Genomic DNA, 72,089 nt, shown 5'->3' with positions numbered 1-72,089 from the left:
ATTTTGGGCTTAGATTCATATTTACTTATTTTTAACTTTTAAACTTCTTACTTCAGTCTTTTCGCTTGCTTTGCTCAAACATGTAATAAATAATGAACAAAAGCAAAAAATACCTGTGCAGTAATGAGAATACCCAAGTTAAATATTTAAAATACTAATTTAAAATAGTATAGTTTATATTTGACAGCTTTCAAAGAACTGAACCACTATGTATGAATATTTCTTTAACTATTCCGTCTGAGAAGAATATAAGTTTACAGAAATCATCTTTAACAAACGCTTTTTAATATACTCTATTCTTCTTAAACTTCGATTTGCTATGATTTTATGACTAATTTTATGCATAAACGTTTGGGTAAGAGTGTACGTGCAAGAACATGAAAAAATGATTATTGCACTATAATTCCTAATTAGACAAATGTTAAGATAAATGAGGCTCCAATTTCAAAGAAGCTCCAGTTTATGATGTGATACATAGGTTATTTACAACACCAAAACACTTTTTTGGCGTACTGCAAAAAATTATCTAAAAATAAAGGTGAACTTGTACTACGCCGAGCGCATCCGATGAAAGATTTAAGTTCTTAGTGTTTTTTAAGCTTTGAATTTTTTTAAGTTTTTAAAATTCAACTTGGTTTGGCTCGATGAAGCAAAAATTTAAAGAAAAACAGAAATATTGTGAAAATAGGAAGTGACGTCATATATTGACGACCATTTGGCCACCCTTTATCATCAGCTGATATTGTGGGCAGAAATCAATTCTTCTTACAAAAGCAGATACTATAAGAAACACTAGAGGGGGGGGGGGGTTCAGGAAAGGGGTTCAGGAAAAACTATGTTCAAAAATTAAGTTTTCTAGAATAAAAGATTGGAAGTCTTGATGCACAGTGACATCTTAGAAAGTACTTACGAGTCATGAAAGCAGTTTCCTATGTTGTTTTGGTTTAGGTCGTTCTAAATTTGAAAGTCCTCAGACCGGCGCTTCTTTTTTTTTTAAATTTTTTAAACAGCTCAGCACAAATATTTTATACAAACCGTGCAGAAAATACACAGTCCAGTCACACTAACGTGACCATCTGTCAAAAGCCAGAACAACCACCTTTCACAGAGCGGACTGCTGCGAGACTTGCAGGATGAAGGCGTTCTCTGGGATGCTGAGCTATGCCGACTCTAATGCCGTGGCCAGCTGCGCTAGATTACGCGGTTGAAGATCCATGGCGCGACCAACTCGATCGAGATGGTCCCACAGATGCTCGATTGGATTTAAGTCAGGTGAGTTTGCTGGCCAGGGGAGAACGGTAAACTCATCCTGGTGATCTTCGAACCACGCACGTACACTGGCAGCTGTATGGCACCTTGCACTGTCCTGCTGGAAGATGCCATCATCCTGAGGAAAAACAATGCGCATGTAGGGGTGGACACGGTCCGCAAGGACAGATGCGTACTTGTATTGATCCATCGTGCCTTCCACAATGATCAGTGAACCCAGAGAATGCCAGGAAAACATTCCCTAAACCATAATGCTCCCGCCTCCAGCTTGGACCGTTCCGGCAATGGTTGCAGGGTGGTTCCTTTCAGAGGTTTCACGCTTTATACGCCAACGTTCATCTGTCTGATGGAGCATAAAACGCGATTCATCTGAAAACGGTACCTGTCGCCACTCAGTGAACGTCCAGCTGCTGTACTGGCGTGCAAATTCTAGTCTTCGTCGTCGATGAACAGCAGTCAGCATGGGTGCACGAACAAGGCTTCTGCTTCGGAGGCCCAGACGCAGCAATGTTCGCTGAATAGTAGTTTGGGAGACACTTTTGGTAGCCTCTTGGTTCATTTTGGTGGTGAGTTGCTTAACGGTAGCCCGTCTATCTGCCCGAACGCATCTCCGCAACCGTCGTTCGCCTCTGTCATCTATGGCCCGTGATGCACCACATTTACCACGTCGCTGATTTTGGACAGTCCCATTTTGCCATGCACGCTACACTTTTACCACGGCGGCACGCGAACAACTCACAAACTCAGCCGTTTCGGAAATGCTTCCACCCTTGGCCCGAAAGCCAATGATCATGCCCTTTTGGTCGTCGGATAAATCGCTTCGTTTCTGCATTACGCCAACGATTGAAATGTTTTCCGAAGCCCTCATACACCCTTTATATACGCTCAACTGCACTGTGCTGCCACCTGCCTTCTGTGATTGGTTATTCAACTCTGACGTGGAAAGTACGTGGTGGTCACATTAATGTGACTGGACTGTGTATATTCAGTTTCTCATTATGTCTAGATTAAGTTACGTCAGTTTTATATTTATTAGACAAGGATTACTATCACAATAGGTTCAGATAAATTGGGATAGAGTCAAAATGTGTCTCGCATGATAAAATTTTGCTTGGATTAATACGCTAAGACCGAAGTTTCAGTGGCTCTAAGTGACATAATAGCGCAATCAATCGTCTAGGTAAAAATAATTTTAAATATTTCAATAAAAATACCAGTTTGTCGTCGCAAAAGCGTGTTAGTTAAATTATGCAGCAGCAATGATGAGAATTGACATTCTACTTCTTGCTGATGCCCCAAATGGTAAGAATCCAGCGATACTGATTTCTTTTGTAATTTTTACAAAGTTAAATGCCGATGGTATAACGCTCGAGGTGAAAAAGTTGCGATTTCAAAATTTGTATGAACGCAACTTCAACGTCACATTGCTGTTACAAATATTGAAATATTTGCAGTTTCACGTAGTCCGTCCAACAAATACGTGAACTGATGCAATCTAGTGGTCATGACGCGTACTATATTCCCGCTAACTGTTGGCAATAGTTGTCTGACACCCAATGAGCTGCCAGTGCTTGGCAGATCGCCAAACTGCTCCTGTGTTGCAAGATATGTTAGTTTCTGTTGTCCTTGTTTTTACTGTTCTTCGAAAATGGAAGTTGACATAATCACAAGAAAACTAATAAATCAGCGTTTCAGAGATCACCTACATCGTGTGCGACCAAATTTGATCAAAAAAGATGGATGGACCCATTACCATGACAATGCACCGACACATTCAGCATTGATTGTTCGCTAGTTTCTGGCAAAAAATCCAATCACCACCTTTGATTATGCTTCTTATTCGCTAGATATCTCACCCCGTTACTTTTTCCTATTCCCAGAGTGAAAAAGTGTGATGAGGAGACATCAGTGGGAAGATTTGGACTCAATACAGCAAGAAACGACGAGGCAACTAAAGAGTCCAACTGCTGAGGACTTCCAAAGGTGTTTTGAAGAGTGGAAAAGATGATGGGATAAGAGTGCATAGCAGCGAATGGAGAGTACTTTGAAGGGGACAAAATCGATGTGGACACAATTTTTCAAAATAAATTTTTGTGATCTCAGTTCGTGTATTTATTTGACAGACTACGTATATGCGCGTTTTTTTTTTTTTTTTTTTTTAAATAAACCAACTATCTGAAATTGAGTATTGCTTCATTCATCAAAATAATTTTCTGAGACTACTACAAGAATGAAACGACCTTTACAAAGTATTTTTTATACAATGTCAAGATTATTTCGATTTTCAGGTTTATTTTCTATTAAACACAAATCATTCCACAAAATGTCATGAACTTAATGGAAAACCATCCTCTACTTTTTCCTTTCTTTTTTGAAGCAAATCAACGATTCGTATAATAAGGGTTATAGTGAAGAATTGTTCTGAAAAAATGAAAATGAATTATTAGTTTGGCTAACCAATGCTTTTTTTCCTTATTTAGAGAAACTCATCATTCATCATTTCTGCCAACAATGACCTACTTTTATCATTTCTGGATGTTTACTCTTGTGTTCTTAAAAGAAGAAAAGTAGCACTTCATTCTAAGAGCTCCAGCACCGCATGAATCAAATAAATGACTTGATGAAAAAGTGAAATGAATACAAACCAGAATAAATAAACTGAATTTTGAGGCATAGAGAATCTGGAGTTACGGAAAGATATTCTTTTATCACTTTATCATGATAAATGACGCATCATTTGACATTTGCCCGGTTTAAAGTTTGTTATGACAATGAATTTCATTTATATTTTTCCGAGAAAGATAAAACCTGAACTCTTTTTAAGTAATGTTTAACGAAAGACTTCAGAAGCAGAAAAAAACTTCTGATAAGACTTTAAATAATTTTAATGAAAAGGAAATAAAGGACCGCAGATTTTAAAATGCAAATTTGGCAACAGAAAAGTTCGTTCCATTGTGAAGTACATTTTGCCTTCATAAAAATTTTTATTAAACAAAAAAAGAAATATATATAGTCACCCAGGATAACTTTGATCCATGGCGGTTCACTTTAGGTCAATTCAATTTTTTCTAGTGTATTTGAATGTTTTTTTAAAAAATAGATGGCAAAGTGCTCCACTGACTTGGCAAAGTTATGAAGTAATAATAATAATAATAATAATAGCAATAGCAATAACAATTATAACAACAGAAACAACAACACCATCACCACCACCAAAACAATAATAATAATAATAATAATAATAACAATAATGATAATAACAATAACAGTAACAACAACAATAATAATAGCAATAATAATGATGATAATAATAATAGTAATGGTAATAATAATAATAGTAACGATAATAGTAGTACTAACAATGATAATACTAATAATAATATTAATGAAAAATTAGTAATAAAGTTCCCGATATTGTACATAGCTTATTCAATAATTCTGAAGTTACTGTTAGGAAGCTTTATTAGAAGTTTTTGAAACTTCTCTTCGTTCTTCTTTAAATTCTATACACTACTGCCAAAGATAGATCTTATGATGTTGTTTAGAACAAAAAGGAAGAATTTTTTTCCAGTTGCACTACTTGTATTAGAATATTTAATTTGACATCCAATTCAAGAAATCTTTTCAAATTTCCCTAATAACAGGATAACTTTGAAGCAGGCCAAAAATTTACTTTAAATAGATTTTATAATTGTTATTTATTATCTTTGGATAAGTATTTACCAGTTTGCTACTGTTTTTTACGTTTTACACCAGATGACACCGTAAATCTATTAAAAATAAGTTTGGTTGTTTAAAATAAAAAGATTGGAGCCCAGTGTTACCTTAAATAGCAGGATTACTTTGAACTAGACATATAATTTATTTTAAGTGGATTTAATAATTATTACTTCTTAATTTAGGATAATTACACACAATTTTAGGGTTGTTTCTTCGATTTAAAAAAAAAATCATAAAACTATTCAAATGTGAGTAGGGCAGTTGAAAATAAATATACTGGATCAAAGTTACAGAGAGGGACCAAACTTGCACTTTAGAATATATACTTCTTAAACTTAAGAGTTTTTAATTCAGATAAATTCTATTTAAAATGAAATTCTCATTTTTCTCATTTTAACATGAAAAATATGCAGTAGGAGTATTCAATAAACAACACCCTGAATTTAAGTTTCTATCGGAGTTTGTAAACAAAGAAAAAGAAGCGTTGAAATATAATTTTCTTTCAAGTCCACTGATTTAATCTTAATTTGATAGAAAAATATTAATGCTGTAGCATAAAAAAAAATATATATAAATTTCTTAGTTGTAAGAATGTGCCTAAAAAGAAAGATAAATGACTGAAAAAACGTAATAGCGAATGATCGAAACTACACAATTGCAATTTTAGCAAGATTGAAAAAAAAAAAAAAAAAAAAAAAAAAAAAAAAAAAAAAAAAAAAAAAAAAAAAAACACACACACACAAAGTCTCCAGTTTATGATGTATTCCATCTGACATTTTCGTTACACTACTTCCGTTGCATACTGAAATAATACTCTAATAGTGCCAAAACAATTAAGACTTAAACAAACAAATCTATAATAAAATAACAATTCGCAATAAAGAAAAAAAGACGAAGAAATATTAAAGAAAGTAATGAATAACTAGAAAACTGAGACTGCTGAACGCTGACGTTCACCAGTCCCCCAAGACGTCTCAATGTTATTCTTTATCCCGGTTTATTCTAGTTGCCAGCCGGAAATTAAAATCTGCAATGACACGTGTACTGTTGACGGAGGAAATCTCAAATCACTGCCTGAGACATCTTTACTAGTCTGATATCAAAACTTTTGTATGCATTTCACGTAGTATTTCACGGATGTATATGCAAACAAAATCAGAAAAGTTAGAAAATAGCCATTCAAAACAAGAACTAACTGTTCATAATTCTTAAATTTGATGAATCTCCTTCTACGCCAATTTAATGATAATAGTGCCTTGGCTTGGAGTAAGCAAAGAAACACTTTAAATATTTTTACGACAAGTTTTCTGCAAACTGAAGCAAAAAAAGTTTATACAGATTAATTTTCCCAATATTGGACATTTAAATGTGATTCAATGGTTGAACTCTCTAAATATCGCCTATAGTGGTCAAAATAAAATAAGATTTAAAATTTAAAAAAAAAAAAAAAAAAAAACTGCCGAATTTGTCTCCATGTTGGCAAAAAAACTTGGTGACAAAAAGCTTGGCGATAGAGTGCCAAGTGTTTGCCAAATTATAACACCACTTGAGTTTGAATTGACTTAAACAATGATTCCCCCTTCCCAAAGGTGTAAAAGAACCTCTTTGGAACAGCCGAACGCAACCAAAGGAGATGCGCACAACTAGACATACATACGTGCATACGGACGTCTCGAGAAAATTCGTTGTAATTAATTCGGGGATCATCAAAATGGATATTTCGGGTGTCTATACGTTCTTAAGCATGCATCCACGTGTGGTCGGGTTGAAAAATAACTAAATATTCATTTTTCATTTAAGCTGAAAAGCACTTCCTGTCACCACCACAGCTTTAAGATTGCTAAAAAATTTTCCACTGTCTTTAATTCTTCATTTATTGATTTTTACAAAGTTATATATAAAAAATACTATTCTGTATAAATAAAAATGAGGATTCAGTGATTAATTACTTTTTTTTTTTTTTGAAAAACAGGTTAACGTGATGAACTTTACAACTTAATTTACTTTAGTCATATTGCTTCTTAAAAGGTTTTTATAGTGTAACTTTGTCTTTAAAGCCGACGACGTGTACTGTTGAAAACGTCATTAACACAGTTTGTGATTAACGGATGTTAAAAAATAAGCGTATTACAAAGATTTATGAAATTACAATTATTTTAGTTCAGCATTTTCGAGTAGAAATTTTTTAATGTGGAGCACCAATGGCTCTTACCTTGTTGGTTCAAGACATGTTTCGGAGGTAAATTGATCCAGAAAATTTTGGATTACAAAGTTATGATTAAATACATTTAATATTATGCCTCATGTATCTGAAAGTCTCTTAGTGGATTAATGTAAATCAAAGTGAAATAGTTACGATTACTGAGCTTTTTCAAAGTGAAACATTTGGAAATTTGTTTTGAAAATTACAGTATATAAAGAAATAACATTGTTTTTTATAATAATATTCGCATTGAAACATTATTTTTTATTTTTTCAAGAAAATTTGCCTTAAAAAAAGGGGGAGGGGTTTCCTTTTTTTTTCGTGGGACAAAACGAAAAATGAAGTATTTTTCGAATGAACTATTTTCTATTCGACTTAGAAAAATATTTTTGAACAAAATAATGAGCAAATAAAAGGATAATTAAATAAATAAAAAAGATAATGAAATATTAATCGAATAAATAAATGAACTTATTAATTAATAGATGAGAAAAAATAAATGAGTGAATAAAATAGTGAATGAATAAGAAAATAAGTGAATGAATGAATTAATAAGTGAATTAGTAAATGAAGTAATGAAAAAAATTAGTTAATAAACGAATACGTCAGTGATTTAAAAAAGATTGAATGAGTAAACGAAATGAACTATTTTGCCACATCCACATAGCAGACGCATGCACTTGACTAATTGTAAAAAAATATTAAAAATACAAATAAGTTAAATATTAACTAAATAAATAATGCACCGATTATTAGTAGGTCCTAATTAATATTTAAAATGTATATAATAAGAACTTTATCATTTGGTTATGTCAAAATAACTTTTGACTTACAACAAAATATTAAAATTTGAGTATCGGTTTTTGAAAACTGCTTGTATTGTCATATGCTTTAATTTTCAGAGGTAATTTTTCTTGACTCGAATAGACTACATATCTTACTACATAGTTAAAATATTATTGGGTAAGTGGCAATAAAAGAGGAGAAAATGTTTCACCATTTCACTTCGCCCCACTTTCCCCTACTTATGCAGCTAGAAAATTATTTTATTAATTAAAAACAGAAGAATAACAGCTTAAAAGAGATGCAAACTGCCCTGGTTTCTTTAAACTTTTTGTTGTTCTTTATAATCGTTTACAGATGTGAAGAATTTAAAAATAATACAGTTATAGCCGCGTTTAAATCTTTGTAAGAGTAAAACAGGGTTTGTTTATGCGTAGCAAAAATTTCTTCTTGCCAAGTAAAAAATAACGCAACGCAGTGGATAAATTTTTACTGTTCCGGACCGCTCTTTGTAGTGATTAAAAAAATATCTTGGTTAAAAATGAGAAAGAACTTTTTTTGCATTACGGGAAACTGTGGTTAATGGCTGGGGGACTCGGTTGGAGGAAAAAAAGACAAAAAGAAAAAAAAAGGAAAAGAAAATAAGCAAAATCTTCATCTGGGACGAAAAATCCATTAACTTACAGATCAGCGTAAACGGAATGAAGTTCGGCTCATTAGGCGGTGTCTTCCATTTCCTCTTTTTAGTTAGCGAATTAAAATATGCTCCAGAAAAAAAGTGATAGTTTTTCTATATTCGTTCAGTCAGTTACATAGAAGGAAGTCAACGATGTTTTAATGCACCGAAAAAAATTACACGTTATCAACTGCACTTGAAAATCGATATAGGGTAGACTTTTAAATCTATATTATTATAATTTATGCTTTCGTTTTATTATTCTTGATAAATAACTGAAAAAACTTTTAATAAACGATTCTTTACCAAATGATGGGTTTCGTGCATTGTATGCAATTCTGTATTTTTTATAATCAAAATATGATGCATTATGCGCCAGTTTTGTGCATTCTCGAACGTAAGCTCCTTCAGCTATGCATATATTATCTTGCAGTGCTGTGTATATATATTTAAAAAAAAACTTGTTTTTAAAGTACCCGTTTCAACGTTGTTCTCCACTATTTTCGGTAAGTTATGAATAAACGATACATTGTCTCAAAATGTGTACATTTAAAAAAGGCGAATCAAAAATTACTCTTCAACTTCATGTTTACTTTAATCCTTTGAAATTTCGCTTGATTGATTTATCCGTTCATTAATTTTAGTTAACGAAGTTTTTGTTTCGCAACGTATTTTAAGTAACCAAACGCAATTCTTTGGAATTGTTATTTTGCTAAAAATCCTGGAAGTTCATTTAACGTGCTGAAAGCATCATTAAAAGTTGAGTTTAGTGGAACTTGATAATTACATGCATTTTTTATTTTTATATTTTCTGTAACTCCACTTATTGTGCTTACAATTTTTGTTAAGTTTTCTTTATTGAATGCTAAGCTGTCTACTGGAACGTAGCTTAAGAGCTTACGTTTTTGAAAGTTGTTGGAATAGTAATTGCAGCAATTTTTTGAATTCAGTGCAATACTTAAAGTTTACTGCTTCAGTCTATATTTTTTGAATTAAACGCGCGAAAAGCAACTTGTTACTGTTTTAGTTTTAACTTCCATCGCACATAAGTCGTTTGGCAGTGTCCGGCAGTCAATTGTTCAGAGAATTTTGGGTTGTCTCGTTGATAAAATATTTTAAGAGCTATTTTGCTGCAAAGGATTCTGAAAACAGAATTGTTCAAGTATCCAATCTTTGACAATTTCAAGTTTCCTGCAACAATATGATTTATTACATTCAATTTTAAGAGATAACACTTTAACGGGTGGTTTCATTCATGTAAAAGAGACTTGAAAAAATCATAAGGTTTTACTAGTTTTGGCTCGATGAATGTAAAATGACTGCATATAACAGAAATAGTAGAATACAGGTGACATTAGAAAAATGCTGTAATTTGGTTATAAATTGCTCAGTTTGTCACCAGAAAGGCCAATCTGGAGAATCCCATAGAAAGTCATGCAGAAAGTATTTAATAAATCAAAAAAATAAATAAATAAATGTTTAATAGATAAAAACAAAAAATGTTAATGTTAAAAAATGTTAAGTGAAGTTTCAATTGATTTTTTCTTCAAGACCAGCAAAATCACCTTGAGCTTTAAAAATTAGTAGGTTACTAGCGACGAGTTTATATTGTAAATCCGACCACTGTTTTCCTTAAAAATGTACTGTAAGCATAAAAATAGAATTATGTTCTATAGAAGCACAAATCAGGTTTGATAGACACTCAACAGGAATAAAAGAATTTTTTTCTATGGTGCAAGGGATTTTTTTTTTTTTTTAAACAGGACTGTCAAAATGTCAGGATGCTACTTGTAACAATGATAGTTGTATTTTAGTATAACTTTTCTTGGTACTCTTTCCAATGCATAATGCAGGTTAAACTATATGCCCTTAAACGTCTTTAGACTTGGAACATGAGCAGAATAAAAGCTAAGTATGCTCATGAAGTTAGAAGTCTGTGCTGCGAAATTTTAAAGTAGTGGAAAGATAGTATTGATAACATCAAAACCCAACATCTTTGCTAACACCGGAGATAAAAATGAGTTAGCAAAGTATCATCCAAGGCTTTGAAGTTCATGCTTTTTAACAATTCTTACAGCAAGAGGTTAATCATGTCAATTCGATGTTTACTAAAGTACTGGACAATATTTCTGAAATAAGTCAACAACCTGCGCAATGATCCTCTCGAAAAAACCAGAAATATGTCAGAATTAAAATTACATGATCGTAGATTAGAGATGAAAACAGTCGAAAAAAAACCCCAGAAAATTTCGAAAAAAACTTTACTTAATTCAAATACTATATCCCCCCACCCCCTCCTTGTATGTTAAAATACTGTCAAACTTTTGCAATGCAAATTGTTGTATGATAATATAATTTGCATATAGTTAAAAAAACATTTATTACTTTTTGCACAAAAATTAAACCAATATTCTTAGTGAAGAATTTGTTTTTCTTCTTCATGAAACAAAGAAGCATAATTTTAATCACAGAACTATGTTTTTGCTAACTGTGCGAACAGGGTGCAACAAAGAAACCTGGACAAGTAATTTTCCATGTAACTTTATTAAAATTAAATAAGTTAACAAAACGCAAAAAATAATAATGTGAGAAAACCTTTAGCAATCAATAAATTTAATTGGTTTCAAACTGGCAGCCTTTTGTACAGAATTGCAACTATTTATGTGGAAATTTTAATACAGGGGCCACAAATCTTTTAACTTTAATTAATCCTATTCCCTATGAAACAATTGGTTTACAGAGTCCAAACTTTTGTGTAGTTTAAGGTAGAGCTTTGATTCTAAAATAAGTCATACAGTGTAATAAATAGGATTGAAGTCTAGCTAGTAGAACATTCACTCTAAAGATGATATCATGTGAAAAACAATGCGCCTTGCACCACTTGTCTTTTCGGCCATATGAGCTGGTGTAGAGTCAAATCAAAATGCCCAGTCTACATTGCTGTGTACTCTAAGGTCCACAGAAGTACAACAGCTTCTAAAATGTCCTTCTGGTACACTTTTTGATTCATTTTACGGCCCTCATCCACACAAAAAAAAGAGAGCTTTTGTTGTTTGTGCTGATTTCATCACAGACCAAGAATAACTTCGGATTTTTGCGATGTTTAATATTTAATAAGGTGCTTGGAGTGTTAATAGACAGTGTTTACAGAAAGAGTGTCCCATCTTTCTTTGGGTTACGTCCGTCGCAACGTTTCTGGAATCTTTGAAGTCATACAAATTTTTTTTCCTTCAGCAAAAGCTTGAACTTTTGGAACTCGTAAAACTTCTGTTCGAGCTCTGTTTTTGCCCTTAGTCGCACTGATCGGTCACAAGTGCCCCGTCTTACGAATGACTCCTCTCGTGGAACCCAATCATTTCATTGAACTCACTTTTGGATTTACCTAACGATTAATGGAAATGTTCACTGTTCGTTTTTGTACGGTTTATGGACATCGACTATCATTTCCAAGCCACTCGAAGCGGTTTATTAATTCAAATACTGTTACATAAAACACAAAAAGCATAAGAACTGTCGTTCTACTTGGTTAAACATCTTCAAAATATCTTATGTTGTAAAATAATCGGAACATACACAGGGCTGCGCTAAGCCTGATCGGCGCCGTCGTGCAAATGTCTTTTGAGCGCCTTTATGCTCTGGCGTTCGAGGAAAATATAGTTAACACCTGAAGGGAGGTTTTGTAGACAAATATAAAATAAAAAAAAAAAAAAAGTTTGGCATTTAGTTGATACAAAATAAATGTGTGAATATTTAATTTCGCAATATGGTGTACGTTTTTACTTCATATCTCGGAATTATTCCGAGTTCAGAAACTCCTCTGATTTGCTAAATGTGTTTTGGAGGAAGAAAATACTTTAATATCTTAAGTTAAAGTCACTTGAATATCTATCTAATCTCTAAGCAATGAACAATTAATAAACTTTTGTGCCTGTCAAAACATGACAACAGAAGCTGTGGCGCAGCTAGAAAATAGTTTTAGGGGGGAGGGGGCACAAATTGAAAAAAATATCTCTTTTAAGAAGAGGGGTCCGGGGGTTCTTCCCGGAAAAACTTTGAAACTTGTAGTTTGAAAAACGCCATTTTAGACGGTCTTTTCTGGTGTTATGGAGGGAGGGATGATGCAAGGGGCCCCGCGCTAATTTATAGAAGTTGAAGATTTAAAACGTGATTATAGGCCATATTTATTGACGTTAGAATAAGTGATGGAACTCTGGGATTCTACCAGATCCTTTTTTTTATAGATAGAAATCGATTCTTTTCTCCCCTTCAATTTTTCGAAATTGAACTTCCAAAAACGCAGTTGCAGACAACTTTGAAGATTTTTACAATAAGGGAATTTTGGAGCTCTCCCTGCCAAATTTTTCAAAATTAAAGTCCTAAAAATCTAAGCAGTATTCTATGATATTAAGAGAATGGTTCAGAGGCTATTCTAACTTAAAGTTTTCGTAAGTCATGTTTGAAAAACCTAATTTTTTATTTTTTAAGAGAAGGAGGTTCGGAGGCCCTTGCCTGAATATTTTCTGAAATTCAAGTCTTAAAAACGTGTTTGTAAGACCATATTTGGTAACATTAGGACCGGTAATCTTTCGAAATTGAAGCTCTAAAAACGCAATTTTAAGTGATTTTCAAGCGATGTTGTTTCGTATTCGTGAGCTTTCCAAAATTGAGGATCAGGAAACGAAACTTGAGATGCTCCGTAATGCTTTTAGCGGGGATGGGATTCGGGGGAGTTGCATTTTGAAAACTTTCTTATTTTCGCGTGATCAATAGAAAATAAGAAAAAGAAAAAGAAATTAGAAAAAAGAAATAGGACGGAGGAGGAGTAGCTTGCCAATAAGCTGAAACTATTGAGAATTTTTAACTCAAAGATTTCATTTTAAAAATATAAAGTTTTTTTAGAAAAAAAGTTTTACCCCAACATCATTAATTTTTTCTTATTGAAATCTCTTTGTTTTCCAAAGACGCGTTCCCCCCCCCCCCCCCCTCCTTCAATAGTAAATATTTTTGAAAAGTATTCAACTAAGCATTCTGGACAAGAGGGGGCATGGGGCGGTTCAACCAGAGGGGTGCCTTGTGGACCCTTACCCCTTCAGGTTGCGCCACGGAACAGGAGGGTACTAATTATATTCCTAAATTGAAGGATAATATTGTAGAGGATATGCCACTTCAAAATCTGAAACTGAAACTTGCCGGTGAAACGAATAATTCTAAAACATACAATCGTTAATCAGCATTAAATTCAATACCTAAAACAAACACATTGTCCAAAGCTCTTTCTTTAATTTAATGTACAAATAGTTGAAAAAAAAAGGGGGGGGGGGAGAGTGGTGGAATTGAGTAATTATGGTCAAGTCGTTACTTTTCGGAACTAAAAATTAATCTAAATTACTGTACAATATATGTATATACCAAGTATATTGGAAATACCAAGAACAATAGCTAACAATCACAAAAAGACATATTGCACGAATTATAATATACCATTTCTCCGCAAGAATCAAAATGGGGAACAACAAATTTTTTGCGCTGCTTCGTATGCTCAACCTTGTGAAATTATATACATACCGAAATAAAGTTCATGGCTCCACACATGAAGAATAATGCTAATGTAGGCATTAATTAGCATCATGTGTTTTCAGTGAAAATAGCATATTTAGACACAACAAGGCAATAATTTTTCCTTATAGATAAGCAGCAAGGAGGATTGCTTGTTTTAATGAGCAGTATAATTTCACCGCTACTTTTATAGAAATAATGAAAAGTTCAATTTTATTATTTTTTTTTGGTTGGAGATTTTTCCTTTCATTTGGAGCATTTTTTTTATTGGTAGAGCTCGGCGCCTTTCTGACTCTGGCGCCGTCGTGCGCCGCACGACCTTGCACATAGGGACGGCGCGGCCCTGAACATACATTTTAAAGGGGAGATACATTTTGAATTATATTCTAATAATGTGAGGGAAAAAAATAAATAAAGGCACTCGCTAAAAAAAATAGTTTACTTCCATTCGAGGATGCAAACTTTGTCCGAGATTTTTTGCCACACGCTGTATACTGCCGTGCTAAGTACTAAAGTGGAATCTGCAATTCAGTTCAAATTGAGATATTGTGTTTTAAAGTTTGGTTCATCCATATATTTGATTCAAATGTCTTTTTTGGTTTTCAGAATTTTTTTTTAAAAAATAGTTCCTGATTAAATGACCCCAAAACATTTTATTTATTAAGTAAAATACTAACCAGAGAACAACTTGGTTACAATAACTCAGTTTTGTTTAAAAGTTCTGGTAGGAGTACTTTTACAACTGTGCTTAGTAAGGCCGCATAGTTAAGTGAAACTCTAGTTTAAGTTTTGGTTCAACTTTAGAAACCATTACGCGGTTTTTGTCTGGGGTTTCTATTGGAAAATAAAGAAAAACCACTTTAGTTTTTGTACTCTTAAACTGGATTCTAAAAATTCAAACCTCACTAAATTTCATTTTCAGACAGTTAAATTACACTGTAAGGAAGGGAAATCATAGTTATTTTTCTTTAAAACATTATCAATCTTGTTTGAAAGTTAAGAACTACTATTATTATTTTAAGTTTCAAAGGCGACCTAAAATAAAAAATGTATTTGTTATGATTACATGTGTTTGATATATCTTACCCATTGGTTGAACGACGATTTGATCAGCTGCACAGACCCAAAGGTCAGTTCAGTTTACTGGTGGGTCAGCTGAACTTACCCAATGTAAGGCGCCCAGGGTTCTAACCCAACGGTCAGTTTAGCTTACTGGTTGGTCAGCTGAACTGACCCAACGGTCATTACAGCTTACTGGCGCTCGCTGAACGTACCTAACGGTCGGTTCAGTTTACTGATACTCAGTACAGCAAGAAAGCTCTCTGTTATAAAACAAAAAGGTTATTTTTTTCTAATTAAACTTACCTTTATGTGTATTTTTGTCAAGCAGATAAAGAAGATGTGTGGATTGCATATATTTTGTAATACTTACCCCTTCATATGTTCCAAAAAAACAGAGCTAATAAGAAACTCTATTTTTATTATTATTTTTTTTTAATCGATTTTTCCATTTTTTTCAATTTTTCCCGAAAAAATAGGGAAAAAAAACAATTTTTTCCACCACTTCAAAATTTAAGGAAATTTTTAATCTCTATCGTAGATTCAAGCGATGCATTTCAAATTTTGAATATTACAGCAAAAAAATCTACTGAATTAGTAACTGATAACATAATACAGATTGAACTATAAGACTTGAAACGTCTTTATACTTAGAACAGGAACAGAGTCGAAGTTCTCAAAGTAAAATACTGTCATGAAGTTAGAGGTGTCATTCTCATGTTTCAACCTTTCTTCATTTACAGCGTAATACTTCACAGACGCTTGTAAAATTCCGTTTAAAATTATAAAAAATAAAAATATCGTACAATATGAATTGAGCAGCGCTCAAAAGGGCAACCTTTGTTTCAAAAGCGCTACACTTTTCCTTAAAAAAATGTTGCCAATCTGTTTTTTATTAATAACAAACAAAAATAAAGGGGGATTTGGCAAGTGATTATTCCTGTAATTTAAGATTTATGGTGGTAAAAACATTTCGTAAAAACCATTACAATAATTGCCCTTAAAATAAATAGAATAGGCCTTCTCACTGTCTTTAGAGCGGATTCAAGTAAAGTACAAGTATTTCAAATATGTAGAAGCACTTACTGAAAATACAGAAAAAAAAATCATAATGCAGATGGAATTTACTTTTTTTCCGCCAGAGTTTTCCGAGAAAGCTTATGAGAGAGGAAAAGCAATCTCTTGTATTCACAAATGAGAAAGGAAATAAGAAAAGCAATAAACAAAAAATGAAAGAATTCCCGCAAGAAAAAGTATAGCGGGAAAATTAGGAAATAATTTCTTAAGTTCCTTAACTTTTTCGAAAACAAAGAAAAAAAAAAGAGTTTTGTAGGAAAGTAAAGAAAAGTGGAACACATTTTATGCATTAAAGAAAAAAATGTTTAATGCTTGCAAAATGTGTTCTGTTTAGAAAGAAATTTCTAAACTTTATTTAAACAAAAACTGCATTAAATGAGTTCAACATATTGGCTTGAAGTTTGCATAACTAGCTTAAATATTTTCGTTCTTTTAAAGGGAAAATAAATCATATTATGGAAGTGGTTAAAGTTCAAATTTGTATTTGTTAGGGTAAATTTATGACACTTAGTCTTCAAATAATACTATTAAAATGCTTAAAACAGAGAAATACAATGTCAGTTTTTTTTGTTATATTTCTTGGCTCTGTAATAAACATTTTAAATTACGAAATTTACAAACTTTTTTAAAAACCTATTTTTTTAATTACATCTTTTGATTTCTATACTTCTAGTAACACGTTTGTAAGGAAATTTTATCAGTGTTAGATGTATAAAATTTTGATTTGGTTCCCCGAAATTGATCAGTTGCCAATTGGGCAAATAAGCGAGAAAATCCCAATTATAATGACGTTTCAAGTATCCTGCAAGCCTTATCTCAATTTAAATCAGAGATATGCAGGAATATAAAAGCTACAGTATGCTTTGCTGTTAACTTGGCTGACAAAAATTTGCCTTTTTGTAAACATTGCTTTTACAGTGAGAGAATAGATATATTAAAAAACTTGTGTCATTAATTTGGTTTCATGGTAGCATGGATCTCCCAAATTAGCTGTCATGCTAACACACTTATCACACATTTTTATTAGTGTTGGTTGAAAGATCACAAATTCGTCTTAAAGTACACATGACCCAGCAATTTCCTTTGTATGTGAAAATAGTTTGGGGAAAGGAATCCTCTTGTTTTAGGATTTCGTATGTAAGAAAATGCAAAATAATCCCTTTTTTACAAGTCCATATTTTGAAGAAAACAAGAGCTGCTTTGAGATTTTGAATCACTTGTATGCACTATTTTTGAAGCAATATTTCAAGTTTGTTTTAAGCATTAATGGCCATAGTTGATAAATTTATCAGTTCGTTTATTTGGGGTTAATTCAATAACATAAATAGGCTGTAAAGAAAATACTAATCTGATAAATAAGCATTTTGTAAAAAGAAAAAAAAAAGACTATAATTTATATCATAACCATTAATATAATACGTTCTACTATTTTTCTCATATTCATTACGAAACTTCATCTCATGGAAATGATATAATAGCTCAGCTATGTTAATCAACTGTTTATTATTTAAATTCAATCATCAATCAAAACCGGCTTTACTCTTGATTGATAGTGCGCTTTCAGAAGTCACCTATCGATTTATCCTTTAAAGTGTTAAAACCCAATTGCAAAATGCCTCTGATATATCATTTGGCAACTGCCATTCTTCAGAAAATAAATTCTTTTGAAAATATTTTATCGATATTTTTTCTTTTGAATTCCATAATATTTTCTTATCATAAAATATTATTGAAAGAGCCTAAATGCTTGCCCTCCAAAGCATTCCATTCTTATACAAAAATGAAAACCATTTATTTCCCCGCAGTAACATCAATGATCCAACGCTGTATTTTATTCAGCCAAGCAAGGATATAAATTAAGTTTAGAAACCGGAAGCAAGCAGCAATTGAATATCCAGCAGTGGCCCATGCGGATGCATTATCTATTCTTATTCAAAATTTTATCGCATCCAAATAAAATCGCTTTTGTCAGCATCGAGCTTTTTTTTTCCTTCCTATTACCCGGTTATTTTTATCTCCGTTTCAGTTTGGCTTTTAAATATTATTCAGATTGTCATCTTAAAAATAAATTATTATTTTTCAATTAAAAACAATGATAACTGGAATAATAAATGATTGTGTGATGTTGGGGAAATGATGATCGGATGAAAATTTCTGTCTGTCTTTCTTTTTGCGGGGAATTATTTATCGTTCTTTTACGTAATGGTTTAATTACAGATAGTTTTGATTAATCTGTTAACCGACAATTGTCTGTTAGGTATTTTTACATACAGGAATGCATGAAAAAAATGTAATAGGGACTGGTTAGAATAATAGTGACATGAGTTAAAAATGAATATTGTATGTATTTGTCTGATTTCCTCTTTTAATTGCACCAATTGGGCTGTTTCCCATTTTTCAAAAATATTTTTCTGAAAGAACATGATCAAAAAGATGGGGTAAGTAACTTTTTTTCTTAATTTTGATTGATTTTCCCTCTTAAAAAAATCTTAAACGATATTCAACCGTTTTTTTTTTTTCATTTTTGCTGCTTTCGTCACAAGCAGGGCTGTAGAGTCGGAGTCGGAATCGAAGAGTCGGAGTCGGACAGACTTTGGGGTTAAGGAGTCGGAGTCGTTCGAAAACATGCCGACTCCGACGCCGGGTTTCTTTTTTTTCTTTAATAGTCACTGATTCTCCTAGCATTTTTTTGAAAAACTGACCACCAATTAATTTCATTACATGTATAAAGGCCGACTAATAAGAAAATAATTGTCATTGTTGCAACCAGCTGGCTTGATTGTTTATCATTGTGCGTTCATTGATTGTGTAACTGTAACAGCTACCTACGCCGACTCCTAGTTTGCTTATTTTTTAACTTTATTTGACTGATAGCAACTGTCAGCAAACAATTTTGTTGCCTCACAATTTCAAAGTAATCTTTTTCAAATAAAGATAATATATTTTTTACCTCGATCTCAGTTATGAAACAGTAAAAGTAATGTACGAATCGCTTGAGCAAGTCGGGAAACTTCTGAGGGTGCATGGTAAATTCAAATAAGTCTTAGCACGAAAGCGCAAATCCAAAAGATCTGATAAACATTTTTTTTAAATCTAAAGACTAAGAAAGCTTGGTTATCACTAAAAATTTCGAAATAAAATTAGTACATGAGTTTTTGATTACAACACTGAATGACTGTAGTTAATTCTAAAATTTTCTTATTAATGTTAATTCTAGAACTGTTAATAAAATTAAAAATTGAGCCAAAAAATGTAGGTATAGTAAAAGCTATTCGTACAAAGCTGTATGCCGCCGCATTTTGGGTTAAATTTGCTCCAGACGTACATGTACCCGACCTCTTCTCGCAATATAGTGCAATATTTTTGGTGAAATTTTTAAGATGAAATTTAAGATTTATCATTCGGGATATTCTTCAGAATTAAAGTATTTCAATTTTTATAAACTTTGAAATTAAGTTCAGGTGTTTCCCACCAGATGGGTGTCACTCGGGAGGGGTGTGGGAGGACAACCTCCTCTCAAAAAAAGTTTGTTTTTTTTTGTGTGACTCAACCAAAAAAAAAAAAAAATGTCTCAAGTTACTGCTTTCAAAAATTGAAAGCAGAGGATTTGATCAACATCTATTTGTTAAACATTAAAGGGAAACAAATTAATCCTATTCAATTTTTTTTTGAAATGGAATTTTTAATATTCTCACTTTAGAAATCGCAAATATTGAATAATTTGATTTTCAAATTGAATTTCTATTGTTATATACATGTTATGTTTACAATAAAATACAACGCGAAAATGTCATGAAAAAGGAATTACTTCAATCTCTGTTTAGAGGTTTCCCCCCTTCCCATGAATGGGGAGGGGGGGTTGCAAAAATAAATAAATAAATAAATAAATAAGCCGGAGTCGGAGTCGGAGTCGGACGTTTCAAAATACAGGAGTCGGAGTCGATCATTTTTCTTCCGACTTCGTAGCCCTGGTCACAAGGGAGCAAATCGCCAAGGTTAACAGTTTTTAGCGATGTTTAAGGACACTGCAAAACTTCGTTGGCAGTTGGAGTCAAATACTCTGAAATTTCTAAAGTTGGAGTCTGTATCAGCCATTTTCATTCCGACTCCACAGCCCTGACCATATCTTCTCTTAGGAGAAGCATCAACCACTCATAGTAAAAATTAGAAGTATCTTTTCATAAAAGTGGAGTGTATGTATATTTGAGAAAATACTTCCTATGATATTAAACTTTACGCAGGTCAGATATACTTTTACAAAATCTTCAATTACTCTAATTGATTAGGGTGACTCGCGCCTCCCTCATGTTAACAATGACGATTAATAGCCCGGTCAAAATAGACATTTGAGTTCGGAAAAATTCCCATAAAGCTGAAAATTGGTAGACCTTAAGAACATCATTATAAGTGAAAGGTCAAAAATCCTCATCGATCCCGGTGGGGCTAAAAATTTTATTCAAGGTCAAAGGTCAAAATTGATTTTTTTTTTTAAAATTGAAAACATTCGTTCAGTGCTGAAAATTGGTACTGACTTTAAATGCATCATTGTGAATGAGATATAAAAAATTCCCATCGATTCCATTTGAACTAAAAATTTTATGGAAGGTCAAAGGTCAAAATAAAATAAAAAAAAATCGGAAAAATTCACATAGAGCAGAAAATTGGCAAAGACACAAAATACGCAATTATAAATGAAATATAAAAAAATCCCCATCGATCCCACTTAATATAAACATTTTATGCACGGTCAAAGGTCAAAAAACCTTTTTTTTTTATTTTGCAAATATTTCAAAAACGTAACTGTTATTATAAAAAGCGCATATTAATTTGTAAATTATGCAATACGTTCAAAAGAAGTATTTCTATGAAGTTCAACCCTTTCTGATTCAAGTTTTGTGAAAATGGTGAAACAAGTGCCACATTTTCCCTTATTTAACGGATATAAGATGCCTCTGTAAAGTAAGAGCAAAGCATTTTTTCTTTTCAAATATACATTATTTTCCCTCTTTTCAGAATATATTTTTCATTTAAAACAAATTTAAATGCAAAAATTTAAACACTTTATACATAAAAGAGAAAGAATGAGAAAATGTTCTTACTTATTTCAGGAAAAGAAACGCGTCTATTAAGATGCTTGTTTAACTTTTCCTCTCCGGCAAACATCACCAATAAGTTGACAGTAAGATATTGCAATCCGTGGAGTTATTTAAAGATGATTCTTGCTCTAACTTAAAGGTATCTTATATGCTTTACATGATTAAATGAATAAAAATTAAAAAAAAGCACTTTTGTGGGTATTTTGAAACCAAAACATCACTATTTCAAGTAGGAGTCCCACATGAGGTGCAGAATTAATGACACAAATATCATCATACATATTTCGATTTATTTTTTTAAAATGCGTTTTAATTATTCTTTAAACTCTTGACTATCATGCAGATTTCTATTTGTTTTTTGAAATGCGTTTTAATTATTCTTCAAACTCTAGAATAGAAGAGCATCTATTTCTTCTTCCTCTTCTTGGTCTGGAACTTCTAAAGATTGCTCGAATGAAAAAGAGGGATCACTCATATCTTCACCAATATCATCTTCATCAGCATCGATTGCATTTGATGCGACATTGGAGCACGACTGACCAGAGCAATTAGGGGAGGGTGGGGCAAGATGAGATACTTAACCAAAAAACAGTTGTGGGGGCAAATTAAACTCTTAAATCAATTAGAAAACTATGTCGTTATTATCTCTCAAGTATTATAAAAGTATAAAATTTGACTCAATATCCTACTTCCAACAGAAAAATTTTGACGCATGTTTCAATAAGATGAGTCAAAATCCCATCTTACCCTACCAGGTGGGGTAAGATGAGATTCAATGTTTGCATAAGTCACAAAGATGATCAATGGGCCTATTTCTTGCATTCGGAGCACCTAATAAATCTTTCTTTCGATTGGGAATATAAATGTCCACAGTAAAGGATTTCGACATCAGAAGGCTCAGACGACGATGAAGACTCGGATGGTTTCCCTTTAAGTACAGTTTTTGTTTTTAATTTTCCAGGCTGTATTCTTTTGTTTTTATCTTTTGACTGGCCAACTTTCATTGCTGTACGAGTTGATGGGGTAAATGAAAAAATGTCATCAAAATCCCTTTTTCACGTTTCGTTTCTTCTTTTTTTCCCCGATTTTCTCCTCTTCCTGCTTAGATTTTTTCCATTTTCTTCTCTTCTCTCTGCTTAGATTTTTTTATTTTCTTCCGTTCCTTTTGAGCCTTTAACACAAAAAGTTCCTTCCTTTTAGTCCGCAAGATGGTATCGTTCTTCCAAAGAAAAATTAGTTCTCATGGGGCCCAAAGGCTTAACTAGATCTAAACTTGTGGTTTCATTATTTGAATAAATTTTTTCAGTTGTCGAAACCGTAAGAACAACTCTGTCCAATTTCTGTTTTTTAACTTCTTTCACTTTTCTCTGAAGTGTAGCCCGTGGTTATTATAAGTTCGGGATGCTTTCTGAAATCCCATTTCTCCAACAGCATGTTGCATCGATCTAGTTACAAATTCCCATACTCGTCTTTCTTTTCACTATCTTAAGAAATCTCAAAAGAATAAAAAACAAATCGCAATACATGTGGGGTAAGATGAGATAGTAGTCCATTATGCCCCTTGTATAATATCTCGTCTTGCCCCACTGATGCCATTTGGCGTGTTCACTGTCGACTGAAGTTCAGGTTATAAATAAAATTATATTAAATCACTGTAAATTTATCCTTTAGAGTTGCGGATTGCGATTATATGAGAGTACAAACGATTAGTAAAATGGTACTCGCCAAACTACACTTGGAAAGGTATTCTAACGAAATAAGAGCACGGCGAAACGCACGAAAATTGAGAGAAAAACTTTATGCACTGCAAATACAGTGCACAACCTGGTTGATTCGACCAACGTGGTATCTACTTCTCCCAACGCAACTACTTGACTACTTTTTCGCTAAATAATAGCACCCACCTTGCTAGGAGTTTCAGTATTTCATCTTACCCCGATATTCCATCTTGTCCCACCTTCCCCTACTGCATATTTGTGTGCAAAACAGCCCGACTTTTCTGCAGCAACAATTTATATCCCTTCTTGCAATTGCAAAAAATAGTATGAAGAAGTTTTTCTGGAGCGGATGCCAGAGTCTGAATTGGCTCCAAACGTTATCTTTTAGTACCCATCCCCAGTTTTCATGGTCTAACTCATTGCCTAGCCATACTTGGACTTGATAGTACACACGACATAAATGTTGATTAGCAGCAGCAGTTGTTGGAGGAAGACAGGGTAATTGAACAGTTTTTTATGGCGTGTATTTCTCACGAAACTTAAATACCTGTACTTGTCAAGGGAATCAACTTTTTTTTGGAGCTCCATACATAGCAAGAAGAAAGCGAATTCCATTTGCGAGAAAAGAGTAGCAACTTGACAAATTCTACGCAGTATATTCTGCTGTTTTTTTCTTTTCAGTCTCTTCATTTGCTTCATCACCACAAAATAAGCAACAGTTTTTAAAACAAAATGTTGTCTCACCTGATCGGACTCTAGTACGAGGTGGACTACTCAGAGATGTACTGGCCTCTGTCTCTCGTTGTCTTTTAGCTGCCGCAATGCTGCACTTTCGGGTGTACATTTTGCGACACTGTACATGGACTGCCACCGACTGTTTGTCTTTCAAGTATTCAACAAACCCATCGTTCCGTGCACTACTTGAATCAATTAAAGATTTTAGTCCGCGTTCAACAGTAACAATTTCGCCTTCAGTCAAAGATTTGCTGCAAATGAAGCAATCTTGCGACATCTTTGAAGAATTATTTGTTAAGGGTACGTATTCATATCAAAAATAGTATCAATAAACCCGACTTTTCACAACAAAGAATCACTCCCTATTAATAGGAGCACTTGTGCGACTGACTTTGCTCATACAAAGGAATCAAAGCGCCTCCACTCTTCCTTGAATGTAATTTGATCTTTTCAGTTTGAAGGGGGTGTATGAATTATAAGAGGGGATAGGCATAGCGGTCAAGTGTATTTTCTCGAGGTCACTCGAAAGAAAGAAAAGGAGCTTCAGTACTTTTTCCAAGTTTCAAAAACTGCGATACCTTATGAATGTTATAATTTATTGGGGGGGACACAAATATTGGGCTTTTTTAACACTTAAGGCAGATTCAGCTTCTGGTTTTGGAAGTACTCGTTATCAGAAAAGGATCAAAGTAATTTTCGGGCACAAATAGGGGGTTTAAGGTCAACGAAATATGTCACTAAAATGCAGCTTTAATTTTGCCGCTTACGGGGGGGGGGGGGGCTAAGACCACCAAGGCACTGCCTCTAAATCTCCGCTTGTATGTACATAATTGTACAGTTTTTAAACTTTGTATCCTCTATTTTTAAGACACTTACCGTTTAAGAGATATTTGTGAAAAATTGACTTTCTGAGCTTTGACCTTAAATAAAACGTTTAGCACCATTGGGGTCCGTTGGGAACGTTTGAAATTTCGTTTATAATGATGTCTCTAATTATTTCTATGGTGGTTAGACAAAAATTGGGATTTTAGGGTGAATTTTTAGAAATTTGAGTCCCTGAACTGCAGTTTTAGGCATTATTTTATCGCTTTAGGGAGAGGGGAGTATGACCCTTTGACCCATCCACTGAATCCCCTCCCGTTTGTGCATAATTATCTAATTTTCAATCTTTGTATCCCCTATTTTTACAATAGCACTTACGGTTTAAGAGATATTTGCGAAAAATCTGTTTTTGACCTTTGACCTTGAATAAAATTTTTAGCTCCACTGGGATCGATGAGGACTTCTAACACATCACTTTAGTGTTGTCCTTAACTATATTTGTGTTAATTTCATAGTCAAAGTACCAAATTTGGGTACAAATAAGGGGTCTAAGGGAATTTTTTTTTGTTTTTAATACGTCTCCAATGCCATTTTAAGCTATATTTAGTAGCTTTAGGGGGTGGAAGGTATGACCCCCATGACCCATCCTCGGAATCCCTACTTGTTTATACACAATTGCATACCTTTCAAACTTTGTAGCCTTCATTTTTTTCGGTAACAATTACCGTTTAAGAGATATGTATGAAAAATTGATTTTTTGACCTTTGACCTTGAATAAAATTTTTGGCTCCACCGGGATCAATGAGGACTTTTAACATTTCATGTGTAATGATGTTCTTAAGGTCTGTACCAATTTTCAGCTTTATGAGAATTTTTCCGAACTTTCGCTTTTTTTTTTGGTCTATTTTGACCGGGCTATATATATTTCATTGAAAAAAAATTGACAATAGTCTTTCAACTCAAAAATATGTGTATTGGTTATGATTGCAATTTAGTCAAACGACGTATTTGTCATCGCACACAATCGGCGCTCACTGAAAAAAAAAAAAAAAAAACATTTAGTATATGAAGCCTGCTGGTATAGCTACCTGCAGACTGGTTGTGAATTTCAAAAGATACTGCTTTTGACGGTTCTGAGAATGTTACAGCACATCGATGCGTATGATATAAACAATCAAACAAACAAGAATAATTAATAAAATAACTTTACACCTGCTTTGTATGTGACAGAATAGCTGACGCACGATTTTCCGAACTACTTGGGACCACTAAAAGTGTTTATTAAGTCGAAAGATTATATAATCGAATTGCATTGTTCAAACAAATGACATTTTAGATACAGGTTTACAGTTTGCTAAATCATGAGTGTTTATGATTCAGAGGATCGTAAAATCAGGCATCAACTTTTCTAGTATTATTGCTACACATTTTCATAAAAGAATTACAGCCCAAAAAAGAGAAATTTCATTCGGAGTGAGAGTCAAACCGAAAGCCTCAAGTGTATCAAGACATCATTCAGACTACTCTTAGTCACTCGATCGTAGTCTCGATCGTAGATGACGCCATCATTATTTACTTAAATACGTGTTGCCGTTCTGCTCCGCAAAAATTTTTTTAGATAATTTCCTATTGGTTGCATATCCCAAGTACTAATTATCCACGTACTAGTCAGTCATTTCAAATTCAGCGAAACTTGACAACGATTCTTTACATACACAGTAAAAACGATTCGGAAACGTTCTTGGAAAGTAATGGGCTGATGTGCCCAATTTCTGCCAGTAACGTATCTTGAAAAAGCCAGGAACGTTTTCCGCTAAAAGTCAGTAACCTTCCTGAAGTTATCCTTGAATCTCTCTGAAAAATTCATAACTCTTCCCGTTTAAAGCCAATATTCCCTCTGATACTTAGAGCAATATTAGGTTATTGTAATACAAGAGCTTTGCACCTTCCTGATTTATCAAGGAAGTTCCAAAAGCAGTACTGCAAACATGGCCAGAGTTAAGACAGAACTGCAAACATGTGTTGAGAATTTTACGTGCTTACAATTCTTGCAAAGCTACGAAGTCCCTGAACCTATCGCTCCCTTTGGAAGCTTAATCAATCTGGACGTGCCGTAATCAAACTGAAGCCGATATACTTTATAAACAAGCTCAGTTAATTTTTAAACTGGGAGTTAAAAAGATTTTTCACAACAGTGAGAAGTCTGCATTCGTGCGACTTGTAGTAATTCAGGAATCTTTTTGACAATAATACTTGATTTTTCCAGGAAGTGGATAAAAGCCATTGAAATCCCGAAACGTCACAAGAAAATACTCAGTAACGTTTCGGGATTTTTTTACAGTATATTCTGACACAAAAACTAGTAACATGTTCGCTTTAATAGGGTATCTGATTTATTCATTCATTTTGCATTCGTTGTAAGAAAAATTAATGCTCCATGTTGTTGTGAAATATAAGTATGCTGAAAATATGAAGTTTCATTATAATGGAATAAAAGATAAGTTTCTTTTATTTGGAGATATTTAATCAGACTTCAATTTTATTGAAATAATGAGGTCACAAATTTTTAATTTGAAATGCAAACATTAATTATGCATGGTCTGCTTAATAGGAGAATTTCAATTATGTAAGGTCTGATTAATAAATAAAAAATCAATTACGTAATGTCTAATTAATAAAAAAATCTCAATAATGTAATGTCCGCTTGTTTTCTTTGCTGGATTTGCAATATCAACTTACAATAATAACTAGTATAATTAAGAGTGAATATTATTCAGCTTTATTTCATTCACAATGAATATTTAAACAAAAATAGTTATTGAAATATTTCAAACTTTATAATGAACGCATAATTCTATATTTAAGAAAGTTATAGCTCAAATCACTCAAATAATACTATTCGTAGCATTGCAACATTGTATATGCATTCTAAAATGTTTAGTTATTCATTAAAATAACAGCAAGGATTTTTGTCTTGTTGAAGCGATACGATGTTAGATTTCAAATGTACGATGTCAAATTACAAACTCGAGCAATTAAAGCTTTGATAGTAACTAGAGCTTGTCCAATGTGGTATTTACTTGATTTACTCAACTAAACAATTCGCAAAAAAAAAAAACATTGTTTGCTTCTCTGAAATTTGTTGCTGTCTTGCGGCTTTTGCTCCAAAACGTATGTGAATAAGAAAACCTAGTACTACGCGTTTATTTTTAAGCAAGAAGTTTCGTCCAGAACTAAGCGAGCGCCCTTTTTCGTTCATAACATCGACTTTCTAACATCTAGTCAATATACTCTTAATTAATTAAAAGTGCAAATTATGGCAAACATACGTTTTAATATTTTAAACTGATTTCGCAGAAAAAAATATGCTTCTCTCATCAGAGGAAAAAGACACGTAAAAATAAATAAACGAACAAATCAAGTAGCAGCACCTTTGAAACAATGCAGCTAATATATTTGTCCGAAAAAATGTTTTTTGATCGTTTTCAAAAATAGAAAAGAAAAAACAAGAAATAAAAATGAGAAACGCATCAGTATAAATAAATTAAAAAAAAAAAAAACGTTTTGTGATTTCTTTCGGGTAAAGTATAGAGCATCGGGTTTTATTTCCCCCCCCTTGCTGAAATTAAAAAAAAAGAAAAAAAAATAAAGTATACTTTAGAAAACAAATAAATAATTAACACAACTTGTTTGTTAACAAGTTTGCTTGAAGCAAATCCGCCTCTTTGTTTCGAATTTATATTGACCTGAAATTTCCTCGTAGGCGCTAATGTTGAGGTTTTTGAACTGTTCAAAACTGAACAAAAATTGTGCAAATGAAAAATAAGAAAAAAAAATCTATACATGTTCTGCAGCAAGAACTGTTTCCATCAAAGTTTGTTTAATGTAAATCTGGATTAATTAAAGTCCGAAATTTACATTTGGCTTTAATTTCTGCGTAAGTGCTATTGTTTATTTTTATTTTTATTTTTTTGAAACAGTTCAAATTTCAGTTCAAATCAAAAAGATCATATCTATACATGTTCTTTTAAAGAGCTTTTCCAACAATTTTTGTTTGAAGCAAATTCGCTTTTAAGGTCGGGATTTATATTTGCCTTAAATTTCTCCGTAGGAGCTAACGTTACATTTTTTTTTTTTTTGAAACTAATAAAAATTGAACCAGAAACACTCCAAATCAAAAAGTGAAATTTGGAAGGATGTGTCCCTCGACGAAATCTTTCATAAAACAGTTTGTTCGAATCGAGCTATTCTTTCCAAAGTTATTCGGAGGGAGATGGGTCGGGGGGGGGGGGGGCAACCGTATTTTACCATATCATACGAAAAAGTGTATGTTGTGCTTAACTTCTTCAAAAAATATAGAGATTTTCTTCATTTACAATCCAAAAACAAACATTAATTTCGACGCCAAAAACTGAAATTGACACGATATATACTCACAAAAGTATAGAGAAAATGCTATGTAAGCCAGCCAAGACTGCTTGGTTTTGCTACGAGTACAGTGAAATCTCATTACAACGAACTTCGAGGGACCGCAAATTTTGTTCATTGTAATGAAAAATTCGCTGTAATGGAACACAAACAATGAAATGACAATTAAAATGGGAATAAAAATATACTTCGTTGAACCAGATATTCCGTTTTATTGGTATTCGTTGTAACGGCAATTCACTGCATTAAAATTTTACTTGTTAGTAGTTTGGAGATTCGTGAGAGGGAACTAACGTCCTGAGAGATCAATCATCTAAACTCTCCTCTACACTCCTCTCATCTTATATTTAAGTGAATTTTACTGTATTTATCATTAATTTTGGCGATGAATCAGATTGACGATACATTGCTGTGCTTTTAATTAAAGTGAAACGTAGATACTTTGCTTTGCACCTGTTTGCTTTTAAGAAATTCCACAAGTTTTTTCTTAGATTTTCAATTTTCTGTTGAAAAATATCGGAAATGAAAGCAGTATATATTACAATTTTCTCATTACAGTTTTTTTTTTACTTCATGGATTTACTTTCATGTATCTTATGCAAATATGTCAAAAGACTAATACATTATCAATCCTACTTTAAATTAATTTAGTCTCTCTTCCTGCTATATATTTCCGAAAAAGACGTCTCAAACTCGAAACTCAAGCGAAACATTGCAAGTGTTAATAAATGTAAATTAGTTTTGAAAGACTAATTAACAAGAGAAAATATCAAATTAATTAGATTTGTAAGTCATGGAGTGCCTTCAAAAATAATAAATAAAATAGCAGCATGCATTTTAATGTGAAAAATGAAGAAAATGAATAAATATGTAAATTGGATTTCTTCTTTTCATGTTTCCCTGTAATGCATGCTTTCAGTTTACTAAGAATTTGAAGGAGAAAAAAAAAGAATTTTACTAACGTAATTAAAAAGAGCTGTTTTATTAAGACAAAAAAAATAAATAAATAAAATCTGCCGTACCAGCAGTTCTTATAAATTAATAATTCAACTTGTAATTAATATAACACGTAAAGAAATGATCTAAGTTTTTTTTTCTTCTCTTATTTGACGTTAGATGACGCCCGCACGTGAAGGCCTGAACAAGAAGGAAAACTTTGAAATGAGAAAGAGATTCAAAGCAAAAGAAAAAACTAATTCCTTTGCTTCTTTAATGTTTCTCCAAAAACAAGAAATAAAATAAAACTACAAAAAGGAAGAAAAAAATCGAATTAATGGAAAGCTGCTGTTAATAGCAGCGAAAAATCTTCGCAAGAGAGGAAAAAAAGGGCATCCAGGCGTAAAATCAATTGATTTACTGATCGGTATTATTGAACGGTGCAAGCTTCATTAGGTCTTCTGTTTCAGTTCTGGTGAAAGAAAAAGATTGTTTCCCTGAAATTAAATTAACGCTGAATGAGACATTGGGATAGTATTAATAAAATACTTGCTTTAAAATTGTGTCATCTTTCAAGCGAAAAGCGTCAGTGGAGTGATATCGAGCACTTTAACACTATAATCTTCATAAGCTAATTGCTGGAAATAAGACCGATTGCACATTCTTTTTCAGACGAGTGATTTGCTTATTATTATACCATCTTTATGTAGATTGTACCATTCTTGAATGCTATAATCTACATGAACTAATTGTTGAAAAGAGGAATTATTTCAAGATATTCAGATACCAATGATTGCTTATTTTCAAAACGCACTTAAGTAAATTATAGCGTATTTCATAACAACCTTTGACGTTATAATCTACATAAACTAATTGCAGATAACAAGACCAAAGGCATATTCTTTTCCAAACAAGTGCTTTTCTTATTATCATGCCATCTTTATGTAAATTGTAGCGTTTTTTAACGCTATAATCTACATGAACTGATTGCTGGGAAGAGGAATTATTTAAAGACATTCTAATACTAGTGATTGCTTATTTTCATAACGCACCTAAGCAAATTATAGCATATTTCATAACAACCTTTGACGCTATAATCTACATAAACTAATTGCAGATAATACGACCAATTGTTCATTCTTTTTCAGATTGTGACAGTGATTTGCTCATTATCATACCATCTTTATGTAGACTGTATCATTCTTTAACTCTATAACTTGCATGAACTAACTGCTGTGAAGAGGAAATATTTAAAAAACGTTTGATACCAGAGATTGCTTATTTTCATAAAGCACTTAAGAAAGCTATAGCGTATTTCATTACAACCTTAAACGCTATAACCTACATAAACTAATTGCAGATAATAAGAGCAGTAGGGAAGTTGCAACCTATTAAATGTTCCTATTTTGACTGTTGGATATTGTTAATTGAGCTTCAAAACTTAAAAATTCACCATCGCCGAATTTTAAAACACCATGATCGATTTTTAATGAATTTTTAAAAACCCATGCGCAAAAGTGCGCTCTTCTGAAACGTCACGAGCTTACGTCACAGGGCTCAAGGGGGCAGCCTTCTGCGAAAGATCCCCTGTTTTCACTACGGACATTTTGAGCGCGCCGATACTTTTATTTTTAAGAAAATTAATAATTCTTTTCAACACACTATGGAGACCGGATTCGTTAAAGCACAGTCTCATAATCATCCTCAAGTAACATCAATGATGGTGTTCGAATATTTTCAAGATGATGAGAGATTTAAATGTTCCAGAAACGCTATGCCAAGTGCGTCTTGAACGAAGCCAACTGCACTTTCGTCGGTTTCTCCTTGTCCGCTAAGCGCGGTGGAAGAGCGGATGACGTCACTTCCTGAGCCATTTGACGTCACATTCGCTTAAACTTTAAAAATTATTTAAAAAGAACTATTTATCGTATCGCAAAAAATTTTTCACCGATCATATTCGTACATGCTATTCTATCATATAAAAATAAAATTGAAAAATCGAAAACTTTCCTATCACACATTTTTCTTCAAGCTAATGATTTGCTTATTTTATTTATTATACTTATTTGGAGTGTAGCGTATCTCATGAATTTTATAACACTATAATCCACATGAACTTATTGCTGGGAAGGGAAGTTATATAAAAAATATTGATACAATGAATTGCTTATTTTTATAACGTCTTTAAATAGATTATAGTGTATTTCATAACAAACTTTAAAGCTATTGATTTAATCTTAAAAGTAAAAAAAAAAAAAAACAATTTCTGGAAAGTGAAACTACAATTTTTTAATTGATACTAGTGATTGCTGATTTTCATAATGTCTGTAAGTAGGTTTTAACTCTATAATCTACAGTAACTGATGGCTGGAAATAAGCATTAACACTTCTTTTTTTTATCACACTGATTGCTTATTTTCATCTCATCTTTATGTTGATTATAACTTATTTCAAAACATTCATCAAGGCTACAATCTGCATAAATTACTCACTGGAAATTTCTTTTCTACTATTGCTTACTTATTACTTCCTTTTACAAAAAAGGAAGTATTGTATTCGCGAAAAAAATTTCACTAAAAAATCGTCTTTAATTTCCATTTTGCTCGCCCCCGAATGAATGTTGAGTTTTTTTTTTTTTTCGACCCAACCACACATGGATATATGCCTAGGAACGTACAAACACCCAAAATATCCATTTTGACGATCCCCGAGTTAATTACAACGAGTTTTCTAGTGACGTCTGTATGTATGTATGTATGTGCGTATGTGTGTATGTGCGTATGTATCTCGCATAACTCGAAAACGGTATATCCTAGAAAGTTGAAATTTGGTACGTAGACTCCTAGGGGGGGGAGGGGTCTAGTTGTGCACCTTACCTTTTGGTTGCGTTCGGATGGTCCTAAGGGGGTCTTTACCCCTTTTAGGGGGAAAACCATTATTAATTTCAATTCTAACTCAAGTGGTGATATAATTTTTCAAACACTTGACACTTGGCAATATATCGCCAAGCTTTTGGCCGACAAAAAAATTTGGCGATTTTTTTTTTTTTTAATGTTTAAATCTGGTTTTAATAAGGCTAATCCAGGTGATATTTAAAGAGTTAACCACTGAATCCCATTAAAATTGCCAATAATGGGGAAATAAATCTGTGTAAAACGTTTTTTTGCTTCGGTTTGCAAGAAACAAGGGTTGGAAATATTTAGTGTTTCCTTGCTTACTCCAATTTGCTATTATCATTAAACTAGCGTAAAAGGAAGCTCGTTTTTATTTTGTTTTTATGCAGGTTATAAAGCAGTTCATAACATTTTTTATTTATATAATCTGCATAAACTAACTTTAGAAAATAAGAACTATTGAGAACTTTTTGATATTATTTATTTCTTACTTTCAAAACGTCTTTATTTAGATAATAACGTAATAGCGCTAGTGTTATTTCATAGCATTCTTTAACACTATAATCTATATAAACTAATTGGTGGAAACGGAAACTCTCGTAACTTATTTTTGGACATTAAAGATTGTTTATTTCATAAATAATTATTGTAAGCCTGTTTTAGGATTTTAAATCATCCCTAATTCAGGACGGTCCAGAAATACTTTTATTCATGAATAAACTAGTCAATAAATTATTATTTTGTGCAAATGATACTTAAGCATAAATGCTTAATATGTGTTTAAAAGATGCTAGTCAACGCAACCAATCAGGTTGGTAAAGAGAGCAGGGTTTTTAAATCCTTTTCAAATCACTTACCGCTATGTGTGTACCTTTAACTCAAAAAAAAAATCTTTTAATTTTATTAAAATGTGTGGTATCAGTTAAAATTTAACTATTTGACAGTTAAAAATGAATTACGAATAGGTAATTCAAATTAAGATCAAGATGTTTTATCTTTATAGGGGGGACATTTAATTCAAAAGTCTAATTACTCAGACCCAAAATTAGAAACTTCTCTAAATAATTAGGCGGACCACTGGGCTAGTGTTTCGGTGCGAGGGACTTCAGGGTGTCATGTCATGAGCTAGTGTTTTACGCATAGTGTTCTTCAAAGGTTGACTTGAACTTGGTCAAACACAACCACATAGAATCCCAAACATAAAATTCGGTCTTGTAGTTGCTATTCGGGTATGTTGAACGCGAAAACCTTTTTCTGATCAAGTTAGCTGTTGTAAACCCCTAAAGGTAGTTAGCCATAATATTTGCTAGCTTTTTGTGCTCTTTTGAGATACCAGTTAATTGACTAAGTATTGAAATATTGAATCGCACACTATTACTCTAACTGTTTTCATAATTGAATTCTGGTATTTCCAACAGTTTTATATGCGTTTTGGTACTCTAAACCTTATCGCTTTTCGCTTACTCCGGAGGTTTTGCGTATAACCAGTAAGAACCATTGGCTGAGAGAGAAACGTAAGCTAGAAGCAGAATCTCTACTTCTGCCTTTTCAGGGACAATATACAGATAATCTATAGGGCATAAACTCAATAAGTTCTGTAGTTACATAAAATAATTTGGGATTTTCAACGAATACGTAAATATAATTAATTATACCTTACTGATAAATATTTTGTTATTTGATCCAAACTTTGTGTGTCGTAAATTCAATATTAAGAGACACCGAGAGACATTATTGACTCGTATAACATTTCACGTATTAAACGAGCTGATGTGTGCATCACATGACTTCCTTTTACTCCAATTTAATAACATTTCCACATTTTTGGCAATTTTAATGTGATTCAATTGTTTACTCTCTAAATATCACCAACAGTGGACAAAGTGAAACCAAATTTTAAAAAAAATCGCCAAATTTGTCGCAAAGTTGGCGACAAAACTTGGCGACCAAAAGACTGGCGACATATCGCCAAGTGCCTGACAAATTATAACACCACTTGAGTTTACATCGAAATTAACAATGATTTCCCCACAAAAAGGGGCAAAAGAACCCCTTAGGAACATCCGAATGCAACCAAAAGAGAAGGTGCACAACTAGACCCCACTAGGAGTCTACGTGCCAAATTTTAACTTTCTAGGACATAGCGTTTTTGAGTTATGCGAGATACATACACACATACACACATACGCACATACATACGTACATACGGACGTCACGAGAAAATTCGTTGTAATTAACTCGGGGGTCGTCAAAATGGATATTTCGGGTGTCTCTACGTTTCTAGGCATATATCCACGTGTGGTTGGGTCGAAAAAAAAACTCAACATTAATTCGGGGGTGAGCAAAATGGAAATTAAGGCCGAATTTTGAGTGAAAATTTTTTCGCGAATACAATACTTCCTTTTTTGGAAAAGGAAGTAATAAAACGCCTTTTGTTATTTATTTAGGTATATGATTTGCTGTGCTCAAACTCACCCTTAGGTGTAAGATACGGAAGCACATAAATTAATTGACATGTATAGTTTCAAAACTGGATTTTAAAGCAAGATGAAGTTATTCCTGGCATGTTAACCTTAAAATTAAGCATTCCGGAAATATGAATTTACTTCTGGAAACTCTTCCTTGTTCTCAGGAAAAGAAAGTGGTGTTTTTTTTTTCCTCAGAAATTACTCATGGTTAGAACTTTACTTTCAAAACTTGAACTGATATTTTGAAAAAGGTGATTCATTCCTCTGGCGTCTTTTGTCAACCCTAAAGTTTGACTTGGTTCAAGCCCGAGTTGTGAAAAGACAGTTACTATCCACTTTTGAAAGTAAATTTTTTATGTTTTATTGTGATTTTCACATATTGGAATGAATTTCAGGCATCTACAACACTTGGAAACGAAACAAAACAATACTGTTTTAGTGAATAGTAACTGATATTATTACTTAATTGTTATTTTGCTGAATTTTGCTGCAGGAAAGGTTTTGATTATTTAATGACGCAAAAGTTCCCGACAGTTCTAAATGCCATTATCATTCTCTTTTTCACACCAAGTTGTTGATGCTTATGAACAGCAATGAATAATTTCAGTAGGTTTCTCCAGGAGTGAAATGGTTTTATTAAGTTTTGCTTAAATTTATTTCAAATACTGTTGAGGGTGGAGAAAGTAAAATATTTTAATGATTGAAATATCCACTTTGTATCTCAGGTTGTTGAAAACCGAGTTTAGTGAATGATGATTTACTTAATTTCTTTCGACATTAAATACTGAGTTGAGATACACAAAAGTGCAGGAGTGACAAAAACTATTACTAGGAGATACAGTGCAACCGCGGATTGCATGAAATTGGCAAACGTCCAGTTAGAACAAGTCTTTTTGAATGAGCGGAAAAAGTAAAAATCTGATGCGCGTGTTCCACTCATTTGAATGAGACTCTGCTTAATTTAGAGGCTAACATACATCCGCAAAAGCTGACACCTCTGAAAACTAATAGATGCGTCAATTTCTACCTGTAAACCGGATTGCGTTTCTATATAATCTGTGATCAGACAGTAATAAGAGCAAACGGCAAGGGAAACACCAATTTATTTTATCGCTATAACATTTAGTAATAGCCCTGACAGATGCAGCTACAGTGCTGGCCCAAATTATTAGACTAAGACTGTTTTAAAAGCAAATTCTTTACTGATTACATAACTATAGACACATTAACGAACAGTGAAACAATTATCTAATATTTAGTGTGCATTCCCTTGTTATTGATGAGCATTTTAAGTCTTTTTGGCATACTTTCACAAGTTTTACACAATTTCTTAACTTTTTAAAAAAGAAGGTAAAATATGATTTATGCTCACTATTATATATACTCACATCACACTCACTAATTACCCTAAAACTAACTTTAAATATAACAGAACACACTGATAAAAAGAACTAGTGAACTGTTTAAACTGATTGAGGTTATGTTCCTGGTAGGTAGATAAACAAAGAACATAAACAAAGCAGACAGTACTGCCACCTGCAAACATTAAATTATGCTAAAATAACGTAATAATCAGTGTACAGTATGTACTGTACTTTAACAGTAAAATAAATAGTATTTTAGAACAAATAGTGTTAAAAAAAAATTAGTCTAATAATTTGGCCAGCACTGTAAGCATAGTTTAGAAAGATTTTACATGAAAACTCCTTTAGGGCTCGAGCCTTTTCCTTATTTTAATCAAAATCTTACTTTTGTCACATATAGCTCTTTTGTTTATCGCTTTGTCAACTGCTGCTTTAGCAGGACAGAGAAATAAACAGAAACTGAGGAAAACTCAATTTTGCCGACCTATTCTACGATTTAATTTATAAAATACATTGCTTGTAAAAATTTTTGAATACATTTATATTCTCATATTAAAACTCAAAACTTAATAAGGAAAGATAAAACGTCTGAAATGATTTTTTGAATGAGCTTAAGCAAATGTAGAAGAAAAAAAGTCGTACTGCATAGCAGAGTTACACCTAGTTAATAAATAAATCGATATATTTTTACCTCAACTTAGCTTCCTTATCCAATTCTAAAAACAGCTTAAAAAACCCGTAAGGAATTCAGGAATAAAGAAAAAATCGATTTTCGCCAAGAAGGAAGTATAATTTCTTAGCGTTCTAATGCTTTCTCTAACACGAAGGAAATGTGAAAAGAAATGAAATAAAATCTTTCAAATTAAGTTTCTGTTAATAGCAGTGGCAAAAAAGTATAAAAGAAGAAGTAGTGTCAGAGCATAAAATCAATTGATTTGGAGAAAATTGTGTATTGACAGCGAAAAAGTCATTAGGAATCTTCAATCATGTTCTGGGACAAGATTAAAAGATGTTATTAGCGAGATAAATTTAATTTATTTCCTTGTTTGATACATCTCAATGAACAGGTTAGGATTTGTCAAAGTTTGTAGACACGTAGCAGAGAAAATTATTATCGGTTGAAACACAGTTGGGGTTTTTTCAGATACGTATTTTGTTTTTAAGTTTTAGTTAAATGAATGAAAGTCAAAAATATATAAACCGCAAGCTTTATGGAGAATCACAAGTTGCTTATTTTCCTCACCTGACCAAAATTGATGTTGCTCTGATTTATCTACACACACACGCCACCAGACACACACACACACACACTTGCCAAACACACACGCCTATACACACACACACAAGAACTCACGAACACATACACCTACAAACACACGCCTACACACGCACACACAAACACACACGTCTACACGCACACAAACCCACACAGGTCTACACACATACACACCAATGCCTACACACGCACCCACAAACGCTCACACCTACACACACACACAGTTGTGATTGGGAAAAACATAATGATTTATCTACACAAACACGCCACCACACACACACACACACACACACATGCCTAACACACACACACGCCTACGCACACACACACGCCTACGCACACACACACACGCCTACGCACACACACATGCCTACACAAGGCCTACATACACATCTACACACACACAGGTCTACAAATATACACACATGCCAACACACGCACACACACTTGTCTACACACACACACACACACCTACAGTTGTGATTGTGGAAAACATAATTTGTATTCAAGACGTCAAAAATTCAAATTTTATATCCTTTATTACAATACTTTCTTTTGTTGTTTCAAACAGCATATTGAAGCACAGTGAATTAATTTCCAATGCACATTTGAAACACTTTTAGAACACCTAAATTCAGAAAAAATGTTCCGTTTCACTAAATATGCACTAAAAATTTGCTTTGTTAAAAAGAAAGTATCTGAAATATCCTCTGAATCTGTTCCGAAGTTATCCTGCACACAATATTTGTTAAATTTAAACTTTGGATCACATCTGAGAAGAGATTGAAGGCCCATTTGAGAGATGATTGGGTACACACTTGGGTACACTTGTAAAATCACCTCCACCTTTCGGACAAATATAATTTCAACAGTTTTCTTTAACTACCAGTAAATAGAATTGTTTTGCTATGAATCGATGTCAGTTGGTATCGCGAATTCAATCAGAACGAATGGCCGTCCTTGGTCAAAGCCGTTCATTGCTCGGAGACATATAACAGCTGCTCAGCGAATTTGGTGTAAAAGTAGCAGCAAAAAATACTGGTGAGTGTTTCATAATCGCTGAAAAATGTGTCAAAATAGTTGGCTACATAGAGATCTGAAAAAAGGAGAAGTTTCTGTGTTCACAGGTGCTTAAAATGTTGTATTACACCATGTAAGGATTCTGAAAAGTGTTTTCAGGAGTCTTTTAAAAACTGTTTAGACAAGTGTTCTAAAAAAGGGGATAAGTGTCAGTGCTCAAAATGTATTCAAAAAATATTCAAAAAGTATGCTAACAAAAAAGTAAAGGAAGCAAGGAGATATTTAACGGTTTAACAACACAAAGAAATTTTCAGTTAAATTGACCCGTAGGCTTGCGTAGCATAGTTTTTAGTCACGCCTGGATCATATATAATTATCTCGTCTCCTTACATAGTATTTCGCTAGCGTATAGGTTGTTTTTGATTTTTTTGAGAATCGCACTGTACTTATACGAAATATTTAAAACAATAGTTTTTATTTCACCTCAAGAGACGCAAATAAAGATTTTTTTTGCATTTATTAGTCTATTTTTATGATGAAAATTCCACTTTTATCACGCCTCATATCGAAATTTTAAACGCAAGCAGTAATGCCTACTAGCCAACCTCGATTGCAAATGTACAAGAACTGAACGAAATAATTCGTGATAAATGCTGAAGTTGAGAAAACTACATCTTACAACGAACAGTTAACTTCCAAATAACCAGTTTAAAATTTTATAGGCATTGGTATCTAATACAAATTCAGTATAGTATTTAAAAATCAAAATATATGCAAACATTATTTTAGAAAAACAATTCACTAAAGTGCATTCATTTTTATTTACTGATAAATCTTTCAATTACATAAATTTGAGAGCGTTGAAGACAAGCAAATTAACATTTACGAGCAAAGTTTCAAAGCAAATTATTTTGCATGACTATATTAAGTTTTCACATATTGATGGGAATTTTAAAGGAACATGATTTTTAAAAACATAACGCTAGTATACGGTTAATTTAATCTTCAAACTTTGGTTGTGGTGTTTATTAGACTTTACGTTCGAAAGGATTAACTGCTTTCTAAGAGTACTTTGAGCAAATTACAGTAATGATTTAAAGGTTTCGTGCTTTGCTACCTATAACAGACTTTTAAGGCTGAAAGAAAGCATTTGTATTATTATTCCTAAAGGATTAATATTGCCAGTTTTGAAGATTTTACAGCATTCTGTTTCAATTTTATCTAACTGCATTAAAATAGCACCAAGGGCTATTTCTCCTGAAAATAATTATCACTTGATTCTGGTCACCTCCAAAACAAGAACTTGATTCTTGTCGTTTCCATATCTGAACACTAGAGTCTTGTCGCCTTCAAAAATGTAACGCTCGATTCCGATAGCTTCAAAAAATGGACTAGATTCCTGTCGCCACATGAGCACTAGATTTCTAATGTCTCCAGAATGAACACGACATTTCTGTCGCTTCCAAAAGTAAGCAGTAGGTTCCTCTCGTTTATGAAAAATGAACATTAGATTCCTGTAGCCTTAAAAATGAGGGCTCTACGTTTATTGCTAGCAACCACGAATATTAGATTTCTGTCATTTCCACGAATGGTACAATTTAGATACCTGTGGTTTTGAAACTAAGCAGGTATATTCCCCTCTTGCTGATAAAATGCCGGCATAAAATAACATAGAGGAAAACCTCACGTTAATGCGGTGAATCAATGTGTAACAAAGAAAACATTAACGACAATAAAGTTTGTAAGTATACATTAAAAGTACTTTTTCGAAGATTGAGGGTACAAGGAGAAGGGGAAGACCAGCAACAAGGTGGCTGGATAGTGTTGATAAGGACCTAGAAATTTTGGGAGTGAACAGGTGGAGAAACCTGGCAATGTGTCGTACCGCCTGGAGGAAGCAGACGGAGAAAGTCTTGGCCTGCACCAGGCTGTTGTGCTGATGAAGAAGAAGTACATTAAAAAAATTACAGCAACGAATGTAATAAAGAATAGGAATATTTGCATTAAAAATTAAGTGCAAATACTTTGAAAAGAATTATAATGATTATTGTATTCTTTGAATAACTGAACCTCTTTAGCTCATAGATTTTTCCTAGATCTTCCGCTCTTTTTTGAGACGAAAATTTCTTAAATATATAATTTCACATGTGTAAAGTATATGACGTGTCGTTATGAAATTGAATAAATAAAAATTGGCAAAAAGTGCAAAATAAAAAACAAATGAAACGAATGAATACAGGGTTGCTGTTGTGTATTCGTTTAGAAAAAAAAATGGCTCTCTTTTTCTTTGGAAAATAACAAATATAAATAATTTAAAACGTAAAAGTGTAAAACTATTTCATCAACTGTTCTTCTGAAGACCTCTTTTTTCACATTTCATTATTTAATTTCACGCTGATGCTATTTTGCTCTTTATTAGAGAAAGTTAATAGCAATTCTGACACGTTACTAATAAGCTTCGACAGCGTCAGCGTGTGAACATTGATAAAAGTGACAAAGTAACAGGATAAATTATTCTAGCTTACCCTTTCTCCAACTTTTTTTTGTTCAATTTCTTTTACAGTGAAGAAAAATGGACAATCTACGTTAACGATGTGTGAAATGTTTCAAACATGAAGGACAAAATTAATCAATTTCGCACGTCGTAATTTTTTGCTCAGTCTTAGTTGATTGAACATCTTGTTTTTCTATTTCTTCTGATGTTCTTTATTGAGAAAAATCTCATTAATATATTCTTGTATCTTCCCATTAAAGGAAAGACATTAATGCAAAAAATTATAGTTTATTGAATACGTCTTATGTTTGAAGAAATTCAATAGTTTTACCTAATGTTCATTCTATTGATTTCATCTTGAATTATAAAAATACGAGATCATTTTATGAATATACTTTTGGGCGATTCTCCAAAAAATGTCCCTTGCGTAACGCTATTTTTTTTATTATTATTTTGAAGTAACTATATTAATTAAATATGGGATTAGCTGTTTTGCTTTGATAGTATATTAAAGCATGTATTATTCCCCAACAGCATTATATTTTGAAGGCTTTGGTCAGCTGGAAAAAATAAAAAACGCACGGGATATTTTTTCGAGACTCGCGCTTTTACACTTTTTAATTCTTCGTTTCAGAAATTTCTGAATATTTTTTTTAATGATTTTAATTGAATTTTGGTAATTGTGCAGTGTTTCATTGACAAAAAAAATCATACTGCGGTGCTAAGAGCAAAAGTCGTATCTTCTTCTGAGTTTAAAATGGGAAGTTGCCGTTTAAAGTTTTGCGCCTAAATGTATTTAATTCATATGCAAATTTCTCAAATTTTTTAAAAAATATTTCAAATTCACAAATGATTATCAAGCATTGTATTTAGGTGAACTACGTGACAAAACCTGGTGACTGTACCTCAATTTTGATGAAAAGTGCAAATACGACTTTTGTGCTTAGCACGACGGTAGGTATATAGATGTTTCTCACTTTTTCAACTCAACAAAAAGATGGATAAAAATTAATGTCATGTGGTTTTTTCTAGCCTTTGAGCACTGGGACCTTTACGAAAACTAGTTCCTTTTTTTTTTCTTAGCCTGTTTTCGTATTTTTTTTAAAGGAAGGGGAAAAACAGCCCAAAAAAAAAACGGTAAAAAATATATCAATAAGCACATTAAAAAAATTCCGAAACGTTACTGAGTATTTTTTTTAATGTAACCTCTCGGGATTCCAATGGTTTTTATACACTTCTTAGAAATATCAAGTATCACTGTCAAAAAGTTTCCTGAATTGCTACAAATTGCATAAATGCAGACTTCTCACTGTTGTAAAAAATATTTTTAGTTCCCAGTTTAAAGATTAACTGACAGTATTTATAACGTGAATCAGCTTTAATTCGATTGCGGCTCGTCCGAACATATAAATGCATCCAAAGAGAGCGAATAAGTCTTCGGACTACGTAGTTTGCAAGAATTGCAATGAAGTGAGATGCTTGATGCTTACTTGCAATTTTGGTTTAGCTTTGGCCGTGTTTGCAATGCAGCTTTTGGAGCTGTTATATTTTCCCTACTTAAGGTTACTGCTACTTAAAGTTACTTACTAAGTTCCAGAGACACGACTAACTCTGTACGGGAAGATTTCTGGATTTTTCTGAATAATCTGAGGATGAATACTGTTTAAGGCTTTCACGGCCGGCGTCAATATGAGGAGATAACATTTCCGGGCTTATTGGCCGCGGTCTAATTGGAGTAGTAATTCCAGACGTTTCGGCTTGCTTTGCTGCAGCCATCATCAGTGGTTTGAGTTTGGTGAGACTGATTCCTGGCTTCGGTGGCTCCGGTATTTAAGCAAACTGCTGCTGCGCTGCTGGTCCTGATTGGGAAGCGTTCTCAAGCCGCTGGTGGAATAAGGTTCCTGATTGGATGAGATTCAAGCCGTTGGGTGATTCTGGTACCTGATTGGATGGGATTCACAAGCCGTGGTGGCTACCGGTTTCTGATTGGATGGGAGCGCAGTATGTTTTAGACTGTTGTGGAGAGCGGATCTAAGGGCCTAAAAACCGGAGCCACCGAAGCCAGGAATCAGTCTCACCAAACTCAAACCACTGATGATGGCTGCAGCAAAGCAAGCCGAAACGTCTGGAATTTCTACTCCAATTAGACCACGGCCAATAAGCCCGGAAATGTTATCTCCTCATAATCTGAGGATGGTTACTGAATTTTAAAGGAAAACGTTCCTGGTTTTTGCGAGATATGTTACTGGCAGAAATTGGGCATATCAGCTGCCCTATTATTTTCCAAGAACGTTTCTGAATCGTTTTTACAGTGCAAAAGCATGACATGGGTGGGATAAACTTGCCTTGAAGCTGTATCATTAAATACAGATTTTTTTTTTTTAAATGTTTAAAAAAGACCACGATAGAAAGTTATTTCTATTCTATATGTTTTAAAATGTAAGTGCAATCTTTTGAAATGAGTTTCGATTTCGATTTCGATTCCGAGTCACAACTGACTACAACTGTATTTATGTCGAGGACTGCATACTAAGTGCCTTGCCTCCATTATTTTTTATACCGATAGATGGCAGCACCATCACCAGATCGAACAGTTAATGAGAATTTAGAACTAGACCAGGAGCTAATAGCTACCTGGTGCTAGCCCCCCAGAGGTATCGTTTCACTTGGAGGACATTGAGACCACGAGCATATTTAACGTCACCCAGTCCCCTTTAATGATGACGGTGGGTCTTCGACCATCGAGATTCGTACTTAGGACCCTCCGGCCCCGAATCCGACACTCTACCGATTTGGCTACTACGGCCCTGAGATGAGTTTATAAACCTTTTAATTCGCTTTTTTTTTTGTCACTCTTAACCACTTCAGGGGGTTAACGAACCCAATTATTATATTTTATTTAAAATAAAGTATCTATGTTGCCTCAGCAATAAGTTAAGTTTTCACTAATTTAAACCAATCTGTTCAATATTGATCGATTGGAAATAATTTTAACACAGGGCTATGAATAAAAAAAAACCTGTCGATTACAGAGGAATGTGGTGCAAAGTGAAATAGTGCAATGTTTACTCTGTTTTTAGTGCTACCTGTCTGGTAATATTTTAACTACTTAGTATCACATATAGTCTATTCCAGTCAAGAAAAGGTTATCTTTGAAGATCAGAGATTATGATAATACAGGCAGTTTTCCAGAGTTGATACTCGTACTGTAATATTCTGTAGTAAAGCCAAAAATTATTTTTGTTATAATAAAATGATAAACTTCTTGCTATTAGCATTTTAAATATTAATTTAGACCTACTTATTATTTGATGCAGTAATTATTACTGTTTTAGTATGTAGCTTACTTTCATTTTAAATGTTTTGTTCAATTAGTCAATTGAATGCTGGACAAAGTGAAATAGTTCTTTTTGTTATGTATCCAATCATGTGTTAATTAAGTTACGCGTTCATTTATTGGTTATTTAATTTGCATGCCTTCATAATCCTCTTTTTATTCCTTTTTCACTTTTTTTTCTTATTCATTTATTATTTTATTCACTCATTAATTTTTCCTCATATAATGATTAATTATTTTATTTCTTTCTTTATTGGTTACTTATCCTTTCATTAATTCATTCTTTCTCTCATTCACCCATTCATTTATTTGAAAATATTTTTTTTAATCTAATAAAAGTTATTTCAATAGAAAAGTATTGTTTTTTTAATTTTCCACAATGAAAAAACGAGTAAAACTTCTTCACTTTTATTTAAGGTACAAGTTTACTGCCATAAACAAGTAATAATGTTTCAATACAAGTTTTATTACAAAATACATTGATTTTTCTTTATCTACTGTATTTTTCAAAGAAATTTTCAATTTGTTCGTTTCGAAAAATATAAGTTATCTTAATGTTTTCCCTTTGCCCCACATTCACCTACTTCGTGACAAAACACAACTTATTCTAGAAAGAAAAGTTCATAACACACGCGAATCACCTCTTAAAGTGTCCAGCTCTGAACTCTATCTGATCCATTAAAATGTTTAACTACGCAAAAATGGGCAAAATCAGTTAATTTTACTTGAGAAATATTTATTAACCAGCGGTACTCGCATGACTTTGTCCGTAGTAGAAAACTAAAAGGTCATTTGGTTCGTCTGTATATTTACAAGTTTTGGATGATGATATTCGAGTATACATATATGCCATGTTAATTTACTCGTCCTCGATATGTTAATTCGCTCGTCCACGTTACGGTAATTTGCTCGTCCAAGTTGTAGTAATTTGCTCGTTCAAGTTGTGGTAATTTGCTCGTCCACAAAATGATAATTTTCTCGGTAAAATGTTTTTAGAATTGGAATAGAAAAAGAGCAAAATCGAGTTTTCGAAAAATTGCTTCGAGGTGCACACACTCATGCTCCAAACTAATTCTGCGACAAATTTCATGAAAATCGGCCGAACGGTCTAGGCGCCATGCGCGTCACAGACATCCGGATATTGAGCTTTATTATTAGTAAAGATATTTGATTTACAGCCAAAACTTTTTAGTTTGTTAACCTCATTCATGGTTTCCTAAAAGATCCTTCAAGCTCCAAAATATCCTGCTAAGTTTTCAACATCTCACATAATCTTCGAAAAACATTCACTCAACAGTCGTTTCTTCTAATTCTTTGTCACTGGCATATATTACTTTCATTTCTCTACATAGACAAATGCATGCTTAATTCTTATCGACAGGCAGCAGAAGTGCTCGTAACCGAAATGGGAAAGATTATCTATCCAGGATGGAAACCATGATTCATCTGATGCATTGTCCGAGAAAGTGAACAAGATAAGATCCTTGGATGAGAAGGTAAGAAACTCATCATTAATCTCTCCAAGAAGTAGATGATCATGTCTGCAGACATAATAGATATTGCCTTTGATTTAGGACTTAGCCATCTAAGATATTGGGAGGAAATTCGGAGGACCATGTTGGTGTCTGGGAAGTTTACTTTTGCAATTTATAATAAAAATCACTGCATTAAGAGATACAGCTAGAATTTTTTTCAAGACGTTGAAATACTCCTTGATATTTTGCAGATAAGTGAAATTCATTTTGTGTGAAGGGTTTAGGTGTAGGAAAACAGTGAGGGCCACAGAAGTGAACGATTAAATAAAAAAAATCAACTTCATAAGGGCGAAATGGAAAAGGGATTTAAGAAATGCTTACGATTTTAATTTGAACGCCAGAAATGTTGACCCTCTATACTTTAAAAAAAATCAAATGTAATACTTTAAAAAATTCAATTGCTTTTTTTGCCTCATTTGAATTACATACTAACAATAGGGACATGTTGGAATTTCATGTTATTTTCAGCGGAAGTCAGATAAGCAAACTTGTACTATAAAGTTGAAGTACAATAGATAACAAAAATGTCAAAAACATAAAAAATGAAAAAATTACAAATGCTGAGGAAAACCTTCCCACGACAGTATGGAAGTAACACTCCCAACTGTTAAAATTTAATAATGCGTGCAAAATGGAAGACATTTCTTTTAATGTTCAGAAGGTAAAATTTTAGTACAAAGCATGTTGGTTATTTTAAAGAAAATTTCGTATTCTGCGAAATGTGTTTTATTTGGCAGAAAGAGATAAAGTTGAAAAAAGCAACACAAAAGGCTTTAAAAAACGGAAAGAAAAAAAGCATTTTTTTTTAAATATTAGGTACATAACGTTGTATTTCATAAACAGTGGTTTAGAGTTTAGTGCTTTTATTGCATGGAAAATTTCAGTTGCCTTTTACGTTTTGTTACATCGTAATTTTACATTATAAATTCATGCTAAATTTTTAAAAATTCAAAATTTACCATGCTGCATAATAAATGAAATATTCCTTCAGTTTAAAATTTACATATTAGTATTTTATGTCTTAAAAGTAGGAAACAATTGTCACTATGGATCCATAATCTCATTTCTTTTGTATTGAAAAATTCGTTCCTTGTAAAGCCGAAATATATGTCTGCAGTAATTAGAAATCTGTGCTTTTTGACGCTGTTATTTCTTATTTTCTTCCCACACAGCACACTCGTCTATGAAACGACTATTTCTCGTCGAAACTCGTCTAAAACTCATTTATACTCATCTACATCTAAAGGTGATATCTATTCTACGACTAATAAACGTTTTTTCTAGATGTTCTATTAACCGTCTATAATTGGATGTCTATTAGTCATCCTTTACAGACGTAAATTAGATCAACCACAAGAGTCGTCTATTATACGTCGAATAGAAGTGTCCAGTAAAATCAACACAAACAGCGGTAGTGCTAATTCATGCGAAAAGTGAATTAAAAATAGTTCATTAGTTCATAGAACAACGGTTAAAGGGCTAGAACTTTATTTAAAAAAAATTAATGACAATGATGATATTCAAAAATTAATTGACATGTTTGGCAACACTGTTGCTATGGTATTGGTCTATTAGTGTTGAAGCACGTGCTTCAACGTACGTTGAGCAACACCGCTTTTTACTTCTGATATTTTAGCGTCTGTTTTATAGCGCCTTGATTTCGGTAAGCTGATTCATCTTGTTGATTTCTGTTTCAAAATGATATACGGAAATAAGACTGTTGGATAAAAAAATAAGCTTGCACACATGAAAAATTGAAAATAAGGTTTTAAGTTTAATAGTGTAATTGCAATAAATACTAAAAAATTGGACTGGCAGATTAGACAAAAATGTATGAATGTTGAAAGGTTAAGGAAAATGTAATGTGTCGTATAAACATTACAATTAAGAGTCCAGAATTTAAAAAAAGTGTGCTGCGTTAATAAGAGCACCTAGAAGACGTTTTTTAGATTATCTATAACTGCTCTTGGTAACGTTACCAAGCGCTATGGATATCGTCTATTATTGATCTAATTCCACCATTTTTCACCCATTCTAGTCGTCTTTTCGACGTGTACAAGACGAATTTCGACTGTTCTGAGGGGACATTTCGACGAATTAGGGACGCTTTTTAGATCAGTTATAGACGAGTGTTTAGACCAGATTCGACGACTTTTCAACGTCTATTCCACCAGTTTGTGTTGTGTGGGTTAGGGGAAGGTTGCCGTCAGTGAACCGGTTCCATGATTAGACCGCGAAGATATTTCCCGTACCAGAGTTTGTGCAGACGCGTAATCAGTTTACGTACCTTCCTTTGTCTGAAAGCAGTCTACTGCAGAGTAGTCAAGTAGCTAAAATTATTCCCTCATATTGTTTTTCGGCCAGAAAAGATTTCTACCATCATCTTACTAATTATTGAGATTTTCATTTAGTTATAACATGCTTTGAACATCACTGATCACTTAAACGTGAATATTGATTAAAAAGAGTGCCTTTTCAAGTACAATTCCCCATACTTCACGTTTCATCATGATTCGTCACAGCAGTAACACCTATAAGAAAATTCAAAAAAGACGCAGTTGCTATCATCGAATAGCTAAATGTTTTCGCGAATGCACCTGACAGAGTGGTTCATTCATGGAAAATTGCAAATATTGTTGCACCTTCAGCTCCGTTACGTTTGACAATCGCTCAATTGTTTTAAAATAAATGTAATAATAATAATAATAAAAGTTTCTCAGTAATTCATGAAAATTCTTTTGCTTTATTAGAATTTTAACTGGAATTTTTAAAAAATAAAATTGATAAAAATTTAAAATATAATAATACAATTTAAAATACTTTTGCTGTTCTAGAAAAATGCAAAAATTAGTAAAATATGGTCTCCTCCCTGACCAAGTGAGAGCATGTATTGTGCTACAGCAGCTTACAGAAATGGTGGAATGGACCTTAAGGAAGTCCCTTAAAATTTAAGGAAATTTTAAGAGTAGTGAAAACAACTTTAAAAAGTCGCATGGAAGATAAAAACCGAGTAACGATTAGATATTTAGGAGATATGCCCTCCAAAATAGGAATATAACTTGTGAATCATATTTTGAAACTAGAGAAGACGTTTTTGGAATTACTTCAGAAAAATTGAGGGAATTGGCCTTTAAAGATGACGAGAAAAATAACATGTCCCACAAGACAAAAAGTCTATTAGTACTATAGTCTCTGGTAGTTTGAGACTTACGCATCTGGTTTCAGTAATAAAATGGTCAATAAGTTCTTTAACATTTTAGATAGCAAGTACAATATTGCGCCGAACGAAAATTTTCAAAATGGATCCAACAAAATTCCCACCAGTTCAAAAGAGGTTGAAAAGATATTAGATAAGAATTGTGTTCCACAGGTTGGGAAAATTACAAGAGATGAACGAGGTGTGACAAAAACAGCTGTGTGTTCTGTGAGTGCTGGAGTTTTTTTATGTTCCTCTTATCCGAAAATAAAACATTTTAGAATATAAACCTCTTTTTCTATAATTTAAAACCTCTTTTACTACAACTTATTGCTATTTGTAGTGTTTATTGATCGCCTTTTATAAACATTTGTAAGTTACGCATTGACTTTTTAATTTGAGAATGTGATCCATCGAAGGAAATTCGATGGTCTATCCATAGCAACCGGTGTCCATGACTGGACCACATGCTAAAATATTTAATTTTAATTTTCATACCTTATTGTGTATAATTATCATAAAAGTAAATATTATTATTGAAAGAGATACTGACAAATTGTTCCTATAATTAACGTGAAATTTGAGTTGGATTTCCTTTCTAAAAAAATCGAAAACTGTTATGTGGTTCATTGACGGCAACCTTCCCCTATATTTGTCTGAATCTATTCCCCTTTGAGTGCATATACCTGAGCACAGCTTTCCGATCTCCCAATACCTAGATGTAAACTCTATCAGACACGAAATCGATTGTAGAACCCTCTGATCCGTGAGCGTGCGTTTGAAATACTTGGTTTTAGTATCTAATTTAGCAGATATTAGCTTTGACATAAACAGGTAGCGGTGTAATCCACTGCTGATTGCTTGGAGAACAAACAGGTGGTATAATTCTGATTTTCCACGCGAATTGATTGGGAATAACCTGCGAGCATAGAGCGCAACTAATGAAACTGCTCACGAATAGAGTCTACTAGAAACATATTTGGCAATTTGTTAGACCCTCCATTCAATATGACGTATTCTTTTAAACGAATTCAACTCCAAGGGGAGAATTTATTTCAGAATCGATATGTAATTGTGTAATGTCAATGTGTAATCTTTGCCCAATAATAGGCTAAGTATTGAAAAATTGATTGCTTTTTAGAAAGAAACTAAGTTTCCGAAGCTAATGTAAACACAGAATATTTTACTTGAAAACTGTATTTGAGAAGTATTGTTATTACCTGAAAATGTTGCAACAAAACAGTTCTTATTGCAATACAAATCACTCTATCAAAGCAATTTTTCTGAAAATAAAGAAATATATTTTAAATGAAAAATAATGCATTAGTTGTAACAAAAAACCATAAATATAGAATACTTTTGTTTTGCTTCAAATAGTGCCTCCCCCCCCTCTTTTTTAGTGACTCATTAAAACTGGCTTCCCTAAGAAACAGTAAACTATGAGTAAAAATATGACAACGTGTAAACATGTACAAACAAAAACAATTAAAAATTTTTTTAAAAAAACTCTGCAAACAGCTGTCTGGAGGTAATAAAAGCAAACCCTTTCATCAGAGATGCAGCATCATTTCAAATGTCCTTGCTGTTTTTGATGACGTAACGGTTTCCGGCTCCGGCCACTTCTTGTTTATTCACTCATTCTCCTCTCGTATTTTCCGTTTACTTGTCCGCTGTCGGACTTTGTGAACCATTTTGCTTTTAGGCACTGATGAAAGGATTTGCTCTTATAGCCTCAACACCGCTGTTTGCAGAGTTTTTTTTCAAAACTCTTTTTAATTTTTTTATGTTTGTACATGTTCACACGTTGTCGTATTTCTACTCATTTTATTATACAGTGAAATCTGTGTAAGTTGACCACTAGCAACGCACTACTTTAGTGGTCAACTTAAACGGGTGGTCAACTTATAGAGGTTGAATTATATGATAAAATCGAATTATATGCCTGAAAACAGAGGTCAACTTAGACAGGTGGTCAACTAACAAAGGGTGGTCAACTTCACAGGTTTTACTGTATACAGTTTTCAACTGCTTTTTTACATAATACGAAGTATGCCTTAATGTGTGGTCAATGGTTAACAGTTAAAGGAATAGACTAAGCAGAAGAAAGAGTTTTTAACACCTCATCATTAGGATCATTTGAAATTTACAAATCTGGTTTAAAATAAATAAAATATTTTATTTTATTGACATAAGATTATTCGACCACTCTAGTCAGCTTTGGTAACGACCAGAACTCAATTAGAAATAAAGTAATTTACAAGACGACTAACAGTAATAGTGAAAACAGGTTTAGAAATTTTAGAACTAAAGTGAACATTAGATGCTATAAGATGCCGAACCGAGTCTTTTTGAGTGGATTATAAGGAACTATGCTCAAAAACGCCCTCAATGTGAACAGTAAGCTGAAAAAAAGAAGGTTTGCAAACAGCAACAAAAATGTCATTTTCATTGTCAAACGCTCTAAAACTGCCTTCTTTGGCACAAATTGCTCGAGGAAAACAGCATACGATTCTTCAAAACATTACACAAGTTAATAAATGCTTCCCTTTGTTTGAGAAATAAGTGAGTAGACCGGGTACGTTTACGAGAATTTTTGTCAATGAATTTTCTAAATTTTATGTTGTAACCTAGGAAACTTTAGACATTGCGGTCTTATGAAGCAGTTAATGGAATCAAAAGTGGTACATTTAGTTGTTGCTCAGTTTGTGTTTTTAACCATTAAAAAAATTATTTTTGAGTCCAAGTCGATTGCGTAAACTTGCCCCGGACATGAGGCACGTTTACGCATATATTTTTTCAGACCTAATGTGGTTCTCTTAGTGTTTTGAATATGATGTCTTACCATCATTAAAAGAAAGCAAATTTATTGGAGACTGAATTCTGTATAAAGAAAAAGCCGAACGGGCATGAAGACTACATGATTGTAAGCTATAAGATAAGAATTTCTAACTCGATTAAAAATTAAATGGTGATTTTAAAAACTAAGTAGCTTGAAAATGCTAAAAGGTTTTGAGACAGTTCAGAGCGAAAAAGCGTCAAGGCGCGTTTAGAAGTAAGACACAGTGTGCGTAAAGGTGATCAGACGTCAACGCGTAAACTTGCCCCGTCGCCAAGTTGGGATTTATTTTTAATGTACGAAAAAATGTAATAACATTTCAGTTTATACAAATACAATTCTCAAAAAAGGATAAAATTCTGATAATTTTTCTATAGTTGTTTTTCTTAACTAAGTATTATTTATTCACAATAAGTTTGTAAGCGTTAAACTCAAAATTTACTCGACTTGGTAGAAAGCAGATTATTCTTTCTGCATGCTAGACAGAAGCTCGACTGATGCTCAAAAACTTGTGAGGATATTTGCTAGGGAGCAGCATCAATATGCTATGACTGTTTGCTCACCAATTATAAATCGTTTTGAAAAAAGGGCACTGCGTAAACGGCCCCATGCGTAAACGTGCCCCGGTCTTTTTTTTCTTTGACTAGCTGTTGTAATTACTTTGAAATTAAATTAAACTATTTTTCAATAAAATGCATGATTTTGGCGTATAATTGAAAAAAGAACTGAAACATCTAGAAAAATAATATCTTCCTAATTTCTACAAGTACATTATGCAAAAATTTATCAAACTAAAATACTCAGTTTTGACCTAGTTGTATGTATTAAAAGATAGAACGCAAAATATTCGATCCAACCAGCTTTGATTTTTTTAATGACTGGAAAACTTAATAACTGCATCAACCTTTCGTTTGAACAATGAATATCACCCTTTTCTATTACTGATTGATGTCAATGAACTTTTACAAGATAAAAGAAATATATCTTTTAAATAATTTGCGAACCTTTAAGTGCATTACGGGGGAGTTTCTCTTAATTCAGTACCTTCGTGCTAGCTTTGTGCCTTTTCTTTTCCTTTTCCGCATTTCTTCTTCTTTTTTTTTTTTTTTTTTTGAGAAAATAACTGAGGAAATTTAGAAAGTAATCCTAAGAGCACGGCTAGAGAAGCTAAATTTATTCAGTTCCAGAAACTGTATTCCTCCATTCACCCGTGCATATAGTTTTAAAAAATTGAAAAGAAATGGAAAGCAGGAACTAATACATGCGAACTCAACTCTGTCCGTGAAATGGGTATTATTAACACGAACATTCATCTCCGTGCGCAAAATGGAGAAGGAAGAAAGTTTTGAAAGGATCCTATTTTGTATAGTAAATTAGGTTTTAGATTCGATTGTCGTGGAATTGTTTTGCAACTTAAATTGCTTATTATTCGAATAAAATATCATATTGTTAGTTTATGCTCGCTGTGTTTGAAATGTTTTGGTATTTTTCAAAACTAATGGCATTATTTCGGAAGCCTTTTGTTTTATTTGAATAAGAAATGTAATATAATATTAGGGGAAATGTTGTTTTCATGAATATTTCATGAAATGTCTCGTAAAATTTTAACAAAAGTGACGTATTCGTACATTAAATTCAAAGTGCATCCTTAGCAAGGTATCTTAGCTTGCAAGAATATAAAAATTAACTATGGGGTATTAGTTGAGGATTTTTGAAGATTCAGCACAACTGAGAAATTAACTTTAAAAAAAAAACTATGTGATAGTTACGAAAACCATTCACTAAAGGCATGAGCATCTTACGCAAAGTTGTTTTCAGAACTGAAGATTAAGAATGGGACAGTTCCACTTTTCAAAAAAAGCTGTCAGAAATTGCAAAATAACTAAAAAAACAACTTTTTTTAAAAAAATATTCATAAAGATTTTATTTTTACAACAAATATTATGTTGGAACTACTCTCTATTAAACTAATTTAATGACATTGTAATAAAAAATGATGTTGACTATGTGTAATCAAGTATAATGTGCCATAGTTACTCCGTTATTGTTTCAAAAACATGTAACACTCCAAATGTAGTTTGGTGATTTAATAATAATACAAATACTGTCCAGTTCTAATAAGAAAACAATGCGTACTTGTGATAGGAAACACTCCAGTTTCAAAATACACTGAAATCTAGTTACAGCTAACGTTATGGGAAAACAAGTTTTCTTCGCTGCAAGTGGAAATTTTGTTGTAATGGAATTCAAGCAATTGAAATGGTAATTAATATGGCACTGAAAATTTATTTCGTCAAAGCGGATATTTTGTTATATTGGTATTCGCTGTAACGGGATTTCACTAATATACTACAAAATTGGCAAAGTCTTTTATCTTTCTAATAAAACGCAATTTGCAACAGCTCCTTTTGAAAAATATCTGATTGAATATGTGCTAAAGGTGTCGCTTTTGTAAACATAATGAAAGATAACATTTTTTTTGAGCAATTTTATCATACTTGGCCTGATTGTGAAGGAAAACATCTGAGGAAAGCTTTTATTTATATCTCAGCAACTAGACCACTTAGATACTTCGTGATTTCACTAAATGATTTGCTTAATCTTAAGGTATAACTTAACGCAAAAAAAATCAATTCTAAAATAAAATTATTATTTCGGTTAGAATGGAAAACCGCAAATTTTATGTAATTTCCCCCCTTAAAAAATTAAATATGAAACCCATTGTTACAAATTTTGTTGCCTTACAACAGCAATATTAATAGTAATAAAAAAAATTGAATCAAGGCTTCTTTGGAGCAAGCATGAAATGTATCCACTATCATTGCTTTCTTAGGATTTTTTTCCTCATCTATGCCAATAATCGAAAACGGGGCTAAGTAAAGACAATTATTAGGATCTTTATCACGAGTAACTTGTATATTGTGAATTATGATTTATTTTCGCAAAATTTTCTAATTAAATTAGCACACAACCAAATCCTAGAGGGGAACAAGGGTCAATTTTTAGTGCCAAATGCTTAAAGTTTTAGACACTTATGTAGGTATTTCCCTTTAGTATGAAGTATTTATATGAAAAAAAGAGGTGCAATTTCGTGTTGGAAACATTATTCTATTTCTGAAATGCATTTACACTGAAAAGAGTAAAATAACAGAATGTTTTAAAATATATTAAGCACTTTTCATAATGCACTCAAAAGGAGAAAAGAGCTTTTCCGGGTCAGAAAGGACAATATATAAGTATTCCTGTAGTTTTCAATTATTCCAAGAAAATGGCCCCACAAACGAGGAAAAGTGCGGCTCAAGTCATTTCAAACCAAACTTTCCCAGAAAAATTATGCATCTTTCAAAACTCAATTTATGACAGAAAGATAATGATTACAAATTCTCTACCTGACTTGAGTCGCACTCTTCTTCGTTTATGGAGCCATTTTCTTAGAATGATAGAAAACCAAGGCAATACTTAAATATTGTCCTTTCTGACCTAAAAAAGTTACTTTGTCTTTTTGAGTGCATTATGAAAAGTGCTTAGTATTTTTTTTTTAATTATTATTTATATATTTCAATGTAACACACGAATCCGAAAAAAAAAACGAGCTGATGTGTGCCTCACATGACTTCCTTTTACTCCAATTTAATGTCATTTTCCAATTATCGGTAATTTTAATGTCATTTAATAGTTTACTCTCTAAATATCACCAACAGTGGTCAAATTGAAACCAGATTTCAAAACAAAAAGTTTTGTCGCCAAGTTGGCGACAAAACTTGGCAACCAAAAGACTGGCGGTATATCGCCAAGTGTACGCCAAATTGTAACACCACTTGAGTTTACATCAAAATTAATTTCCACACAAAATGGGGCAAATGACCCCCTTAAAAACACCTGAATGCAACCAAAAGGGGAGGTGCTCAACTACACCTCACTAGGAGTCTACGTACCAAATTTCAAATTTCTTCTTTCATACCGTTCTTGAGTTATGCGACATACATACGCACATACAGACATACAGACGTCACAAGAAAACTCGTTGTAACAAACTCGGGAATCGTCAAAATGGATATTTCGCGTGTCTATACGTTCTTTGGCACTTATCCACGTGTGGTCGATTCGAAAGAAAAACTCAACATTCATTCGGGGGAGAGTAAAATGGAAATTAAGGTCGATTTTCGGGTGAAATTTTTTTCGCGAATACAATACTTCCTTTTTTGTAAAAGGAAGTAAAAATGATGCTGTCCTCATCTTGTGCCGAGATCTTCAATCTAGATTATATCACGAAATTTTCAGCTTACAACATGAGATAAAACCAAATACATGCTTCAGACTGAAGCTGCACTATACTATGCAGTTCTCTCCTAGTCCAATTAACTGTGAAAATTTTCAGATTTAAAACAAAATGCTAAAAAAGCAGAACTGTTCAAAATGTTCATATTTTTTCATTATAACATCTTTAAGTTGATACCGTTTTAATTCTTAACTTTTGTTTTCAATTTCAGTTGGAACTTTCTGGATAATGTCACTTCCAATAAATTTAAGAAAAAAGCTGTTGCCAATTTCATACCAACTCGACGAATTTTCCGTTCCCTTACAAATTTTCCGTTCAATTATCAAACTGAAGAATCTGAAAACAATTCGTTTAATAAGAAGAACTATTAGTTACGATAATATGAACATAATGCAAGAGTAGTAGAAATTGGATCAAAGATACACACTTTGTTTGAAATCATTATGAATTTGAACATGCACCTGAGTTACTTTGTTCTTATGTATTTGTAGTACAATTTTAAAGCAAGGCTGTTTTGAACATGCAACTTTCTGAAATATATAGTTGCTGCAAATACAACGAATGAGTTTGTGTTTCAATAAATCATTTTGTTGATTTTACATCATCAAGACAGTAAAATGAAGCATTTTCTAGTTGAGTATAGCAGAAAATATTTTATAAACCCTCAAAATCATGTATTTTTCAGTCGTCATTCATAGTAATATTATTAAAGAGTTAAATTTATGGTAATGTCACTTTTCACTTTCATAAACTAAGTTGACCAGCAGAGTCATTCAATAATGAACCGGTTGTAATTCTTTATTGTGTATTTATTTATAAGGTTCAATCAAATGAAACCAGATCAGTGCGTCTAACTTCACATTAAACGTTAGACAATGCCACGTGACTACATGTATGGAGACACCATCTATTGGTAGAGAGACTGACGCATGCGCAACGTTTCATATTGCACAGTAACAATGTGGTTTAACGCCGAAGAGAAGGTGGTTACACAAGTTATCGTCCACTACGAAACATGCCCTTTTTTACCACAAGGGACCACTCAGGGGGAGAGGGCCCACTGCTTGTCAAGTTCCTTAAACGGGGAACCACCATCAATGCCCTGCGTTATCAAGCCACTTTACAGAGCCTTAGCCTCTTGTCCAAAGGCGTCCACATACGGCCAGTAAGATGAAGACGACATTGCGGTAGTTTCGGTGGTAAATGCTGTAGCTGGAACATCCACCGTGTACTCATTCACCTTGCAGATCGTTCACTGCGTGACTTTCATGTTTTTGGACCTATAAAACAAGCTATTCCCAGACGACACACCGGATATTGCGGATATCACCATCGACCACGAAGTGTGTGATTAAGTTCAGTTCTGGGTCCGATAGCAACCTACTAGTTTCTTAAAAGATGGAATTGAACGCCTAGTGTCGCAATGGGATAAAGTGCCCACAGTTTTAGCGACTATTTTTGAGTTTATAAAATCGCTGCCGTTACTTTACACTAGTGACCTGGTTTCCTTTGAATGCCCCTTATATTTTTGAATAATAGGGGATTTATACGCAAATACGAAATAATTTCGTTTTTTCTAATTCTAATACGTATGTTGTCATTAAAAACCAATTTGTAGAAATAACCCATTTTTCAAATTACATGAAAAAATAATGAGGCCGAGTCCTGTTGTTATGGTTTTTGTGCTTGAATTTAAAATCAAAATTAATAAGAACTGTACAAACAAAATATCTATAAAAAGAGTGTTTGTTATCGATGAAATATCATTATCTGTAAACAGACTTTCACACAATTTAAAATTTCTTTACTTGTTACGAATTAGATCAGCACGGGGTAGTCTGACCAGTGAATAAGCACGCCAAAGTAAGGAAATAGTCCGTGAAAAAAAAGAGTTCCCTTTCTGTTGAATAACAGCAAAATCTTCCTTCTGCACAGTTCCAAAAAGGAAGTAAATCAACAATAACTTGGGCGAACCTAACGTGGCAGCATTATAAAGGCTACGCTTATCCTAATCCCAGCATTACGGCGCTACCAGGTTAGGTTTGCCCCTACGATAGAAACTTTTGTGTTTTCCTACTAGTTAGACGTGATCATTTGTCGGTTTTTTGGCACCCCCTTAGCTTAATATCCCCCTCCTCCCACTTAAAAAAATCTGAACATAACCATAAAATTTAAACTTCTTTTTAAACACATATGGTCAGAAAACAAATGAAATAAGAACTGCATACCACTGAGCTTAAAAAATAAAATTAAAAAAAAGGCACAAATTTTGCAAAAAATCTTTATACACATATTTCGGGGAGTCAAGGAACCCTTCTTACAATTCAAAAGAGTGAGCTAATGGGTGTAATGAGATTCGATAAAAACAGCGGTGATATAATATGACGCTTTTATCGCTTATCTATACATCCAAAAGCTCCCTTTTATGCGTTGAAAAAAGGTTGTTTGAAAGTCTGAAACAGGTGTAGGCAGTTTTCTTAAGAAATTTGTTCCTTTTTACATTGTTTTACTTCATTTTACTTTGTTTAACAAAAGACTTGTTTAAAAGCAGAAAATGCTAGTTTTTATCACAATATTATAACAATGGTATTATTAGTTATATTATATTAATCGCTTTATAACAATAGTATAAATTGTTGTTTAATAAAAATGTGCTCAGTTTTTCATATACTGTTCAGACTACCCTAATTCTTTTGCATCAAAACAAACGTTTGAAAAATTATTTACTTAAAAGTTACTTACAGTCTAAAATCAACTACTTAGCGCTTGAAAATGAGCAATAATTCAACATAATCTTGCAATAAAGTTGTCATTTCGTAACGATTCGTAAGTTTCAAGAATATTTTGACAGCTGCTTGAAATTATGACATATTTCAACATTAAAATGGAAAGTAACGAATCTATGGCAGCGCAGTGCTGGTGACAGTTAAGACTAGTATCTCCTTTAATGATGAATTTAATTAGGAAAATTTAAATTTCTGTCAGACGCCAAAATTAACTCGATGGAAGTCAACATTTTAATTTAGATTGTTTCAACGTAACAATCTATTATTGATTTACTATCTCATATGCTGAAAATATTTTGTTCAACTGTTAAATTCATTTATGCAGTCACTGCTCTAATTATTGTATTGGTCGTATCGCATTTATTCTAGCATTTCACTTTTTAAATATTTTGTATGCTTTTTATTTTTAAGTTGGTTTGTTTATTGCAGGGTTGCGGAGTCGGGAAAAAGGACTGACTTAGAAATTTTTTTAGAGTTTTTGACTCCGACTCCTACTCCCAACTCCTTTTCTCCAAAACCAATTCGACTCCGACTCCTCAAGCACTGGCATAGTTAGAAAGTTTTAGGAAAAATCTCCAACTCTAACTCCGACACTTGAAATTTTAAATATGTGCATCGACTCCGATTCCGCAGTGCTAATATAATGTTCACGAATGCTATGGTTGGTAAAATATTTTTTGTGTTAATGTTTTAGGCTTTCCATTTTGCACGTGTTAAATAATATTTAGTAGACGTTTTAAAATTTATTTTAATGCAATTTAAGTTTTTTTCTGAAAAGCATATATGAATGGCGGACTAAAATTCATTTCCAAAACAATACATTATTTCTTAGCCTGATTGCGTTGTTGTCAGCTATTCATTAACATCATTAAAATTATCATGTTCTAGATAGGCTTAAACAAAATTATGGTTCCAATTTAACAATAAATGAAATACAGTCGAGCCCGCTTATTCATTCAGGAACACTGAAAATAGCGCCCCAAGAAAGAAGAAAGGTACAATCGCGAAACTTTGCATACAGGAAGAGTGACACCTGATATGCAAATGATCCCAATTTGGTGTCAATGTTGCATGGCCGTTTATTCACAATATCGGTGCAATCGGGAAAAAGGTGTTACATAAACCAAAGCATAATTTAAGATTTATAAATGTTACGATTACATCCCGATTGTTTCAGAACTTTCATGAGTGAAGGATGCCAGGTAGGCGAGTTAGAAAACGTTTCTCACAGCGAGTTTGAGAGAGGTTTGATCATCGGCATGAAAATTGCGGGCTGGTCGACGAGCCGTGTTGCTGCCCAGGTAGATTGTCAGAAGTGTTCCGTTAGAAACTGTTGGAGGCAGTGGACACGAAATGGTACTTACGTGCGAAAAACCGGGTCTGGAGTGACCAGGAAGCCGACGAGGAGAGAGGATCGAAGGCTCGTCCGGCAAGCGCTCGTGGATCCCGCAGTTCCTCGTTCCACCATACAAGCAGACGTAGGGGTAGCAGTTGTTCCCCGAACCATTTCTAGACGAATAGCGGAAGTGAATATGCAGTACAAGTGTCCTTTTCGTGTACTCCCTTTTACACCAAAACATTGGCAATTCCGTCTACAATGGTGCAAAGCCAGAGCGATGTGGGATGTCATTGACCTGCAAAAGGTGGTGTTCAGTGATGAACAGGTGGTTCGCTTTGGGGTGAGATGATAACCGCGCACGGATTTGGAGGTGCCCTGGAGAAAGGTACCACTCTACCCATTCTATCGCACGACACATTGCCCGCACCGCGGGTATAATGGTTTAGGGGGTCATAGCCTATGATAGCCGGTCCACTCTAGTTGTGGTATGTGGAACCTTTACGGGTCGGCGTTATGTTAATCAAATTTCGCAACCATATGTAGCGCCGTTCTTAAATGGTCTCCCAGGGGCAATATCCCAGAAAAATAATGCTCAGCCGCATACCGCTAGAGTTGCTCAAGACTTCTTTGGTCCTTTTGAGACTCTTCGATGGCCAGCCCGCTCCCCGGACTTATCCCCTATAGAGCATGTATGGGATCGGCTGAAACACCAGATGTCACCGTGCTACTCTGTGCAAGATTTAGAAGTAGCTGCTCAAACTTTGTGGATCCATCTGCCTCAGGACAACATCAGACGTTTAATTAGCTAAACGCACTCTGTATTTATCTTATTTCTCAGCCTGTATTAGTTTAATTGTCTTAATTTTGGGAATCAAGTGTATCTCTCACCTATATTATTCTATATATTAAATTTCACTTCAATCCAATGTTTTCTTCTTGGGGCGCTATTTTCAATGCTCCTGAGTATACAGCGGTTGAAGAATATCACGCTTAATTTATATGTTTTTAATGTACCAAACCACTGTAATTTGCAATTTTTATCCCGGATAATGGAATATTCCTCTGATTTCAATACTTTTTCTTGGCAAATTGGCTATTCCATTAAGCGGGCTCGACTGTAAATAACCAAATGCATAAAAAGAAAATGCCAATACTACAGGCATCCATCCGTTTTAAAACTAAGTTACTCCTAACCTTACTTCGGAAACAGAATCATATGTTCTGTTACGTTAGATTGCTAGTAGTAATATAACAAGTGGCAATGCTTTGAAGCAAAAGATTCCTCCTTCTTCGTCCTAGATGTTTTAAATCAATCTCCATCTAAAGGATATTTTTTACTGACTGCAATCCAATATGAAAAGCTGTCTAATACGAAAAAAAGTATGATTGTAACTATAAAGATCACTTTTAAAAAATATGTGAAAGATTATGAAATGGTTTTTCTTTAAATATATGTTGTTGTTGTTGTTACTGATATCAGTTAGTTGACCAAAGTTCGCTCGCTTAGCGAATAGGATTTAAGTATGAAGAGAAGCGTACCTAAGAATGCTAGATCCTCAAATGGGGGGAGAGACTCAACCTCTGTAGATGGCAGCACCAGCTCTATAATTAAAGCATATTTTTGATATGATGAAAGGAAGTCTAGAAACTCTTGCAACCATAGCAACTGCTACAGTGAAACAAGAGATTTTCTAAACTACTAATTTAATGAGCATGTACTCTGCATGTACCTGGTGGGTATTTGATGGTAAGTGGTTCCGAGAACAGAATCCCCCGGTTCCGAGTCTAATTGTTCAACTACTAGGCTGCCCATGGCTCAAATATGTCAAGTCAGATACATGTGCTAGCTCCAACTAAATGTACAAATTTTTTTAAAAAGTATTTTCAAACTTTGAAATTTCATTTTTAAAATCAGCTAAACAAAATAGGAAATACTCACTGCCTATGTGTGGAGATATCAATTAACATACTATATGAAGAGAAAAGCGAAACTATTCTCTTATCTTATTTATTGCAGCATCTCTTTTATACCAATTTTCAAAGCCCGGAAATTGTGGTTGCCCGGGAAATAATAAAGTGACGTAATCTACAATGATATAAAACATTTGTCGAAGATTTATGTGAATTTTATCGTAAAAACACCTTATAAAAACTATCAAACTGATCAATAAATTTCACTGTCTTTTCAGGAAAGTCTGAAATAAAGACAGATGTTTTTGACATACCAATCAATTTCAACAAGAACCTCAATCTTTTATCACCTCAATCATGAGGGATTTTTTTCCCTCTTTTCATACGTATAGGAAGTGATTTTCTCACAAAAAGGGAACATTTTCTTTGTTTTTTTTTTCTTTTTTTTCAAATATATCACAGATCAATACCTAAAAATATTTTAAAAGTTAAAGTACTTTATTAAAAAAATATTATAATGTGAATTAGAAGATTTACAAAAAAATTGCTTATTTTATTTACTGATTTCCGTAACTTTAGAAAACTAGCATTCGAAGTACAGGGCATCATGTTCTATTTTGTAAAATCACGTCGATAACTGCATATTGTTACGAATATTATGATTATAATCATAGCTATAAGAATAAACAAATATTAATGTCCTTATAATATTTTCATAGCAATATTGTTACAGGTGTCTGGTTTGCGAACCTGCAGCTTTCGCATCGGCATATGTTTTACCTTGACTCATTTGCACTATGGCCTAACTTGGTCTCACAAAGTAAAAGTTTTCTTATTAATTTATTTCAACTGTTTTTCTCATATTTCCATTCCTTAATTCATTTCAGATATCATGGTATCGGAAATTAGGCATTGTGAAGAGCAAGCCTAAATTCTAGGTTTTTTTTTATTTTTTGTTATCTTTCACACTTTGAACACATAAGCAAATTCATAATAAAGTAAGACAAAAACAACGTTAGAAGAAGCACAAATTTGTAAATTACAGCAGACACGTGTTTTGGCGTTACAGGGAACGCCTTTTTCAATGCAAAAAATAATGAGCTTATGGATGAAAAGCCATCCGACAAAAGCAAAGGCCTTTTGTCGGATGGCTTTTCATCCATAAGCTCATTATTTTTTGCATTGAAAAAGGCGTTCCCTGTAACGCCGAAACACGTGTCTGCTGTAATTTACAAATTTGTGCTTCTTCTAACGTTGTTTTTGTCGTACTTTACTGTTCAGCACAAAGGTATTTATTTATCTTAAATTCATAATACGTTGCAAAATTTATACTCTGCACATCCTTAAAAAAGATTCACATCATTCTTAAAAAGGATACTTATTTTAGCATCATTGTAAGGAATTTACCTGTAGTTAAACATGTGCTTTCTTTTCATTTCCTAAGTACAAAAGAACTATTATTTTGAAGAAAATAATAACGTGACTAGAACATCACCTATCAAGGTATGATGGCTTAAAATTGCTTCCTCATTTGATCAAAGAATCTGCCTGTTTAAGAATATTTTTATGGTTGAAAATCCAGATCGCCATATTTTGGGCAGTTTATTGTCGATTTTGGTCAAACTCAGCGAGGTCGAAGTAATTTTTTTTTTTTTTTTTTGTGCCAAAAATGTTAACAATACAAAAGAAAAAGCAAGAATCTCAGCTACTGAGGTCTTTTCGCAAAAAGATATACAAAATTCGGTAAACATTCTCAAACAGAAAGTAATTTATGGTTATAAAGTAAAATTCACATTGAGTTTTCAAAATATGTCTAAAATTCAATAATCGTTTGTTATACATAGTTGGGGAAATTATCGCAACGCGAAACAAGTGATGAGCTTTCGCATTTGTTTTCCAATTTTTGTAACGCAGTTTAAGTACAAAGTTCGTTTGCAATCTAAATAACATAAACAATGCAAAGTATACAATTTTACTTTTAGAAAAATAATATATATATCTATTTTTTTTTTTTTTTTTTGCAAATCTATGAAAAAAAAAATTAAAAATGCGAATGTTTATAGAGTGGTGCCGAAATAGTCGTCTTAGTCGTTCAGAATTATCGTATAGAAGTGTTTAAAGTTAAATAAAAGTGATTAAATCTTCCCGAAGTTACACGATATCACCTTAACATAAGATTAATTCAACTCCCAAAGCAAACAATCATGTATCTACAAGTCACAAATAGAAATATGATAAGTGTACAAGTACGAATTCGCCATAATGACCATATCTTTATTACCACCATACTAATTACCATTTATTTTTAACGGCTAGGTCTCGTATTGTCTAACCTAGAAAATCTCTAGTCATAATATGATGAAGGCGAATTCCTTCTCCATTTCCATTCTATTTTATTTGTCGAAATAAGAAACCCAACCAGTAGGGACCGAACACAATTCGTGGTTGCGAAAAACGTCATTTGACTTCAAGATGTTAAAATTCGAATTAATGCCAGGAGCTGGATGCTAGATGTTGTGCGCTGGATGCCGGATTTTTTTTTTTCGACATTAGTAAAAACCATTGATAGATTTTCTTGTTTGATACGAAAATAGAAAATACGAGTATACCGAAAAAAAAGTGTTAAAAACATTTTGCCTCTGATTTACTAAGTGAGAACAGGAAAGCTTGGGAAATGAAAATGGTTTTCGAAAAGAACATAATGGTGGAACGTATCTATTTTATTACTACTTTTATAAAATGCAGACTGCCATTGGAAATTGATAAAAACATGTTCAAAAGTTTATTCAGTTTTCACCACAATATCATCCTAGAAGGTAAATAGGGAAAAAGTTTAAAGAGAAAAAGTTTAAAGAGAAAAAGTTTAAAGAGAAAAGTTTAAAGAAATGGGTATTTGACATATTTCATAAAATCCAGACATAACATGGAAGCATTGCACCAACGTCTAAACAGCAAGGTGTAATACACCAGGAACAAGAGAGTTTTATAAGTGTGTTGTGCTTTCTTTACGCTGTGGTAGAAGTTTTGCTCGAACGTGTTGGGTTTGATCCCGACCGTAGCCTTATTTTTCAGTTTCTTCTCCTGTGTTGTGAATCCGTCCTCTGCTTTCCCAGACGTAAAGGGACTTTGTAAGTGGTAACCTATGTATGTGAAGCAATTTAGCTCTTTTTACAAAAAAAAAATAAATAAATAAAAATTAATTTGAATTTTGACATCTTGAATTCAAATTATGTTTTTCGCAATCACGAGTGCGTGTATGTAGGCGAGTGTGTTTGTGTGTGGAGGTATGTGTTTGTGTGTAGGGTTTGTGTATGTGTGTGGGGGGGCATATGTGTTTGTGTCTGTGTTCAGGCATAAATGTGTGGGTAGTTGTGTGTATGTGTGTGCGTATGTTTTTGTGTGTGTGTGTGTGTGGGTGTCTGTATGTATGCGTGTGTGTATGTGTTTGTATATGTGTGTGTGTTTGTGTGTGTGTGTGTGTGTGTAGTTGTGTATGTATGCGCGTGTGTGTAGGACATGGATGCAACGTGGAGACGGCTTTCGCTATAGGAGCAGCACCGTGAGGAGCCCGTCGACGGTGATGGTGCGGAGGGTGGCGGTGGGAAAAATCAAAGGAACGCCAAAAACAGTCAAGTGAGAACAATAAGCAATCGTGATTGCTCAAAAAAAATACCCGAAAATAAATCATACATGCGCGAAAAAATAATTTGCAGTCATTTATGTTGTTAAGAGCTTCTGGGAACCCTGTTATTATTGCAAAGTTTTGTTAAGTATGAGCTTCCTAATAGATTTAATAATGTTACTAATAATACTAATGTTACTAATATTAGACTAATAGTTTGTTTTTATTTTAGTATAAAAGAATTGCAAACACTTTTATACTAAAAGTGTGTACTCTTACTTAAAAATTTAATGTAAATTTCGGGACGAAACCTCTGGATAAGACTTTTTGTTCATTTATCGTCTGCTGAGCTTTTATTTTATGTTTTCGATTTATTATCGTCTGCAATGTATCAAATTTGTCTTATTATCCATTTTATATTAATCGTTTGCGCGTTCTATTGTCTTTTTGTAATGGCAACAGTAAAAGAAATGTTACAGAACAGTTTTTGGTTATTGTGATGGAATTGTGAATTGAGTCTTTTCTCGCCCTATGTTGGGGGAGAACATAAGTTATTCTATTTAAATAATTATGCAATTAGAAGTCATCTTTTATAAAACAAAAATACGAATTTGCTTTATTTATTGAAGTGTAGAATTATATTTATTTCTTGAAATTTCTGAAGTGAAAAAGAAGAACCAGCCTCTATGGAAACGCAATATTTTAAACATCTTAATGTGGAATGAGTGACGAAAAAATTAGCGTCCTTTTTAAACAGAATTCAAAAGAATAATTATGAGTGTGGTTTCTAAAAGGAATACCATTTCCAATAAGTAGATTTGTTAAAAAGTTTTGCGAACAAATACTATAAACTAATCGAATTCGTAACGTGACATGTTCGATTCATTTTTATGCAAATATTGGTTTAAATGTCCGCCTTGATAATTGCCAGATATTATAAATTGCTATTGCGTGCTTTAGGTTGGGCACGATTTTGAGCACGACTCATGCACGCATTGTCTGAAAGACTTAATTATCTTTTAAATATTTATAGAGTTTCGAATAAAATAATATGTATGCGTTTGTGTGATTACAATACTGTATTACCAGAAAATGTAAATTATTTAGTGAGTTAACAAGAAATTTTGTCTTTCAGTAACTTGTATCGATTTAAATATGCAGGGTTTTTTTTTCTTTTTTTTTCGAAAATCTTGCTTAATTTTAGTGAAAAAAAAAGCAAAGTATAATTTTTAATCCTAATTATTATAATAGATACTACGAAAATTGCAGGCAGTTGTGATAATTCTTTATTGGATGCTAAGTGGAGCATACAATTTTACACTGTGTTCACGAGAAAGATGTAGAAGACGTAAACAACGAAATGTATCATTTGGCGACGTCAATCACGTGGTAGGCATTAAACAGGCAAAATGGCAAACCTTTTGGCAATCTGTCTGTTTACTTTTGGTTTGCTTTTTCCATAGCTAAAGTGAAAAAATTTTATAAAACCAAAATTCGCCTTTAGCAAGAAAAGTGTGATGCCGGTCACTAACACTAAGTTCTATATTTAAACCGCAGGTTTCACTATAAATTGAGTCTAAAATTTGATGTGAAACCTTTTATACATTGTTAGTAATTAAGGATCATTAATGTTTTTATGAACAAAAGACTTAAATGGACTTACATTTATTTTTAGGTGGTGAAACGGTTGTCTTTCAAGACACTCGTACTAATCGTCTGCCGTGGGAAGGTAAAGCGCAGTATATGCAGAAATGAGTTTCGAGATTTCCGCGTTTTGCTTTCCATACAAACAATAAGGAATAATGAAATTTGACGTTTCTTTTATGTTTTATTTTTAGCGGAAACCAAAAAAAAAAATAAGCTTGTAGGATAAAACTAAAGTACAATAGATGACAAAAATACAAGAGAAAAGAAAAATGTTTAATAACTACGCTTTGCCTTCCCGCGGCTATCGTATCTTCTGTGATTTGAAATTCCCCATAAATACTCGTAGCGTTTTACTTGTTAAACATTAGGGACTCTCCATATATAAATGGTGTCACTCTTTTTTTTCATCAAACTTGACTCCCCTCCACCCCTGCGTCGCGAATGAGCACACTCTACCTTACCCACTAACCATCCACTGTCATATGTCAAATTAACTGCATTACCACAGCTCCCTCCCTCGTCCTACGCTCAGGTAACTCGACAGCAACCCCAAGAGGAAACACTTCTGATATACCCGTCACAAAGTTCTAACATTTCCCGGTCCTCTGAGCTGCAGCCTATGCTTCGGAGGTCCTTCGTTCCTGAACACCACGGCATACGAGTCTGTCGTGTGAGATTCGTGGGCAAGGGGGGCCTGGCAGTGGACCTATACTCACTGAGGGACCTTCACCTTCTCAAAGGCAAACTAGAGTCACATGATACTGTGGCAAACAATATCTCCCTGCGTATTCCAACAAAAAAAAATCCCAGGGTGGTTATCCATGGCCTATCACCGGACACAGATGAGCAGGATTTAGTCTCCACACTTGCTGCTCAATATAATTTTGACTCTAAAGATATACAATTAGTTTTTAAACTCTCGGGGAGGGAGGGAAATGAAAATTGGGTTCTTGAAACCACCCCAGAGGTTTTTAATGTATTAATAAGTGGCCCGAAATTTTACGTACCTATGGCTGGTTCATACATTCTCCGAATTATTAGGAATCAGGCGATGTTATAAGTGCCAAGCTCTCGGCCACACGGCTTCGAAATGCAGAGCCATGAATCACCATTGTGGATTTTGTGCAGAGTCCCATGTGGGTAAACAATGCAACGCAGAGTACCCATGCTGCACAAATTGCTATCTTTTTAATGAGAGGAATAAAATAAATTATGCAACAGACCATCCAGCTTACTCATCGGATTGCCCAGCATACAAAAGGGCTGCACAACTAGTTCGCAAAACCATAAACTATGGCTAGAGATTCGCAAAATATTCCGCATTCTTCTTTATTATCCTCTGCCCTCCTCTCTCATTCCCTCCCTTCACTAGACCTTAACTCTTTTTCAGGTTCCCTTCCACCCACATATTGCACTAGCAGAAGCCTGAAACTTAAACTTCTGCAAATTAACTTGCAACGTGCAAACGCACCCACATCTAAATTGGTGCAGTTCACCAACAATGAGGGTATCCTTGCAATCATGGCCCAAGAACCTTACACAGACAAAGAAAAGACAAAAATTGTTGGTATTCCGTCTTCTTGGGGGTCAATACTCTCGCGCAGTGGCAGGGCGGCGTTAATTTTGCCGACGGGACAACTTACGCCCTTTGCGTGCTTTGTCTCCTACGACTTTGTTGCAGCCAAGATCACACTAGAAAAGGACACTTTGATTCTAATTTCAGCCTATAGCTCCCCCTTGGAACCTCTCGAAGAACTCACCCAAGAGCTCCATGACTTCTTATCAGCCACCACCTCTCTTCCAGCCATAATATCAGGTGACTTTAATGCCCACTCCTGTTCGTGGGGCTATCAACATAACGAAGCAAGGGGTGAACACCTCTTGGACTTTGCCGCAACTCACAACATGGATATTTTGAATAATAGAAGTTCTCCCCCCACGTTCGAGACGCCGCACTCTCGGGGCTGGCCTGACCTTACTTTTGGAAGAAATTTCGCCTTCCCTGTTGCATGGTCAGTAAGCGAAGAGTTGTCCTTAAGTGACCACAAGTATATCCTCCTGGAAATAGATGTTTCTTTTTCGAAATCCCGTTTCATAAGATACAAAATGGCATATAACACAGTTCAATTCCGTAAAATCCTCAGAAGGCAAATTCCTCCCTTTTACAAGAGCCTTTCAACGATACACGATGCAGGCACATTGGATGTCTTTCTCTCTGGCCTTCTTCAAACCATACAGTGCTGCGCCGATGCTTCCTTTAAAAAGAAACACTTTGAACAATCCACCCCATCCTCTTGGTGGCACGAGGGGTTAACACTCCTTAAAAAGCAAGCCAATGCAGCTAGGAGACGTATGCAGAGATGTTCAGACGAAACTCAACTACAAAACTACAAAATTGTATTCAAAAAAATAATTGCTAAGTACAAGAAACAGATCAGAATTTCTAAGCGCCAAGCCTGGCAGGAGTTTTGTTCACGAAGTTCAGCTGCATTTGGTAAACCATACAAGACATCCTTTAGCAAGAATTTCACCCCCTCCTTTCTGCAGGAACACCTTCCATCGCTTAGAACAGAGCGAGAGTTCCTTGGAGCCCTACTAGAGCACTTTTACCCAGTTTCTCCTTCATCAAACACTACTCTTCCACTCCAAGGTCATTCTATAACAGAAGATTTTACGCACCACCTCATTCCTTTCACGGAAAGCGAAGTCAACTTAGCGGTCAAGCTAATACCAAAAAGGAAAGCCCCTGTGAGGGACGGCTTAGACGCTATCATATGGACAACCTTCCATGCCTGCTTCCCAAAATTTCTTTTAAAACTCTTTAATATATGTCTAGAACTAGGCCATTTCCCCACTCTCTTCAAAGAAGGTTCCCTAATCCTTTTCCTCAAAGAGGGGAAAGATCCTATTAACTTTGCTTCCTACCGCCCCATAATTCTTTTGCCAACTATTTCAAAAATACTCGAGAAACTTATGCTATTTAGGCTGCAAAGCCATTTGGCCCTTAACAGCCTTCATCATCCGGACCAATATGGATTCGTCCCACGACGCTCAACGGAACATGCTCTAGCAAATTTCCACTCCAATATCCAACACGGCATTCGCACTGGGGCACTAATGGTTGCGATCTCGGTCGATATAGTTTCGGCCTTCGACAATCTGCCCTGGGAAAAAATCCTACATTACTTGGGCAGGACAAATGTTGATCCAAATATCGTCAAACTCTATTCCAGCTTCCTTTCCAACAGATCCATCTTTATTTCCACATCCAATTCATCTCTTAAGACTTCGCAGTCTAAAGGTTGCCCACAAGGCTCTTGTAGCGGTCCAGAGCTGTGGAATTTGGTAGCAGCCTTGCTGCTATCAACTCCGTGGCCAGAACGCACAAGAGTTCAAGCATTCGTGGACGACTTCATGCTCCTGGTTTACGCCAGAACTACGGAGACTCTACAAGCAAACGCTCGTGAATCTCTGGCTATCTTTCATTCTTGGCTCATACAGCATCAACTGGCGGCATCAGAAACAAAGACCTTGGCGCTAGTCTTTCGTGTACCCAGAAACCTTGTTAGGCAACCCTCATTTCTCTTCGGTTCCACTTTTATCCGAAAAACAAAAACCCTAAAATATTTAGGCGTAGTTTTCTCGGAATTCCTTACCTGGAATGCACATATTGATTATGTAAAAAACAAAATGCTGTACAAACATAGCTGCCTACAGAGAGTAGCTGGGGCAAATTGGGGCTTACGAGTCGCGCACAGGCGTCTCATATACAGGCATGTTATAGAAACCGCAGTGCTATACGCTGTGGGCTTGTGGGGAAAGTGCCTCAATCAACGTCTTGAGAAGAAGCTCCTTTCCATTCAACGCAGAGCATTACTTACTATAACAGGAGCATACAACACGTGCTCCCATGAAGCTCTGCACATTCTCCCAGGGGTCCCCCCTATTGACTTGATCATCAGAGAGAAGGTATGGCTTTGGTCAGTCGGTATAGAAGGCAAACAAAT

Source organism: Uloborus diversus, chromosome 7 (assembly GCF_026930045.1).
Source record: "Uloborus diversus isolate 005 chromosome 7, Udiv.v.3.1, whole genome shotgun sequence".
NCBI classification, from domain to species: domain Eukaryota; kingdom Metazoa; phylum Arthropoda; class Arachnida; order Araneae; family Uloboridae; genus Uloborus; species Uloborus diversus.
Note: the sequence above shows the minus strand (reverse complement) of the source record.